This window comes from Podarcis tiliguerta, assembly GCF_965153285.1.
Source record: "Podarcis tiliguerta genome assembly, chromosome: Z".
NCBI classification, from domain to species: Eukaryota; Metazoa; Chordata; class Lepidosauria; order Squamata; family Lacertidae; genus Podarcis; species Podarcis tiliguerta.
Window position 1 is genome coordinate 3962674 of NC_139553.1, and position 70867 is coordinate 4033540.

At 47.4% G+C, this 70867-nt stretch overlaps 2 protein-coding genes across 5 annotated transcripts in view; one reads left to right on the forward strand and one right to left on the reverse strand.

The window, feature by feature from the left end:
- The first annotated feature begins 240 nt into the window (after positions 1 to 240).
- FPGS (folylpolyglutamate synthase) lies at positions 241 to 53110 on the forward strand. Of its 3 annotated transcripts, none has more exons than XM_083423077.1 (15): positions 241 to 337; positions 14058 to 14186; positions 14384 to 14437; positions 22606 to 22670; positions 24262 to 24376; positions 25290 to 25367; positions 26886 to 26947; positions 28309 to 28411; positions 29918 to 29995; positions 30701 to 30848; positions 34235 to 34336; positions 38800 to 38950; positions 39166 to 39241; positions 41082 to 41148; positions 49820 to 53110. In XM_083423077.1, exons 1-15 carry the CDS (start codon positions 275 to 277, stop codon positions 50254 to 50256), a joined length of 1728 nt encoding a protein of 575 aa, XP_083279203.1. In that variant the 5' UTR covers positions 241 to 274; the 3' UTR covers positions 50257 to 53110. The 3 variants fall into 3 exon arrangements, with proteins under 3 accessions (XP_083279203.1, XP_083279201.1, XP_083279202.1); XM_083423075.1 differs by lacking the exon at positions 241 to 337 and adding an exon at positions 1956 to 2217; XM_083423076.1 differs by lacking the exon at positions 241 to 337 and adding an exon at positions 13258 to 13520.
- A 4795-nt stretch (positions 53111 to 57905) lies between these two features.
- The window catches only part of ENG (endoglin), a 51548-nt gene continuing 38586 nt past the window's right edge, over positions 57906 to 70867 (reverse strand). For both annotated transcript variants that reach the window (XM_083423065.1, XM_083423066.1), the window contains exons 11-15: positions 70005 to 70118; positions 69290 to 69532; positions 68697 to 68757; positions 61049 to 61144; positions 57906 to 60009 (exon numbers count right to left, since the gene is read on the reverse strand). In XM_083423065.1, coding sequence (XP_083279191.1) covers positions 59891 to 60009; positions 61049 to 61144; positions 68697 to 68757; positions 69290 to 69532; positions 70005 to 70118 — 633 coding nt within the window. In that variant the 3' untranslated portion in view covers positions 57906 to 59890. The remainder of the gene's footprint in view (positions 60010 to 61048; positions 61145 to 68696; positions 68758 to 69289; positions 69533 to 70004; positions 70119 to 70867) is intronic.

Here is a 70867-nt window from a genome sequence, read left to right on the forward strand (position 1 = left end):
GTTGGAACTCTGGGAGGGGTAGACAGCAGCTCTCAGAGTTCTTTAAATGCATGGCGGGCTTGTGACTGACTGTCTTTAAAAGGCACATCTGAGTAGTATTGTAGTAGGACATGGCTCACGCATATCTGAGTCATAGGCTAACCAAACAAACAAACCCAGGGTGAGACTCTGTACCGAATGCAGCCTCCAGTGACCTCTGTTTAGTTGTAGTTTAACTAGTTTTGGGAACTGTTAGGAGGCTGCCCGGCACGCGTTCTGCCACAGGGCAGAAGGAATGATCAGACCTTCCTTCTGGAGAGTCATAATGGAAAGAAGAAAGTTCAAAGAAACATACAAGGTAAATTTGCCTTCGTCCTACCTAGGTGGAGGTCTGAACAATGTGAAATCTAATTTTAAGAAGCTTCACCAGTGTGAAATCTGCCCCTAGAGATTGTGGTCATAATAAATAGTTACTGGTGGGCTTTCTGACAAATGGCTCTTGCTCAGAAAAGTCTTCCTAATGATTAGTCAGAATCTCCTTTCTTGCAATTTGAATCATTTGGTTCGGGTCCTGTACTCTGGAGCAGCAAGGACAAGCTTGTTGTCTTCCATGTGACAGCTCTTCAGATATCTGGAGATGTTAGATATACAGTACTGTATCAGTGCAAACTGCGGAACCGGCTACCTCAGAAGGTGGAGTGAACTCTTCTCCACCGGAGAGTGAGTTTTTTTGGGGTAAAGCATTATTATTATTATTTCATTTTATAAAGTATAGAGAACAATTATAACAACAGACAAAAATTAAAAGATGAAAAACAATCAAAAGGCATGTAGAGTGAGTTGTTGCACATGAGTTTAAAAAACAAAGCTCAAGAGAAGACTATCAACTTGTATCAGGTCATGAAGTCAAATTTCAGATTTGCCAGGATTTTATGATGAAGGTTGTATTGAAAGTGGTGGTTCTGGTGTATATGTCATAAAAGACTGCCATATCATCTAAAATGTGTCTGGAGCTTCTAGTCCTTGTCAAATTAAGTCTGATTTTCTCCATTATAGCTATTTTCCAGAGCGAGCGGTACTAAGCATCCGGTGTAAGATTTTGGGCTGTTTTCCACTGAGTTGCAACCACTCGTCATGCTGCCAAGATCATATATAAGACCAATTCTTTTGACAATATATCATCAAAAATATCTGGCAACATTATTTTAGGGCAGCAAACAATGCTTTAATTTGTCAAAATTAAATCCCAAAAATCTCACACCAACCGACATTCCTGTAAATGATAATATGCACCAATATTACCACCCTCCAAGAATTAGGTGATATAAAACATTTCTGACATTTGCAAAGGGGTATAATACCATCCGTGTAGTAATTTTAATGAGTTTTCTCCAAGGATTTTAAGGGTTGCGATTCCCAAATTTTATTTCGCTCCCTGGGAATAACTTGTGTGCCAATATCCAGCTCCCATATCTTTTTAAGGAGTTCCATAATTACACTGAGAAATGTGATGTACAATTTGAAAACCAATCTCTTCTTCCCGCAACCCGCATCGTGCTTAAATAAATTTTCAAATTGTGTTACGGGTCTGAGAGAACATTTCCACATGTTCTTTTACAACGAAACTGTGAGTTTGATTGAAACAAATCCAGTTTGTGTTAAATGCATAGCTGTCGACGTTTCCCTTTTTTTAAGGGAAATTCCCTTATTCCGAATAGGATTCCTCGCAAGAAAAAAGGGAAAGGTTGACAGCTATGGTTAAATCTGAATCTGACACATCCGCGTCCCTTTCATGGAGAACCAGCCCTGCGCCCGTGCGCGCACCTCTCTGCAACTTCTTACCTCTACCTGTGGTTTGATCTAAAGTGAGGGACGAGGGAGGGGGCGGGGCAAGAAAGGGAATCGCCCTTCCCAAAGATGGCCGCGTTGGTTCTACTGGTTGCTTCTGCGCAAAACGGCCTGGGCCCCCCTCTACTACCACCCGCAAAGATGGCCGCTCCGGCTTCAGGGCCGCTTCCGCGCCTGCGCGCAGCGGGGACTGTTTCGCGGCGTGGTGCGGCCGCGGCTTACGATCGGCTTGGGGAAGTTGTGCTTGGGGGGGAGGCGCCTGCGATGGGCTTGCGCCGGGTCCGCGCTCTGCACCTGGCCTTCCTCCAGCAGCGGGTGCAGGTTCCCCGTCTGGGCGCCCGGAGGTGGCTCAGCGCCCGCCCGGCCCACGCGCCCAGGATGGAGTACCAGGTGAGGCACCGCCGGGGCGCCGGAGACCCCCTCGCAAGCCCGGCGGGGGTTGCGTCAGCCGGAGGGCAGGCAGGGATACTCTTCGCACTCGCGCACCTGCTGCAACTATTGGTCGGTGGGCTGGTTCCGTGAAGGGGGAGTGCAAGCGACCCCCCAAAGCAACGGAAGCCTCGGAGAAAGGCAGTAAAACACACACATGCAATTCCAGCCCGACCCCGCTTTTGAAAGTTAAAGATATTAAACAAGCAAACAAGCAAAGACCAGTTTTAAAATTCGCACCAGCATTTTTAAGCGTCCGGGCAGCCACGACTAAGCAGGAATGCTTTTTGCACGCGCCAAAAAGATTGCCGCGTGGACGCCTGCTTGATCTGCTTCCCTCTTTTGCTTTGTTTTATATTCCATTGGTGTGCGTGTGATTAGTGATTTCTAACGTTGGCGCCGAATTTTAATTCGATTTATTTCCGTTGCATTAGCTTTCTAGGCTGCAGTCCTGTTTTGTTTTGTTTTATTGTTGTGTTCATGTGTGGGGGGGGGGATTCTAGTGCTGGATATTAATTCGATTTCTTTACGTTAGTTTTATAGGCTGTCGCCCTACCTTTTATTTTTCAAGTTCAGCCCTGGCGACTTGCAGACGCGAGGAATGAATTGCATTCCAAGCAGAATGTATTGCACTTGCGGGGGGTGGGCTGGTCGGGGACCAGACTTTATACTGTACTTTCTTGTGTAGTAGATTCCGAGCCAGAAAGGGAAGGAACAAAATTCTAGTGGCGAATCTACTACTACTACTACTACTACTACTACTACTACTACTATTATTATTATTTTGAAATAGGTACTGTAGTTGTATTAGTTTTTCCACAGATAAAACAGTAACCGCAAACAAAAGAAAGCAAAATTGGAGTACACGTTTGTCAATTGGAGGCAAATCACTTTTAAAACAAGGGAGGGAGATATTGCCAGGTGATCGGAAGACCTGGCTCTCTTGAGGCATGTGCTTTCACATGTTTTTGGACTCCAAATCCCATCATCCTTTGCTGCTGGCTTTTCTGGCAAGGCATGAAGGGAGTCCAGCGGCGCCTGGAGAGTTGCACGTTGCCTGCTCTTAAGACCTCAGCAACAGGTGTCTGTGGTCCGTTTTTTTTTAGCTGGCAATTCAAGGGACTGAACTTGGGGAGGGGGCTTTTGTATGCAAAGTTGTGTGCTCTTTTGTTGATCTGGCTGGCCACTTCACTGACTGGTGCCCTCCAGATGTTTTGAACTGTTTCCATCAGCTCCTAGCAAGCACATTTTGGACTCAGGTGGCAGGAGTAGTGCTCTAAGCCGGAAGCATTCCCTGTTCTCAGTGGTCGATTTTGTTGTGATTTTATGCTTCCCACACCACAATTGGCCTCATAGGGGTTTTTTTGTAGCCACCTAACTTGTTTCAGGTTAACATTCAATGCCTTGTGTGTGTGTGTGTGTGTGTGTGTGTCCATCCATCCATTTTAAACCCTGTATCCCAAAGGACAGCCAGTCTGGTGTCCTCAATATGTTGTTAAACCACATCTTCCATCATTCTTGACCTTTGCCCAAGCTGACTGGGGCATATGGGAGCCGGAGTCCATCAATATCTGGAGAGCCACTGATTAGCCACCCTTGTGTCAGTTGAATTTTTAAGGCATTGTCCACAGCGCTGGGCAATATTTGGTTTTCAACATCGCGATAAATCCCTACCTAAACATTGCGATAGTCCAGTGTGTCACAATGTCTGAAACAAGGATGGACAGCAAACATGGTAATGTCCTGACAACTGCTACTACTGCTACTAAAACTAACCTTTAATCATAATGAATACAAATAATCTGGGAAAATATTGAGGGGGGGATTAAGTTTGATGCATAAATGAAAATAAACTCAATGATTTCATGCTTCAGCTAAACCATTAAAGATTTCTGGAGAATATATTAATGTTCTATGCAGTTTTAAGGGCATTAAATTTAGTAAATTAATGTTAATTACACACATACAATTAAAAAATTATTTTCAACTAATTTAAGAGTTATTTAAGTACAGTGGTACCTCAGGTTACATATGCTTCAGCTTACATATGCTTCAGGTTACAAACTCCGCTAACCCAAAAATACTGCTTCAGGTTAAGAACTTTGCTTCAGGATGCTTCAGGATGCTTCAGAAATCGTGCTCTGGTGGCGCAGTGGCAGCGGGAGGCCCCATTAGCTAAAGTGGTACCTCAGGTTAAGAACAGTTTCAGGTTAAGAATGGACATTAAGTACTTAACGCGAGGTACCACTGTAATTTACACAAACCACAGCCCCACACCCCATGACACACCCCACATCTCAATTACCCCCTCCCCACCCCACCCCCACTTTTTCTTCCAAAACCAGCACCTCACAAGCGGCTGCCTAAGCTTGGGTGGGTAGTTCTGGTGAAAGTGATTTTGCATCTTACTTAGGCAAACATTCGCCATGCAACCTGGTTTGTGAAGCAGGAGCTGGCAGCAGATCTGTGTTTTTTTATTTGTTTTTAAGCCTAACCGGCTTCTCTACTCCCTTCACAAAGTTGTCGGAGGCAGTGTGGGAAGGTGGAATGAGGGTGAAAGGGATTTCCTAATCGATTTCATCAGAGCATCTCGCAGCAGATGATTCTTTCCTGAGGATTGCCAAGGGGAGAGGCGCGTTAATAGGGAGAGGGAGCCAGCTCTGACAAGGCTGCCACACACGGGTGCATGCATTCTCACACAGGGAGGGGAGGGGAAGAGGCTTAAACAACATAACCTACCAGCCTGGTGCCCCTAGGACCCCTGACCATTTAAGTCCAGTCATGACCGACTCTGGGGTTGCTGCGCTCATCTCGCTCTATAGGCCGAGGGAGCCGGCATTCAGCTTCCGGGTCATGTGGCCAGCATGACTAAGCTGCTTCTGGCGAACCAGAGCAGCGCACAGAAACGCCGTTTACCTTCCCGCCAGAGTGGCACCTATTTATCTACTTGCACTTTGAGGTGCTTTCGAACTGCTAGGTTGGCAGGAGCTGGGACTGAGCAACACCCCGTTGCAGGGATTCGAACCCGCGACCTTCTGATTGGGAAGTCCTAGGCTCTGTGGTTTAACCCACAGCGCCACCTGTGTCCCATGGTGCCCCTAGCCTTGCTCTAAAAGAAAAAAAATCTCGGTGTCTGCTCTGAGGATAGTTCCCCGTCATTCTGCCTTCATTTGTGAGCGCCTGCTCTTGTGCTTTGCTGCCCCCTGCAGGAGAGAGCTAAGCCAGCAAAGCTATACAATTTGGGGGAATTGTGAGCAAAGTGACAATCAGCTTCACGGTTTTCCCCACATGATTAGCAATATATCTCCAGGTGGAATGTTATGAAACAGCTATCTTGATGTGGTTTTTTTTTTTTTGAATTGGGTTTTATAAACAAGAATAATGTTATGCAAACAAGTATACCAAGTTTTCTCATGCCATTTGTATACAGTCATGCCTCATGTTACGTTTGCTTCATTATACGTTTTTTCAGGTTGCGTCCTGCGGCGACCCGGAAGTACTGGAAAGGGTTACTTCCGGGTTTCGCCGTTCGCGCATACACAGATGTGCAAAATGACGTCATGTGCAGAAGCGGCAAATTGCAACCTGCATGTGCACAGACGCACCACTGCAGGTTGCGTTCTATTCATGTTGCGAACGGGCCTCTGGAACGGATCCCGTTCACAACCAGAGCTACCACTGTATCACAAAAATAGCATAATAAATGTGGAAAAGAACCTACAACATATGTTTCATTATTAGTGGTCCATGTACAGGTTCTTGGTTCATGAATTGGTTTAAACCAGTGGTGGCCAGCCTTGGCCCTCCAGCTGTTTTGGGACTGCAATTCCCATCATCCCTGACCCCTGGTCCTGTGAGCTAGAGACGATGGAAGTTGTAGTCCCAAAACAGCTGGAGGGGCAAGTTTGGCCATCACTGGTTTAAACAATTAAGAAGAAAGAAAGAAAGAAATGGGAGAAATGTAAAGTATTGCACTTGGGCAAAAAAAATGAGAGGCACAAATACAAGATGGATGACACCTGGCTTGAGAGCAGTACATGTGAAAAGGATCTAGGAGTCTTGGTTGACCACAAACTTAACATGAGCCAACAGTGTGACGCGGCAGCTAAAAAAGCCAATGCAATTCTGGGCTGCATCAATAGGAGTATAGCATCTAGATCAAGGGAAGTTATAGTGCCACTGTATTCTGCTCTGGTCAGACCTCACCTGGAGTACTGTGTCCAGTTCTGGGCACCACAGTTCAAGAAGGACACTGACAAACTAGAACGTGTACAGAGGAGGGCAACCAAAATGGTCAAAGGCCTGGAAACAATGCCTTATGAGGATCGGCTAAGGGAGCTGGGCATGTTTAGCCTGGAGAAGAGGAGGTTAAGGGGTGATATGATAGCCATGTTCAAATATATAAAAGGATGTCACATAGAGGAGGGAGAAAAGTTGTTTTCTGCTGCTCCAGAGAAGCGGACACGGAGCAATGGATACAAACTACAAGAAAGAAGATTCCACCTAAACATTAGGAAGAACTTCCTGACAGTAAGAGCTGTTCGACAGTGGAATTTGCTGCCAAGGAGTGTGGTGGAGTCTCCTTCTTTGGAGGTCTTTATGCAGAGGCTTGACAACCATATGTCAGGAGTGCTCTGATGGTGTTTCCTGCTTGGCAGGGGGTTGGACTCGATGACCCTTGTGGTCTCTTCCAACTCTATGATTCTATGATAGAAAGAGGGGGGGGGATGGTGAGTTGGGTGGGGTCGGGTGGTTATGCTTCTATTCTTCTACTTAGTGGCGGGGTCAGCGTTAATTATATGGGCTCTCTTACTATTCACTTGTTGTATTTCCTTGGTGGTGAGAGAGGGTGGACTTTAAATAATATATAGAAAAATTGTCCAGGCCTAATTGTCTTATCTCCCCACAGATAGAAACTATACACATCAGTAAGAGAGCATCGAGTAAAAGTCTATACAGTGGTACCTCGGGTTACATACGCTTCAGGTTACATATGCTTCAGGTTACAGACTCTTCTAATCCAGAAATAGTGCTTCAGGTTAACAACTTTGCTTCAGGATGAGAACAGAATTCATGCTCCGGCGGCATGGCGGCAGCAGGAGGCCCCATTAGCTAAAGTGGTGCTTCAGGTTAAGAACAGTTTCAGGTTAAGAACGGACCTCCGGAACGAATTAAGTACAGTGGTGCCCTGCAAGACGAATGCCTCGCAAGACGGAAAACCCGCAAGACGAAAGGGTTTTCCGTCTGCAGAGGCGCTTCGCAAGACGAATTTCCCTATGGGCTTGCTTCGCAAGACGAAAAATGACAAAAAAAATTTTTTTTGCTCCAAAACCCCTTATTCTGAATCGCTAAGCTGCTAAAAGCATTTTAGCAGCAAAACCGCTAATCCCCCACCCCTAAAAAAAGCCGTTTTTAGCCCTTAAAGTGCCAATAGCGCTAATAGCGCTACTCCGTCAATGGGCTTGCTTCGCAAGACGAAAAAACCGCAAGATGAAAAGACTCCCGGAACGGATTCTTTTCGTCTTGCGAGGCACCACTGTACTTAACCCGAGGTACCACTGTACTGATTTTTATTTTTATTTACTACATTTATATCCTACCTTTCCTGTCTGCTTCCGGGGAACTATTTTCTGCTTCTTTTTAACATTGAGTATTTTTCCAAATGTGCAGCCTTAAGCAGTATAGTCAGTGCAGTGTCTCATGGCCCTGCATGCGAGTTGGGTGAGGTGGAGGAGAATCGAGAAAGTGATGAATGTGGCCAGAACTAGAAGCAAAAGTGCTTTTAGCACATTGCCTGCTCCTGGCCTATTGCCACCTGAGGCATCTTTATCAACTTGCCTTTACAAGCATGTCACTCCCTGCTGGGATATTCATGGCAACTACTCAATAGAAGTTATATTGGCCCTACTCAATAGATATGTCGAACTAGGGTATAGGGATGTGGGTGGCACTATGGTCTAAAGCACTGAGCCTCTTGGGCTTGCTGATTAGAAGGTCGGCGGTTCAGATCCCCGCGACGGGGTGAGCTCCTGTTGCTCTGTCCCAGCTCCTGCCAACCTAGCAGTCTGAAAGCACACCAAAAAGTGCAAGTAGGTACTGCACCGGCGGGAAGGTAAACAGTGTTTCCATGCGCTGTTCTGGTTTCGGTGTTCCGTTGTGCCAGAAGTGGCTTAGTCATGCTGGCCACATGGCCCAGAAAAACTGTCTGCAGACAAACGCCGGCTCCCTTGGCCTGTAAAGCGAGATGAGTGTCGTTCGCGACTGGACTGGACCCCTTGTCAGGGGTCCGTTACCTTTACCTTTTTAACTAGGGTATATCAATTTCAGTGTGTCTGCTGTCAAGAAAACTTAGTTGAGTGAAATCTAATGTTTTTAATTGTTTTTAGAAGTCTTAAAAAAGTCTTTAAAATTATTAATGCTGTGGTTGCCACCTGGGGCTCCTTCAGAAGGAGCAGGATATAAATTGAATAAATAATAATAAATACATAATGTGTGCTTGGGGCCTGAGATCTTTGTACCCATTTTACATAGCTGGCTGCGGTGCCTGATAAATGGGCGGTGGAGGAGCAGGCTCTAAAAGAGCCATTATCAGTCTGATACAATCTTGTGTACATTAAACATCGTCATATAAGCTAAGTAAGAAAGAGTAAGGTAGACAGTTTGTTTAGTTTGATGGTTCGTTTTTAGTTGCATCCTCACCTGTAAAGGTAAAGGTACCCCTGCCCGTACAGGCCAGTCTTGACAGACTCTAGGGTTGTGCGCCCATCTCACTCAAGAGGCCGGGGGCCAGCGCTGTCCGGAGACACTTCCGGGTCACGTGGCCAGCATGACATCGCTGCTCTGGCGAGCCAGAGCCGCACACGGAAACGCCGTTTACCTTCCCGCTAGTAAGCGGTCCCTATTTATCTACTTGCACCCGGGAGTGCTTTCGAACTGCTAGGTTGGCAGGCGCTGGGACTGAACAACGGGAGTGCACCCCGCCGCGGGGATTCGAACCGCCGACCTTTCGATCGGCAAGCCCTAGGCGCTGAGGCTTTTACCCACAGCGCCACCCGCGTCCCTATCCTCACCTGTGCATCAGTGGAAATGTAAATCAGTGTGTGATTCCGTGGGGCCTCTTAAACTTGACACAGCAGCACCCTGGCCCTCAGTATGCCCTCATCTGGCCAAAGGACTGCCTGCCTGAGGTGAAACTCAAAACCCAACGTCCGCTGTACTAAATCTAGCTGTTTCTTTATTAGGCCACGCCAGCTGATCATAACCTATAATTTGGAGGTGGGAGGAGAGATAAGAAGGAAAACAGGAGAACACTACACTAGTGACATGTTGTGAAGGAGCAGTTGGCTGCTGCTTGGTTGCGTAGGGCGTGTGGGGGGAGTAATAGCTTCCCCCAGAATTCAGGAAGTTACCTTCTCCTGAGTCGGACCACTGACAGTCTAGCCTGGTGACTGGCAATGGCTCTCTGCAGGGACCCGCCGGGGCCTTCCGCCTGGAAGCAGATGCTCCACCACTGAGCTATGGTCCTTCACTTAAAGAGAAAATAAAATTCCAGCCCTCTTGCTTCTGTAGGGGTTGAAGCTGCCATATTCTGAGCCAGGGCATTTGTTCCATCTAGCTCAGCAGAGTCTACACCAGCCTTTCTCAACCTGTGGGCCCCCAGATGTTATTGAACTATAACTCCCATCACTCCTAGCTAGCAAGGCCGGAGCTCAGGGATGATGGGAGTTGTAGTCCAACAACATCTGGGGACCCACAGGTTGAGAACCGCTGGTCTACACCATGGGTAGGCAAACTAGGGCCCGGGGGCAGGATCCGGCCCAATCGCCTTCTAAATCCGGCCCGCGGACAGTCCGGTAATCAGCATGTTTTTACATGACTAGAATGTGTCCTTTTATTTAAAATGCATCTCTGGGTTATTTGTGGGGCATAGGAATTTGTTCATTTCATCCCCAAAAATATAGTCTGCCCCCCCCCCAAGGTCTGACGGACAGTGGACTGGCCCCCTGCTGAAAACGTTTGCTGACTCCTGGTCTACACTGACCAGCAGCTCTCCAGAGCTTAAGGCAAGGGATTTCCACAGCCCTACCTTGAGAGTCCAGTAATTGGACATGGGTCCTTTTGCCTGCAATGCCATTCTACTGAGCGCACAGTCCAACCACTTTCAAGTGCAGCACGGGAATAGCCTGATCTTCCCCTCGCCTCGTGAGCTCAGCGTGCATATAGTAATCCCACATCCCTGTGCCAGCAAGTACAGTATCTCACATACAAGGCAAATGAGGAAGTCACTTATTATAGCAGTGGACAGCCCGTTACCCACCAGCTTGTGGCAGAGATATCCAGCCTATTTTTGAACATGCTTCTATCCCTGTCCACTTAAATTGCTTTTCTGCAGAAAGTAGGTAAGGAGCTTGTTTCCCTCCAAGGCAAAAGGTAAAGGACGGTTAAGTCCAGTCAAAGGCGACTATGGGGTTGCAGAGCTCATCTCGCTTTCAGGACGAGGGAGCCGGCGTTTGTCCACAGACAGCTTTCCGGGTCATGTGGCCAGCAGTACTAGTCCACTTCTGGTGCAACGGAACACTGAAACCAGAGCAGGGGCACGGTTACCCCATTCAGGACCAGGGAGTCCTCCACACCGGCCCGCCCTCTGTCCCCCCAAAACAGTACTTCTGTCTTGTCGGGATTCAACCTCAATCTGTTAGCTGCCATCAATCTGCCAACTGCCTCCAGACACACAGGACCTTCACCGCCTTCACTGGTTCTGATTTAAAGGCGAGGTAGAGCTGGGTATCATCCGCATACTGATGAACACCCGGCCCAAATCCCCTGATGATCTCTCCCAGCAGCTTCATGTAGATGTTAAAAAGCATGGGGGAGAGGACGAAACCTGAGGCACCCCACACAAGTGAGAGCCCAGTGGTCTGAACACTTATCCCTCAACACCATGTTCTGGACACAGCCCAGGAGGAAGGAGCGGAACCACTGCAAAACACTGCTCCCTGCCCCTGTAGATGGTCCAAAAGGATGTTATGGTTGATGGTATCAAAACCCGCTGAGAGATCCAGCGGAATGAGGAAACAGCTTTCACCCTTGTCCCTAGCCCGCCGGAGATCATCGACCAGCGTGACCAGTCTTATCTGGATCAAGCTTCAGTTTGTTGGCTCTCTTCCAGTCCATTACCATTTAACTTTTAAGATGGCAAATTTAGGATGATCTTGGCATTCATGTGGGAGGACATAGTTCTCTGGGGAAACCTCCCAGCTGTTGCCAGACTACAACTCCCAGCATCTTAGGAATGCTAGCAGGGGCTGATGGGAGTTGGAGTTGGGGCTGATTTTCTACCCCTGGTGTACATCATTTTGACAGAAAAGGAAGCTGTACTATGAACATTTTAAGTCATTTTCAGGCTTATTGAAAGGACAGAATGAATAGCTAGCTGAGCTTTCCTTCTGGTCCACCTGGGGCCAATTATTCAACACAACCTTCTTCATGGAGTTTGTTCACCGTAATTTCTCAGTCCCACTACAAATCTCAGTATCAGGCAAGATAAGAACAGACCTCCAGAACGAATTTAAGTACTTAACCTGAGGTACCACTGTATTACAATAAAAAGCACACAAAAATCTGCAAATCGTGCCCTGTAAAACAGAAGAAAAACTTGGGTAGCAAAACAGCTTGGATCTGTTTACTCATGAGATTTCCTTACCCCACCTGTGCCCACTCGCTTTGTACAGTGGAATTGGTGCTGCTACAGGTGCCAACCCACACCCGTCTTTCAATCGCTTAGTGTGACAATGCCAACACTGGAACTCCTGGCCTATTGAATTCAAGCAGGAGCCTTCACTGTACTCTTGTTTGTGCTTGCCAAGCCTATCCGGATGCTTACAAAGTAGAAGTAATTTCAATCTGTTTTAGTATTTTTACTTCTGTATACTTTTTAAGGTTTGGTTGTGTTTTTTTCTTGATTTTACCTTTTTTTGTAAATGGCTTTGAGGGGTTTGTTTTTTTTACAATCAAGTGGTGTACTGTGGTACCTCTGGTTACGTACTTATTTGTTCTGGAGGTCCGTTCTTAACCTGAAACTGTTCTTAACCTGAAGCACCACTTTAGCTAATGGGGCCTCCCGCTGCTGCCATGCCGCCGCCACGCAATTTCTGTTCTCATCCTGAAGCAAAGTTCTTAACCTGAGGTACTATTTCTGGGTTAGCGGAGTCTGTAACCTGAAGCGTATGTAACCTGAACCATATGTAATCCGAGGTACCACTGTATAAATCTTATTAAGTAAATACGTAATAAGTTAAACACATCCTGCAAAAATCTTCATAACTCTTCCAAAGTACCTTGGAGGGAAGATAAAAGAAGCCAGAACAGCAAGAGGGATTGCTGCTTTCACTGCGCAGTGATCCCGCTTGCTGTTCTGCCTTCTGAGATTCAGAATATTTTTTTTCTTGTTTCCCTCCACCAAAAACTAGGTGCATCTTATGGTCTGGTGCATACGGTACCTGTGAACTGCGCAGTGAAAGCAGCAATCCCTCTAGCTGTTCTGGCTTCTGGGATAGCTGTGCAGCCTGCATTTGCTCCATAAGACGCACACACATTTCCCCTTACTTTTTAGGAGGGAAAAAGTGAGTCTTATAGATAAAAAAATACAGTACTTATCTGCCTTTTAAAATGTGCCCTCATTTTGAGCACACCAGCAGCTTTGCTAATAGCCACTGGGTTCGTATCTTTTTGCTGAGTCCCCAGCTCCTTGCTCTTCGACTGCTCTGTGGCCTGAGTTCATTGATGGCCGTGTTGACCATATGCCAGCTTCCCTCAGTGCCCTTACAGTTTGCTTGGTGGAGGCAGGAAGAGCCTGTGCTTTTTCTGTTTCTGGGTTTTTATTAAAAAATGTTCTTTCAGTTAACTGGTACTTTACGCCCCTAGACATGTGATTGAGCTGTTGAGGGAGAGGCACATGTGTCATAAGCTACAGGAAGGTCATTATCTTGTTTGTTTGGGGGGGGGTAAACACTGACCACGTGCATGGAACTACTGGTGCGTTCATCAGAGCAAGGAAGGCAGATTCCTTTCTCAAGAGGGATAGGGTGCGGATTCTCCAGCGGACCTGCCGCCTGTGGCAGAATTCAGACATGAAAAGGCAGAGGACCAGCAGGAAAGCGGGCGTTAAGAAAAGAGGTTCCTGTGCTCCTGTCCCCTGCTTTCTTGCAGCCACTGGAGTGTGCAGTGAGAACCTGGAACCGTGGACAGGGGCATCACAATTCGAGGTTTATTTTTGGAATGGGGCAGAGAGGAGATTGTTAGCATTGACCCGGAGTGGTTGATTTCTTGTTTTCCATAACGGACGGCTGAAAAACAGGTCTTGCGTTCAGGCACTAGCCTGGTTGCAATAGCCAACAAAGGAATTGTGTGCAGGCGAGTTGAGTGGGTTGGTGGAGGAAAGATGGGTTGCTCTGATTCCCTTCCACGCCCAGCATAGAAAGCTGGTGGGCTATAGCTCAGTGGGTAGGGCATGTGCTTTGCTTGTAGTAGGTTCCCAAGTCCAGTCCTTGGGATCATTAGGTAGGTCTGGGAACAACCTAGGGAGCATCTGCCGGGCAGTGTAGACAACTCTGAGGTAAATGAACCCTGTGGTCTCTGTATAAGTCAGTTCCGTCTATTCCCATGGAAGAAGGAGCAGTGCTTCCCCTTCCTTCTCAGCCAGCCAGTCAACTTTCTTTGCAGGCTAGTAACTGCTGTGTGGTTATTTACAAGGCTGACCAAAAGGGGGGAAGCAATTAACCGCTGCCTCATATGCCTTCTAGGATGCCATTCGGACTCTGAATACGCTCCAGACGAACGCCAGCTACCTGGAACAAGTGAAACGGGAGCGAGGAGACCCCCAGGCACAACTGGAAGCCATGAAAGGTTTTTTGGAACGAAGTGGATTGAAGGTGAGGAGGTTGGGAAGCTTGTGGGAGGCCCCTGGCTGTGATGCGATGCAGTCTTGATTTTTCTAGGGTTAGTGATGGGATGGGGGAGAGGGAGGGCTGTCTATTAGCAGCCATTGCTGCCTGCACTGATGAGGTGGGGCGACGGGCGAGTACCAGAACAGCTAAACTGAAAGGTTCATTCACTTTTTCTCCGGCAGGTCGAAGACCTGGATCAACTGAACATCATTCACGTCACTGGGACGAAGGGCAAGGTGAAAGGGGTTGCAGGGGGGAAGCAATACCTGGAATAGCTCCAAAGGCCTTGACACATGGGGGAAACGTGGGGCAGTTTGCTGTGGGGAATTGAGAGTGCTCAGTTCCAGAGTGTTTGAATGACGTATGGCTTGTCGATGTATCAGTATTGTCCAAAACCAGTCTGAAGTCCACCTCGTGGTAATGGTTTCATAGTATTTGATGTGGTGATATATCGTGAATCACAATGCATGCATGTGCTGCAAAAATCACAATGTGGGGAAAACTGTGGGTTTGGTCATTGCTCCTCTCCTCATTCCTGCTGCCCCTCAACTCTCCTCTGCCTCCTGCAGCGAATCCCAAGAGCAGGAGCTGAAGAAAGCAGTCTACCTGGGAACTTTCCTCATGAGCTTCTTGTTTTAAGCGCAGGTGCCAGGTTGGTAGGCGGTTGAGGGAGACGCAGTCCGAGCCAGCTCCAAGCTTCTTGCTGGGAGTCCCTTTCCTTCCTCTGAGAGTCAGCATGGTGTAGTGGTTAAGCGTGGTAGACTCGTAATCTGGTGAACCTGGTTCGCATCTTCGCTCCTCCACATGCAGCTGCTGGGTGACCTTGGGCCAGTCACACTTCTCTGCAGTCTCTCAGCCCCACTCACCTCACAGAGTGTTTGTTGTGGGGGAGGAAGGGAAAGGAGAATGTTAGCCGCTTTGAGACTCCTGAAGGGGAGTGATAAAGCGGGATATCAAATCTAAATTCTTCTTCTTTTTCTTCTTCTTCTTCTTCTTCTTCTTCTTCTTCTTCTTCTTCTTCTTCTTCTTTTCTTTGGGCTGTCTCTGCCTGCCCACAAGACCCTGACACCGGAGCCACACCGGGGTCCTCACAAGTGCAGGAAGCCCTTTCGGCTTCGCCTCCCCAGCCCCCCCCCCCCAGTTGTTGCCCAGCCCTGCCATTTGAACTGCTGCTGCCCTCAGCTGGGGCTCTCTTGGAAGTTGCTGCTAGTCCTGTGGAAAAATTAACTGGGTTATTTACTTCTGAGTTAAAGAAAATAAAAATAAACCTTGCCCTCTTTTTAAGCTTCTTTAACAACAACAACAACAACTGTTGTTGTTATTATTATTATTATTATATTTGTACCCCACTCATCTGAATGAGTTGCCCCAACCCCTCTGGGTGGCTTCCAAGAAATATAAAAGCATAATAAAACATTAAAAAGCTTCCCTATACAGGACTGCCTTCAAATGTCTGGACATATGACAGGAGGGCATTCCTAGGGAGGTCACCATTATCGAGAAGGCCCTCTGCCTGGTTCCCTGTAACCTCAGTTCTCGCAGAGAAGGTTCTCAGAGCTGGATCCAGTGTCCAGGCTAAACGACAGGGGTGGAAATGGTCCTTCAAATATACTGGGTTGAGGCCATTTAGGCCTTTACAGGTCAACACCAACACTTTGAATTGTGCTCAGATACGTACTGGGAGCCAGTGCAGATCCTCCGGAACCCGTGTTATATGATCCCAGCGGCCGCTCCCAGTCACCAGGGTAGCTGCCACATTCTGGATTAGTTATAGTTTCCAAGTCACCTTCAAAGTTAGCTCCACATGGAGCATGTCGTGGTAATCCAAGTGGGAGATAACCAGAACATGTACCACTCTGGCAAGACAGTGCACAGGAAGATAGGGTTTCAGCTGGTGTACCAAATGGAACTAGTAGACAACTGCCCTGGATACAAAATTGACCTGCATCTCCATGGACAGTTGTACATCTAAAAAGACCCTCAGATTGTGCACCTGGTCCTTCAGAGGCACAGTTACCCCATTCATAACCAGGGCATTTCCCACACTGGCCCTCCTCCGTCCCTCAATACTTCTGTCTTGTCGGGATTCCACCTCATTATATTGACTGCCATCCATCGCCCAATTGTCTCCAGATACCCACACAGGATGTTCACTGCCTTCACTGGTTCTGATTTATATGAGAGGTAATAATAATAATAATAATAATAATAATAATAATAATAATAATAATTTTTATTTATACCCCGCCCTCCCCAGCCAAGGCCAGGCTCAGGGCGGCTAACAAGCAATAATAAAAACAAGCTGACAAACAACTTAAAAATAAGATTAAAATACAACAATTAAAATATTGAAACATTAAAATATTAAAATGCAGCCTCATCACAGGAGAAAGGAAAAAGAAAGAGGGGGAGGGAATCAAATTGGCTCCAAGCCAAAGGCCAGGCGGAACAACTCTGTCTTACAGGCCCTGCGGAAAGAAATCAGATCCTGCAGGGCCCTGGTCTCATGAGGCAGAGCGTTCCACCAGGCCGGAGCCAGAGTTGAAAAGGCCCTGGCTCTGGTTGAAGCCAATCTAACTTCCTTAGGGCCCGGGACCACTAGGGTGTTGCTATTTATGGACCTTGAGGCTCTCCGTGGGGCATACCAGGAGAGGCGGTCCCGTAGGTACAAGGGTTCTAGGCCGTGAAGGGCTTTAAAGGTCAAAACCAGCACCTTAAATCTGACCCTGTACTCCACTGGGAGCCAGTGCAGCTGGAAAAGCACTGGGTGAATATGCTCCCATGGCAGAGACCCCGTGAAGAGCCTCGCTGCTGCATTCTGCACCCGCTGGAGTTTCTGGGACAGCTTCAAGGGCAGCCCTGCGTAGAGTGAATTACAGTAGTCAAGCCTGGAGGTGACCGTTGCATGGATCAATGTGGCCAGGTCGGGGCGGGAAAGGTAAGGGACCAACTGCTTGATGCAGCGAAGGTGGAAAAATGTCGCCTTGGTTGTTGCTGTAACCTGCACCTCCATGGAAAGGTAGGCATCAAGGATTACACCCAAACTCTTAACGGAAGGCAATGACACTAATTGGGCCCCTGCAAGAAATGGGAGTTGGTCCCTCATCCCCATGCCATCCCGACCCAGCCATAGGACCTCTGTCTTCGAAGGATTTAGTTTCAATCGGCTGCCATGAAACCATCCAGCCACAGCTTCCAAGCATCTGGTCAGTGTGTTCAGGGCCGAGTCAGTGTGGCCATCCATCAGCAGATAGAGCTGAGTGTCATCAGCATATTGGTGACAGCCCAGCCCCAACCCCCAGATTATCTCTGTCCACGGCTTCATATAAATACTAAGAAGCATGCAGGATAGGACAGAGCCCTGTGGCACCCCACAAGTGAATGCCCAGGAGTCCAAACATTCACCCCCAACACCACTTTATGGACACAACCCAAGAGGAAGGAGTAGAACCACTGCATAACAGTGCCCTCAGCTCCCAACCTGCCTAGATGGTCCAGAAGGATGTCATGGTCATTGGTATCAAAGCCGCTGAGAGATCCAGCGGAACGAGGAAACAGCTTTCACCCTTGTCCGTAGCCCGCCGGAGATCATCGACCAACATAACCAAGACGGTTTCCATCCTGTGATGGGGCCTGAATCCCGAATGGAAGGGATCCAAATGGTCCACATCCTCCAGACATACCTGGAGTTGTTCAGGGACCACACAATCATCTTGCCCAGGAATGAAAGATGGGATTGGGCAATAATTGGCACCTGAAAGAGTCTCCTAGTACTGTTTTCTGCAGATGCAGTAGAGGTGGTGAAGAAGGTCCTCTTCACCATCACTATCTCCACTTGGTAGGCTAGATATTGAGCTCTAACCTATGTCTGGTCCGATTTGGAATGTGTTTTTCTTCACTGGCCCTCTAGCCATCTCAATGATTGTTTCATTGCCTTCAGCTCCGGGGGAAACCACAGGGCCTTCCAGGCTCCATGCAATCAGAGGACACTTCACAATTTGCATTCCAGTGTGCCACCAGGGAATCAAAGGCAATCAGCATGGGATAATACATCCCCAACCACTCTCTGGGAGCCATTTGGGTCCATTAAGTAGCAGGGATGGACCATTTGAATTGGTCTCACCTCTCTGTGTAGGGGAAGGGTCGCGGAGAAGTCCAGTTGCACCAGGAAGTTCTCTGACCATGGCACATCTTTTGTTCCACTGGAACTTAGTGTCAGATCACTCACGTCCACAGAGGTAAAAACACCTAATCTAAGGCATGTCCATGGCTATGAGTCAGGCCAAACTTATTCAGGAACATCCCCATGGAGGCCATGCTTTACACGAAGTCCTGAGAGGCTCCTTGTAAGGTTATGTCGGCATGGATGTTAAAATCCCCCAGGACAACCAAACTAGGCGTCTCCAGGAGAACATGTGTCATCACCCGAGGCAGCTCTGGCAGGGAATCCTTGGTGCAGCAAGGAGGTCGGTCCACAATAGGAATGCTGTACTGCTCCTATTGCCCAAGTTCTAGAACATGCACTCAGAAAACTGGGTCTCTCCCCCTAATAGGACACCTGGTGATAACTAATGACTTCCTAAAAATCACTGCCACCCCCCTTCCCACTCACATGCCCTGGGTTGCTGTGCATAAGAGAAACCTGGTAGACAAGCAGGAGCAAGAACATCTGCCATGTCTAACCAAGTTTCTGTTACACACGCCAGGTCAACTCCTCCATCCATGTTCAAATTATGGATGGCAGTGGTCTTATGAATTTTGACCTGGCATTGCACAGCAGCACCTTAAGGTCACGTGGGACACCCTGGTTGATACCTGCATCCTTCTGGTCAGGACCAGACCTTCAGGCAATGACTAAACCTGCCTCCTTGGTAATGACATGGTCTGGCCCTTGAGTAACTCCTCCTCCTGCCCCAGATCACTGAGATTGGGTATCCCAATGCATCCCCCCACCCCCCCCGTGGAACCTGCCCCAGACATGTTGGCTAGGACCCACTCCTGGGACAGCCCTGTCCCTCTCCCCTTAAATAACTTTTATAATTTAACTAACATAAATAACTAAGCTAAAAATACAAATGCAAACTAACACATGAGCATTTCACAATTACCCCCACCCCAAGAAATATACCCCCAATTAAAACTCTACATTAAAACAATTGAAATAATTAAAAACAGCTTAAAATATTTCACAGCCAATGGCTCCTTCCTCCCTTCTCCCCTTCTGTGTTTGTGTCTCCCTGGTGTCTATTAGGGAACATTTTCTCATCTTGCCTTTGATATCTATGCTACTAATTACTCCTACAGCTTTAATTTTTTTGAAAATGTGCTAATTTAAAAATTAACTATACTATAAAATAACAGCCATAGCAATATGTTAAAGGGAAGTTAAATTTTGTAAGTTTTAAACCCCTAAGTAGTAGCAGTTGCCAGGGGATTACCCAGTTTGCCTCTACAGAGTTCCATCCTTATTTCAGACATCATTCTGTATCGGTATATCGCAATGTTTAGCTGTTGATATATCACGATCCTGAAACCAGACATCGCCCAGCCCTCATGCAGCCCTTTTCATTTCTGGCCTCTGTGTCTGTCAGATGCTCATTTCAGTCTGTCGCTCTCCACACCGTTTCAAGTAGCAGAACCTTCTCTGTTATCTAGGAGAGTGCATACAAGCCCTCCTTTTCCTGTAGGTACTTAATGCTGTTTCCAGTCCACCATTCTGTTCTCATTTTTACATAGCGCTATGCTGTTTCATCCGCCCAAAAATCCTAACTGCACCTCTAGTGGTGGAGCCCCAGAATTGTACAAAAAGGTACAATGGAACTACTGCGCTTTATTGTGGTTCTTCTAAAGATGGTTTCTGAGAAACGAAGGTGTCCTTCAGCTGTAGTTTTTTAGGGGCTTCTGTTTTGTTACCTCAGGAGAGCCATCCCTTATCTCACTTTAACCGACACCTGTCTCTCATGTGGAAGGGGTTTGTGAAGACGGAACAATCCTTACTCCCTGGACAGAAGCAGCGGGAGGGGAGGGGGGTGCATGCATTTCACTCTGCTATTTTGCTGCAAGTGTATTGCGTCTCCTAAGGACGGACGGAGGGCTCTGGGACCCTGCAGCTTCCTTCCCAAAGCCAGGCGCCTTGCTTAGCCGCAGTGCGGGATTTGGAGTACTGGATGTTTCTCTGCACATGGTGCTGACGTAATGTGGTATGAAATTGAGACGGTCCAGTTGGGGGCGCCAAATATTGGCCTCCACAGGCGCCATTTTATGAAGATTACAAAGGCCCTTCCATTTTGTTTGGCCTTGGGAGGACAGTGCAAGGGCTCTGGGATGCTGTCAGAGCCCTGGCACCACCTTCCCAAAGCCGGAAGTGGTGTTGAGGTGCTGCAAAATTGAGAAGATCCACTTGGGGGCGCCAAATATTGGCCTCCACAGGCGCCATTTTATGGAAGATTACAAAGGCCCTTCCATTTTGTTTGGCCTTGGGAGGACAGCGCAAGGGCTCTGGGATGCTGTCAAAGCCCTGGCACCACCTTCCCAAAGCTGGGGCGCCAAATATTGGCCTCCACAGGCGCCATTTTATGGAAGATTACAAAGGCCCTTCCATTTTGTTTGGCCTTGGGAGGACAGCGCAAGGGCTCTGGGATGCTTTCAGAACCCTGGCACCACCTTCCCAAAGCCGGGGCACCAAAGATTGGCCTCCACAGGACGCCATTTTATGGAAGATTACAAAGGCCCTTCCATTTTGTTTGGCCTTGGGAGGACGGCTCTAGGGCTCTGGGATGTTACCAGAGCCCTGGCACCGCCTCCCTCAAGCTGAAGGTGGTGCTGAGATGCGGCAAAATTGAGAAGATGCATAGCTGTGAGGATCCACTTGGAGGCGCCAAATATTGGTCTCACAGGGTCAATTTTATGGAAAATTACAAAATCCCCTTTGTCTGGTTTTGGGAAGGCGTCACAAGGGCTCTGGGATGCTGCCAGAGCCCTAGAGCCGCCTTCACAGAGCCAGGCGGATTCGGCACTTTGGAACTTTTCCTATACAGGGGCTGTACAGGAAAGCTTTTATGAAAGACTATTTTGTCTGTGTCTCCTTTGTGTCTATGCCCCCCCTCAGTATGTTTCCCATTTTCTTCCCCTTACGCTGAACTCTCCTCAGTTCTCCCCTAGCCCTTCTGCTTTCTCACACATTTGTTCCCGAACCCTATGCTGCTTTATGTGCTTCCCCCACTTCCCTTCTCTTCCCTCCCAACCACCCCACTAGCGATTACACAGGGTTGGGGGGAGTGTTTTTTGTTTTTATTTTTCTTGTGTTTATGTTGTTGGTTTCCCCTGAATAGCTTCCCTTCATATTACAAAGCAAGCCTTTATTAAAAAGCAGGTCACCTCCTTGTTATAGAGTTCCATTCTTATTTCAGACATCGTGATATGTTGGTATATAACGATGTTTAGCTGGTTATATATCGCAATGTTGAAAACCAAACATCGCCCAGCCTTAGTCTGAAGAGCTGACTCAGTCTGGCTTTTCTGTGTGATTGGAAGCAGACCTGGATTTATTCATTAGTGTGTATATACAAGGGGTAGCTAATGTGACACCACCGGACACTGCTAAAATACAACTCACCTCAGTCCCAACCAGCATGTCTAACCATCAACATCTGGAGGTCACCATGTTGACTGTCTCTGATATACATGGACACAAAACATGCTCTTTTAATCCAGACACTGTTTTTTAAGGAATGCCGTTCTTAAGCAAAACGTTCTAAACATTTTTAGTGCTTCTGGTTTTTCCAGTTGTGTTTATGGTTTATGGTTAGAGTGCCAAAAGGGCAGGATATGATATTGTTGCTATGTATTGTATTTCTTGCCAGCCCTTCACCAGAGTCACATTATTATTATTATTATTATTATTATTATTATTATTATTATTTCAGGGCTACCCATTGTTTGGCCCTGGGCAAAATCTTTTATCTCTCTCTCAGTTCTCCAACTATAAAATGGGCACAAAAGGAAGAGTTCATGAATGGAAAAGCACCAGATATGTCCTAGAAAGAAAACATCTAGATGGTGGTTGATTTGCAGGCTTTAACCTGGCCAGATGGTTCACAGTTTTCTCACTCCCCCCTCCCCCCCCAGTGTAAGTTAATGAGCAATTCTAAATGAACCCCCATTTGAATGAGTAGCCACGTACATGTATTACTTGGGCTCCTGTGTCAAATCACCTGAGTTGTCTTGGGCAGCAATTTTGTCCAGATTCCCCTTGCCAGACTGATGTGTCCCTGTCCCGATTTCTTTTTTAACCAGCAGCGTGTGGGTAGAACATGAGCCTGCCTTCCTGCTAGAAGAAGGGATACCCTTCCCTTCTTGCCTTTGTCCACTTGGTAATTTCTTTCCCGCTTTTCTCCCACCTCAGGGTTCAGCATGCGCCTTCACAGAACGCATTCTTCGCAACTATGGCTTAAAGACTGGTTTCTACAGGTAGGTGCTGCTGAGTTGAGGGCTGGGCTGGCTAGGCGTCTCTTTTTTAAAAAATAATAATAATGTTTATTTCAATTTTCACAAATACAAAAAAATTGAAAAAGACAAAATACAGTAAAGGGAGAAAAAACAAAAATAATAATTAAAAATACATAAAAGACCACCCCTCCACCCCACCAAGAGAAAAAACAAAAAAGAAAAATATTTTAAAAAAGAAAGACTTCCATTTTTCAGAATTCCATCCTTCAATAGCTTATTTCCTCGACCTCCTCCCACCTCCCTTTTTGTATTCCAATTATTAATTAATTCAGCAAATTCTTTCCATGGCTAGATGTCTGTTGGTTCACATTCCCACCATACATTAAAAGCACTATGATACCAGTTTTAAACAGCCATTGCTTCCACCCCGCAAAAAAGAATGCAGGGGACTGTAATTCGTCAAGGGTGATGAGAGTTGTTAGGAGGTCTCTATTCCCCCTCAAAGCTGCAACTCCAAGGATTCCCTGGGAAGAGGGGCTGATCATTAAACCACTCTGGGAATCATAGTTTTGTTAATTTTGTCAATTCTGTAACACAGGTCAATTCTGTGTCCACGGCAGCTGTTTATCAGCTCCATCTGGTACGCAGGCTGAGACCCTACCTGCCCACTGTCTGTCTCGCCAGAGTGGTGCATGCTCTGGTTATCTTCCGCTTGGACTGCTGCAATGCGCTCTATGTGGGGCTACCTTTGAAGGTGACCCGGAAACTACAATTAGTCCAGAATGGGGCAGCTAGACTGGTGACTGGGAGCGGCTGCCAAGACCATATAACACCGGTCTTGAAAGACCTACACTGGCTTCCAGTACGTTTCCAAGCACAATTCAAAGTGCTGGTGTTGACCTTTAAAGCCCTAAACGGCCTCAGTCCAGTATACCTGAAGGAGCGTTTCCACCTCCATCGTTCTGCCCGGAAACTGAGGTCCATCTCCAAGGGCCTTCTGGCGGTTCCCTCCATGCGAGAAGCAAAGCTACAGGGAACCAGGCAGAGGGCCTTCTCGGTAGTGGCACCCGTCCTGTGGAACGCCCTCCCACCAGATGTCAAAGAGAAAAAAACTACCAGACTTTTAGAAGACATCTAAAGGCAGCCCTGTTTAGGGAAGCTTTTAATGTTTAATAGGTTATTGTATTTTAGTGTTTTGTTGGAAGCCGCCCAGAGTGGCTGGGGGGACCCAGCCAGATGAGCGGGGTATAAATAATAAATTATTATAATCATAGTTTTGTTAAGGGAGCAGGTGGGACAACATGTGTAGGGGCCGTGCTGAGACTGGGATGGGATAGGACAGCGGCAAGCGGAGTGGAGGGGAGCTTTGGGGGTGGTAGCAGCTACAGATGTGCATGCTTTCACACCCGTTACCAACTTGTTGCTGCTTTGCATCCTGGAGTGCGACAGCACTGCTGCAGCCACAAGGGTGCCCAACCTCGTGCCTCATCTGCCCTTCACCAATGTTTGTAGGAGAGACAATGCAGCAGGGCATGCAGTGATATCTGGGCTCTACTTGGTGGGTTCACACAGAGTCTAGGGCTTAATCCTCTCTGTCTGTTTCTCTCCAAAGTTCTCCACATCTGGTTCAAGTACGCGAGAGGATCCGGATTAATGGGCAGCCCATCAGCAAGGAGCTGTTCAGCAAGTACTTCTGGCAGGTGTATAATCGGTTGGAGGAGAGCAAGGTGAGTGCAGCAGAACCTGTTTGCCACCAGTGTTGCGAGGGGCTCCTGTTCACTGTCCCTGATGGCCAGCAATGGCCTTTTCCAAAAATCTCCCATTCCATTACCAGACTGCTAAGTCGGTTGTCATTCTCTGGCTGCTGATCATGCATAGTCTTTGTGGGCCTGTTTTGGGGTGGTTTCAAGAGAGTGTTGGGGGTTTCCTGTGGTACTGCTGCAAACCTTGGGGGTTCCCCAGGTCTGCTGATCCACTTTGTCTTGTGCATGGATGGTGGTATTTAGGCTACATCTTCCACGGCACTCACAGCATGAACGTTAGAAATAGAAGGAATGATAGGGCAAAATGATGGTTTTCCATTAGTAGATTTCTGCCTAGAGTTGTGATTTTGTGGGTTCAGAGCTGTCACTTTTGCCATTTTGTATATATTTTTAAAATTATCTTGGTTTATTTGTTTAAAACATTTCTCAGCCATTCCTCTTTTTAAAAATCAAATAAAAGTATTCAAAAGTTAACAGAAATGTTGCTATAAAGTATTTCTGGAACTGTGTTGCATAAAGTTTGAGTGAGAAAATAGTTCACATAATTCTGATGTGTGATTGTTTTTGCTGTAAAAGCATTTAAATAAAATAGAAACTTTTGTTGTATGCTTTGATAGATTTGTGGTTGGTGGTTTAATATTGACATAGCTGTATGAAAATAAAAGACTACTGTCTGGGGGAAAAAATAATTCTAGCTTTGCTGTTCAACTAAGCACAACAGTTTGAAAGTCACCTGCACTATGGAGCCCAGAGTTCACATCTCAAGGAAACCCGGTTTGGTTGATTAATGGTGAACAAAGAGAGGCTTTGTTTTGGGGTATAGATTGCTCATTGGTGAATTGCAGTCCTCCTAACCCACAGCTTGCTTTCTCCGAAGGTTTCTGAACATCCAGCCATGCCTGCCTACTTCCGTTTCCTCACCATCATGGCTTTCCATGTCTTCTTGCAGGAAAAGGTACTGCTTGCACTCAATCATTAATGTTGACCAGAGTGAGACTAGGCTTAGACTTTGGGTCTAAGCCACATTGACACCATACATTTAAAGTACTATGACTCTGCTTTGAACAGCCGTGGCTTCCCCCAAGGAATTATGGGAGCTGTAGTCCGTTCAAGGTGAGAATTGTTAGGAGGCCTCTATTGCTCTCACAGAGCTGCAGTTGCCTGAGTCATTTAAAAAAATCAGTCCTTCTTCACAGGGAACTCTAGGAATTGTAGCTCCCATAATTCTTTGGTGGAAGCCATGTTTAAAGTAGTATCATAGTGCTTTAAATGCATGGTGTTTGGCTACATTCCAGTTATGGCATCTCGGCCTTTAAGGTGCTGGGCCGGACATGGAGGAAGTGGTCGTGCTTTTGGTAGGCATTAGAAGACCCCAGGTTAGTCTTCAGGTTGGGCTGAGAGAGAACTCTGCCAGAAATCATGGAGAACATTGCTGCCACTCACTGTAGACAATACTGAAATAGGTGGGACCAATAGTCTGACTTGGTATAAGGCAGCTTCCTATGTTCCTAAGGAGCTTGGTGGCATTGCTCGCATGGCCCTTTAAAGAAAAGGAGATCAGACAGATTAGTGCAGGCTTCCTCAGCCTTGGCCCCTCCAGATGTTTTTGGCCTACAACTCCCATGATCCCTAGCTAGTAGGACCAGTGGTCAGGGATGATGGGAATTGTAGTCTCAAAACATGGAGGGCTGAGGTTGAGAAAGCCTGGATTAGTGGAAGATAGAAGCCTGTCAATGGCTCCTAGTCGTGGTAAATGGGATTTACAGCAAAATATTGCCATTCCTCCCTGTTCCTCTCAGAAGAGTTATTCTGCTTAGGGCTTGCACAGCCTGGAACAGAAGCCTTGTTTTTATGTTTCGTCACCACAAAAGAGGGCACAGATGCATACATATTAGCAGATGCAAATATATGAGTCAGTGCAATTTTAGAGATAATGGCTGTGATTTCAATGGATAACTCACCTTAGTGTGGAAGACTGTGAATGTGCGATTGGTTGCTTACTCTGCTGTTCAGGTGCTAACTATAGATGAACAACTTCAAGGCTCCATCCTGTTCTACCTTTGTTATCAGATTTGACTGGACAACCTTCCAACAGATGAAACTTTATTTGAAAGTGTCCTCTGTAGAGAAGGACATGTGGCCACCCTACTTATAGTGTTGTTCAGGTCTATCCAGTTTTCAGAGCGAGAGAGGGATAAAGGATGCCCCGCCCCTTGAGATTCCATGCTGCCCTTTATGGTGCAGGGGTAACCAATATGTCACCCTCCAGAAGACCGACTCTCACTAGTCCCGGAAGGTGTCTTTAAGGCCAACCTTCCCCCAGCTTGGAGGATTTCCATAACTCTTGAACCCCCATCAGCTCCAGCCAGCATGACCCAGTGGCCAGAGACAATGAAAGCTGTAGCCCAACTTCCCCTGGAGTGTGCCTGCTCTGTGTACGTACTTTGCTGATACGCACCTTTCTTCTTCCCAGGTAGACCTAGCAGTCATGGAAGTTGGCATTGGTGGTGCATATGACTGCACCAATATTATCAGGTAGGGCATCTGTGCGCGGTTCGAAATGGCCGTCATCTTCTTGGTGGGAAATGCTTCGAATGCCATCTCATAAAAAAGAACATTAAGCAGTTTCTTGCTTCCCTAATGAGTGGGCACAGTTCACCAAGCAGTTTCCCACGGATGTGTGTGCTCCATTTCTTAATTTATATTATTACTATTATTTATTTCCTTTTAAAAAAATTTTTTTTTTATTAAAATTTAATAATTACAGAAAAAGAAGAAATAAAAAAGAAAAAAACAGTAAAGAATTTAACAAGCAATACATCAAAAATAATAAGTAAAAAGGAAAATATATATATAAAAAAGATGAAACAATATATCTAAACAACAAGAAAAACAAAACAAATTTAAAAACACATCCAATGTTTCCATATCTTTACCTTTCATTTACTAGTTTCATCGACCTCCTCACACCTCCCTTTTTTGTATTCTAGTTCAATTAGCTATTTCAGCAAATCCTTTCCATCTTTCTCAATTTTTTGTTCTGAATTTTTTCTTAACACAATCTAACTTTAAGTTTTTCACTTTAACCCCCTAACAAGCAGTTTTTACTTAATTCTTTATAACATTTCTGCTAAAACCATATAACTTCATTCCATTTATTTCCTTTCCCACCTTTTCTCTAAGGGGCTAATGATGAATGCACATGGCCCTCCCACTCCGCATTATAGCCTTATAACAACCCTGTGAGGTAGGTTAAGCAGAGAGGCCATTCCTGCCTCATTTCCACCCAACTGAGGTTCATGACTGAGTGGAGATACGGCCCCAGGTCTCTCAGTCTTTCACCCACTGCATCACACTGGCTTTCAGCATATCAGCTAGTAGTTGTCGTTATATATAATTGCTTACAGTCTTAAGGGACATGGTACAAAAGGCAAAACAAATGTGAAGAGAAAGACAGGCAAGTTCAGTCACCAGAGTGTGACAAGATTACGTAACTTAAGATGGAGAATGACTGCTGATGCTGGCAGTTTTGGGAAGGGAGGAACCAAATTGGACAGTTGGTCCCATGCTGGCTGGTACACCTTGCAACTGGGAGAAATGCAGGCAGTTCTAGAGCTGGGTCGCCTGCCCCATATAGCACAATAGCACCAACTTGCAGGAATTGTGGGCTAGCTTGCAGCAGTCATTGTACGGGCCTGTCATCGTGCGAGCTACCTCAGCGAGGCCTGGCGAGTAAAGGGGAGGTGGAACACTGACCTCTGGTTTGCTCAAAAGAGGTGTGTGAGTGTGAGCACTTGGACCCCATTGCCATTCACTGAGACCTGTGGTTTGGATACAGTAGAGTCCCCAAGCCCAAGTAGAAGGGATGTCTTTCTCACACCTTCTCCTCCTTGTAGGAAGCCGGTTGTGTGTGGGGTTTCCTCTCTGGGTATCGACCACACCAGCATCTTGGGTGACACCATTGAGAAGATTGCCTGGCAGAAGGGAGGCATCTTCAAGGTAAGGCCTTAATGTCCTTAGGTGAGACGTCTTTATTACCTCAGGTGAAACATAGGGCAGGAAATGGATGGGGAGGGGTCTGCTGCTGTGGGGTTGCTTTTATTTAGTGGGCCTATTTTTCCGTACAAGATTATTGGTTAGCTATTCCTTGTTTCAATGTTGGAGTGTTTTATCGGAATGAGAATTGAGTGGATGAAGAGATGTAGTGATTGTAAGGAGAGTCATTGTATATGTGGGGTTGTGTGTTTATATTCATTTTGTGTAGTGTGAAAGGTTTTTTGTAATTTGGATTCATGCATATTTTGTAATTTTTTAAAAATTATAAACTGTACTTATGCTGCATTGTTTGCACATTTCCCTTTTTCTTATCCTTTGAATCCTATGGAAATATTGTGTTTTTAATATTCGGTTGGAAGCCGTCCAGAGTGGCTGGGGAAACTCAGCCAGATGGGCGGGGTAATAATAATAATAATAATAATAATAATAATGGTGATGTATCTATCGTCTGAGGGGATGCGGGTGGCACTGTGGGTAAAACCTCAGCACCTAGGACTTGCCGATCGCATGGTCAGCGGTTCGAATCCCCACGGCGGGGTGAGCTCCCGCCGCTCGGTCCCAGCTCCTGCCCACCTAGCAGTTCGAAAGCACTCCCTGGTGCAAGTAGATAAATAGGGACCGCTTACCTAGCGGGAAGGTAAACGGTGTTTCCGTGTGTGGCGCTGGTGCTGGCTCGCCAGTGCAGCTTCGTCACGCTGGCCATGTGACCCGGAAGTGTCCTCGGACAGCGCCGGCTCCCGGCCTCTAGAGCGAGATGAGTGCACAAACCATAGAGTCGGTCACGACTGGCCCATACGGGCAGGGGTACCTTTACCTTTATCTATTGTCTGTCTATTGCCATATCATCTATCTATCTATCATCTATCTATCTATCTATCTATCTATCTATCTATCTATCTATCATCTATCTATCTATATCTTTCTATCCACACACACACATAAACTGATGTTTCACATTTGAACTTTCTAATTGTTTGAGGCCACTTTCACACCATTCACACCTCTTGAATCTGAACCTTTGAATGCTTCCCTGGCCACTCACCTCCACTGAACCTGCTTTGCCCGCGGAGTGTTTTTCCCTGGCTGGAATATATCCCTAAACTCTCATAATTCCTTTTGCTTCTGTGGATAGATGGAGGATAGAGAGGGCTCTGCAAGTGTGTGCATAAGCTAGCCTGTTGTGCACCCCTGGCATGTGGCCCTCGGGAGGGTTGTCCAGAAGGAAAGGTGGCCCTTGAGCTGAAAAATGTTTCCTATCCCTGATGGAACAGACCCTGACTTCCCACTCACTCAAGCAGCCCACACAGAATGTATGTTGGCACCTCCTGCTCAGATTTGGCGCACTGTGCAACTTGGTGGAATATGGTCAGGCTGCATTTGGGAGCAGAAACTGTGTGTGTCCCCTTTTCTAGTGGCTGCTGATTTATTCTTTCTCGGCTTGCTTTCCAGCCTGGAGTGCCGGCCTTCACTGTTCCTCAGCCAGAGCGGCCCTTAGATGTCCTGAGAGAGAGAGCTGAGAAGAGCTCGGTAAGAAGTCACACAAAACACACCCTTATGTCCTTAGCCTCCTTCTCAGAACATGAGTCCCTCCTGGTGTGTGAAAAGGGGGTAGGATATGGAAACCTAGTTCCATGAAGAAATGCCCAAGGGAGTGGACACTTTTAGCTTGGAGAAGAGAAAACTGAGGTAAACATGGAGGTGAGCCCTCTTCCTGTGCAGCTGCCTTCACCAGCCCTGGTGTTCTCCAGATGTTTTGGACCACAACCTGCACCAGCCCCAGCCAGCTGTAGCCCAAAACAACAAGGGAACCAGGGTAGTGAAGGACTGCCATGTTTGGAATAGGGAAAGATCTTGTCTCTGGTATCACCCAGGGGAGGATAGGTAGATTTCAGGTGAACATCTAGAAGCTTAATGACAACACCACCAGTTCAGCAATGGGACAGTGCATGTTTGCAGCAGGGGCAACGTGAAGTTAGGGTTAAAAACCACTGGTTCATGTTGGGTGTTATCCACGTTAGGCAGTCCTGTTTCCTACGTGACTGGTTGGGACGGCTGGCGTGGAGTGGATAACCGGAGGGTAGAAGCCTTTGTCTTCTGCAGCCCTGTTTAGGGAAGCTTTTAATGTTGAATAGACTATTGTATTTTAATATTCTGTTGGAAGCCGCCCAGAGTGGCTGGGGAAACCCAGCCAGATGGGTGGGGTATAAATAATAAATCATTATTATTATGCAGTGCCAGCTGTACCTGTGCCCTGACCTGGATGCCTTCGAAGAGGATGGGAAGCCTCTTCCATTGGGATTGGCAGGTGACCACCAGCGCTCCAACGCTGCCTTGGCCCTCCAGCTCTCTCACATGTGGCTTGGACAGCAGGGGTATCTGGGTGAGTGGAAGGAGTCATTTTTCACTTTTGGGGGCAGGGCGGGGCTGTGCCCCTCAAAACAACTTCCAATCCATAACTGGAACGCTCAGGTATAAGATGGAGTAGCCGTGAGAATATGCCATGCTACAATGTTGGAAAAGCATACAACTCCACTGTCGTGTCTGAATTGACTCTGTACATAGCAGCAAAGCAAGGGTGGGGATCCACAGGCCTGGGAGCAGAATGTGTCCCTCCAGGCCTTCTGTCTGGCCCTCAGCACTCTTTCTGGGACACATCCCATCCCCAGCTACATGTCTTGCAAGCCCTACCTTGCAGCCTCTTTGAAAGATTACTCTTGCCATGCTGGAATGTGTTCTTGGACTCTGATAATGTCTCTCGCTTGCCTGCATGGAAGATAAGAGAATTATTATTATTATTATTATTATTATTATTATTATTATTATTATTATTATTATTTTATTATTTATACCCCACCCATCTGGCTGGGTTTCCCCAGTCACTCTGGGCAGCTTCCAACAAAATATTAAAATACAATAACCTAATAAACATTAAAAGCTTCCGTAAAGAGGGCTGCCTTCAGGTGTCTTCTAAAGGTCTGATAGTTGTTTCTCTCTTTGACATCTTGTGAGAGGGCGTTCCACAGGGAATGTGCCACTACTGAGAAGGCCCTCTGCCTGGTTCCCTTGGCTTCTCGCAGTGAGGGAACCGCCAGAAGGCCCTCAGAGCTGGACCTCAGTGTCCGGGCAGAATGATGGGGGTGGAGACGCTCCTTCAGGTATACTGGGCCGAGGCCTGTGCTAAGTCTTTGTAGAAACCATCATGTTGTGTTGTTCTTGCTTGTAAAAGCAGTTGGTGGCTCTTGTTGCATTAGTCAATGGGCCAGAGAGTCCTTTACTTTGACTTGCTCCTACAGTGGTGAGGGTAGCTGATGGGTCTCAAGCCCTCAGTGAGTTAGGGACTTGTCTATCACCTGCATGCGTGATAGCAGATTGAGCGGATGGGTAGGTCCAACGGTCATGAAGGCGGTTTCTGTACATGCTATAGAGAGACGTGAGATGGGGCTCATCAGCCTGGGAAGGTAGCCCATATAGGAAGAGGAAATCTCTGACCCTAAACTTCCACAGCCTTGCAGGACATCTTCAGGAGAAGAAAAGGCTAAGGAGTAAACCCTACACAAATTCAGAGTAGAGTCCATAAGATGGTTGGATGGCACCTTGTACACCTCCTTTTGGCAACACTCTGCAGCCAAGTGGGGGCCATATGCTTTCCTTTCCTTCGGACCATATCAGCAAGGCCGAGGGGGGTTCTTGTCGTCTGGGCATCCCAGGACCTCCATACACATTGCCCAGGCTTGCTCCTACAGTCCCTGGGGGCAATTGGAGCTGAGTGTTTTTTTCAGACAGGGAGGGGGCAAGTGAGCTTCTCCTTTTGGCGTGGTGGCCATTGGTTGGTCTTATTCTTCCTGGGAGCGAAGGGCATGTAGCCTCCCAGTGACCCCGGGTTACTAGAGATTGCAAGTGGAGAAAGCGTTCTTGTGTTCTGGCTCCGCTCGTAGACTTCGCATTGAAGCATCTGGTTGGCCACTGGGAGAACTGGGTGCTGGAGTACATGGGTCTGTGGCCTGATCCAGCAAGCAGGCTCCTCAGCTGTCCTTAGACACCAGAGCGTATGCTTCTCTTCTGGCCACTGGAGGCTGCGCAAGCAGGGCCACGCCCCACAATCTTAGTCTGCTCTCGGCCAGCACCTATCTGCTTGCCTTCCTACTCTCATTGAGGCCAGGGGTTGGTGCTGACGGCAAGCCTCCTCCCCTTTAGTCTCAGTGTTGCACCATGTAGAACGGAGCAGGAGGAGAATGGGGACAAACTAAGACTAGTTGGCTGTGGCGCCACCTGCTGTTTGTCTCCCTGCCTTCCACCCTACCAGCTCTAACAGACACCACCCATCACTGCTTCTGTTCTTCAGTGTCTGGGCATGCGGAAGATCACAGGCTCGATCCCTGTCATCTCCAGGTAAGGCTGGGAAATAATTCTCTGCTTGAAACCCTTGAGAGCCACTGTCAGTAAATGCTGACTACATACAGGGCAGGATGGGCAGGTGGTCTCACCCGAATAAGGCAGCCCCTTACACATAACTTACATAACTCAGTTATGTGTAAGTTTGACTTATTATCTTGACATTGTTGTGTTTTAACTTTGAAATAAAAATAATTTAAAAAAATGCAGTTCACTTACAGCACAAAAAAATAGGCTGTATGAAATAATACTTTAGAATTCAGTCTTTTAAAAGCCATGGGGGGGGGGGGGGCTGGGTCAGGGTCTTAAGCCCAGTTTGGTCCAGCAAGTAGAGACATCTGGCAATACATTAGCCTGCCTCCCCAGAGCACGTGGTCTCACATTGGTTGGTTATTGGGACTGGCACCATCCACATGTGAGGATAGCTGGATGTGTAGGAAACTAACTTTCCTGGGGGCTATAGTTGGGAAGAGAGCGAACTGATACCAGTCCGCTTTGCAAGGTTGTTATAAAGGTAATGCCTATAATTTTAAAGATTTAGGTCCTACCTTAATCACAAACGCTTTAAAGTGGCTAAGTTTGATATGATGATGATGATAATGATGATGATGATGATGATGATGATGATAATAATAATAATAATAATAATAATAATATATTATTTATACCCCACCCATCTGGCTGGGTTTCCCCAGCCACTCTGGGTGGCTCCCAACAGAAGATTAAAAGCATAATAAAATGTCAGACATTAAAAACTAGAGCATGCACCACTCTGCCGAGACCGTCCACAGGCAGGTAGGGTCTCAGCCAGCATATCAGATGGAGCTGGTAGACAGCTTCCCTGGACACAGAATTGACTTACACCTCCATGGACAGCTGTGAGTCCAAGATGACTCCCAGGCTGTGCACCTGGTCCTTCAGGGGCACAGTTACCCCGTTCAGGACCAGGGAGTCCTCCACACTCGCTCGCCCCAAAACAGTACTTCTGTTTGTCAGGATTCAACCTCAATCAGCTGCCATCCATCCGCCTCCAGACACTCACACAGGACTTTCACGGCCTTCACTGGTTCTGAGAGCTAGAGTGCGAAAGTCTGGAGTTCTTGTAGAGTTTTGTGCCTCTCAAAGACCTCCTCCTTGCTGATTTTTAAAAATATCTTTTTAACAGTGACTTAAATGGGGCTCAAGATATAAACTCTATTAATTTAGTGATAGCCTCATCGGCTGCCTTTGATTGCTGTTTTTGTCTTTCTCATTAGCGTGTTTGTGCTGAAGGCTTTCGGATATAAATAAATGAATTTTTAAAAATTAGGATTGCAGCAAACACTTAAGTGTTCACTAACAGAGAAGAGGGTGGCTTTTTCTGTGTCTGGACAGAGATTGGTGAGCTGAAGGCCCCCTGGTTGAGCTCAGAGCTGCCGGCAAAGAGATCTCCACCATTGGCCCCTGTCTTCAAGCCAGAAGAAGCCATGCTGCAAGGTGAGTTTCTCCTTCTATCTTGGCTCCTCCAATGCTCTAAAAAAGGGGGTCACGGGCCTTTCCCTTGGCTGTTTTCCCACACACTGCTGTTGCCTTTGACTTTTGGCAAGCGGTAGTTTGACCCAGTGTGAACATTTTGCTTTCGCATAAACAACAGTGTAGACACGTTTAGCCTCCTTGGCTTTCCTGTCAATGACTTCAAAGGAGGCAGCTCCCACGCAAATGGATGCGGAAGGCAAGGCGTGATACGAAAAGAATGAATTCAAAAATATTTAATCGCTCAAGGCAAGGTCTCAGCAAGAATTATGGCTTACCTTCCCTCAGAACTTGAGGAAACCAACAATTCATGCTTTTGAGGTGGCGATTCCTATCTTGGTGTGTTCTGCCTCTGTTCCGTCAGTTCCCACATTAGACAAAGGAGAAAGAGTGCAGAGTACGTGCTTTTCCCAGCCTCCAGCATCCGCAGTTAGCGCCACGGTGGCGAACTTGCAGCCCCTCCAGATGTTGAATTCCCAACTCTCACCCGGCCCAACCAGCATGGCCAATGCTCAGGGATGATGGCTGGTGTAGATCAACAACCTCTGGAGGACCACAGGTTATCCACACACAGGTACAGACACAGATGTTTGAAAGGATTTTGTATTTTGTGTGTGTCTGGCTGGTTGAGTTCTAAAGCTCATCTTCTGGCCCTAATGTTATGAAGGAAAATGTGTAAGAAACAACCTCTACACTGCTTGATCCAGAGTTTTGCACTCAAGGAATGGTGGCAGTAATATGCTAAAACAGGTCTGGCTTCAGGCATGAGGGTGTACAGGGCAAAATTCCCTCTAGTGAACCCTTTGCTACTTTAGTGGGTTTTGCGCAGCTGACCGAGGAGGCAGTGCCCAAACAACTGGATCCAGGAACCACTGTTTTAACTTTCCACAACGATCCTCATGGAGCCTTGCTCCAAAGTTTTGTGGGAAATTAAGGCAACAGCTACTGGACCCATACACTGCCCCCTCCAAAGAAGATCGTCACTGGACAGGCATCAGCATCGGGCTCACTTTCAGGCCCTGGGGCCCTGTCAGATGCCGCAGAGCGCTGTGTGCTGATGCCAGACCTGTGCTGAAATCAAAATCTGTGGCAGGGATTAAATCCACCATTCCACTTGCTGTATTCTGGGAATATCAAAAGCCAATGAAACATTGTGCCTCCTTCCAGAAGTTGTCTTGGTTGGGGCCTTGCTGTGTCTCCCAAGAAAAGGGCAGTTCCACCACTATGGACCAGCTTCTAAGAATACTTTCTGCGTGCATTGGGTTGTCCTCCTCAGAGTGGACCCATTGAAATGGATGAGCATGGCTACCTTGGTAACGTTAATTTCAGTGGGTCTACTCTGAGAAGAATCTAGCTGGGTTACAGCCCAGTTGACTTTCCTTCTCTCTCCATGCCAAGGAAGTAGGCTTGGAAGGGGGTCATTTGCAGCACAGATCTGCTTTTGAAGACTCGCTAGCTCAGCCATAGGCAAACTCTGGCCCTCCAGATGTTTGGGACTACAATTCCCATCATCCCTGACCACTGGTCCTGTTAGCGAGGGATGATGGGAATTATAGTCCCAAACATCTGGAAGGCCGGAGTTTGTCCATGCCTGCACTAGCTGCTAACTGCGCCTTCTCTTAGCTTGTCAAAAGGCTGGATTGTCATGAAATTAGTAGAGTGCAAGAAGAATGACTTGCTAATAGAAAAGGCCCTGTTAGCTGCATAGTCTGCAGACTATGTTCACCTTATGATGCTATGGAAAAGAGCCTACATTGTGGTGGGCCTTAGCCCAGGGAACTGGTAGATGGGTTGTTATCTGCACCAGCCCTCAGGGACCAAGTCTGGCAAGTGAGCAGAGCCCAAATCATTTGACCGCACAGTGACATCAGATGATCTCTCCCTCTGCCTCTGAAGGTCTTGCTGTTCCATTTTCAAAGCACTGTTTTTTAAGTAATCTTGTTTTATTTATAGTATTGAAATATGTGGGGTTTTTTGTATTTTGTATGTTGCTTTGTTAGGGACGCGGGTGGCTCTGTGGGTAAAACCTCAGTGCCTAGGACTTGCCAATCGCATGGTTGGCAGTTCGAATCCCTGTGACGGGGTGAGCTCCCGTCTTCGGTCCCAGCTCCTGCCCACCTAGCAGTTCGAAAGCACTCTTAAGTGCAAGTAGATGAATAGGTACCGCTTTATAGCGGGAAGGTAAACGGCGTTTCCGTGTGCGGCGCTGGTGCTGGCTCGCCAGAGCAGCTCCTTCACGCTGGCCACGTGACCCGGAAGTGTCTTTGGACAGTGCTCTTAAGTGAGATGGGCGCACAACCTAGAGTCGGACACCACTGGCCCCTACAGGCATGGGTACCTTTACCTTTTTATGTTGCTTTGTTGTTACGATTTTTTTTTTTGTAGTGTTTGTTTCTTTGTTGTAGGCCGCTGAGCATTATTTTTGTGTGTGGAAAAGTGGTATAGAAATAAAAGGAATGAACGAAGAACTGTCTTGTGGAGCACTTTGAATGGGTCTTTGTGGACACTGCAGATCATCTGCTTAGGGGTTCCTGCAAAACTCCTTTCAGCTGAACCAGGTTTTTACGTGCCCCTTGACACTTGATGTCAACTATGCTGTTGGATGTAGGGGAACCGGGCATGGCTCAGCTGACATGGACCAAACTGCTGTTGCCTTTGACTTTTGGCAAGCGGTAGTTTGACCCAGTGCGAACATTTTGCTTTCGCATAAAGTAAACAACAGTGTAGACACGTTTCGCCTCCTTGGCTTTCCTGTCAATGACTTCAAAGGAGGCAGCTCCCACGCAAATGGATGCGGAAGGCAAGGCGTGATACGAAAAGAATGAATTCAAAAATATTTAATTGCTCAAGGCAATGTCGCAGCAAGAATTATGGCTTACCTTCCCTCAGAACTTGAGGAAACCAACAATGCAGGCTTTTGAGGTGGCGATTCCTATCTTGGTGTGTTCTGCCTCTGTTCCGTCAGTTCCCACATTAGACAAAGGAGAAAGAGTGCAGAGTACGTGCTTTTCCCAGCCTCCAGCATCCGCAGTTAGCGCCACGGTGGCGAACTTGCAGCCCCTCCAGATGTTGAATTCCCAACTCTCACCCGGCCCAACCAGCATGGCCAATGCTCAGGGATGATGGCTGGTGTAGATCAACAACATCTGGAGGACCACAGGTTATCCACACACAGACACAGATGTTTGAAAGGATTTTGTATTTTGTGTGTGTCTGGCTGGTTGACTTTTAAAGCTCATTTTCTGGTCCTAATGTTATGAAGGAAAACGTGTAAGAAACAGCCTCTACACTGCTTGATCCAGAGTTTTGCACTCAAGGAATGTTGGCTGTAATATGCTAAAACATGTCTAGCTGTGAACCTTTGTTACTTTAGTGGTTTTTGTCCAGCTGACCGAGGAGGCATAGTATTGAAATGTATTTTTTTTTGTATTTTGTATGTTGCTTTGTTGTTACGAAATTGTTTTTTGTAGTGTTTGTTTCTTTGTTGTAGGCCGCTGAGCATGATTTTTGTGTGTAGAAAAGTGGTATAGAGATAAAATGAATGAACGAATGACTGTCTTGCGGAGCACTTTGAATGGGACTTTGTAGGCACTGCCGTTCATCTGCTTAGCGGTTCCTGCAAAACTCCTTTCAGCTGGACCAGGTTTTTTATTTGCCCCACACTTAATGTTAAATATGCTGTTGGGTGTGGGGGAACTGGGCGTGGCTCAGCTGACATGGACCAGTCCAGGCTGAGGCGGCAAAGACTCCTCACCTTTGCTATGAAACAACTTCCTCTCATGAGCTCATGCGCCACAAACGTTTTGGTGCTTCCAGCCTCTGTTGGAAACATCTATCCACTAGTACATTCCCAGACTATTAACGCCCTGATTTTTAGCACCCTGATTTCTGTGATTGTTAATAATTTACTAATGTTTTATGGGTGTGTGATTTATACATTTTTTTATTACTTAGTGTTTTGTTATTGCACTGGTAGAGAATGGCTTTGGGTCCTCTCTGGAGTGAAAGGCTGGGTTTTTTACCGTATTTTTGGCTCTATAAGACTCACTTTTTGCCTCCTAAAAAGTAAGGGGGGATGTGTGTGCATCTTATGGAGCGAATGCAGGCTGTGCAGCTATCCCAGAAGCCAGAACAGCAAGAGGGATTGCTGCTTTCACTGCATAGCGATCCCTCTTGCTGTTCTGGCTTCAGAATATTTTTTTTCTTGTTTTCCTCCTCCAAAAACTAGGTGCATCTTGTGGTCTGGTGCGTCTTATAGAGCGAAAAATATGGCAATTTATTTTTCTGTCTCATCATGTACTACTTTCCTCAGGGGAAATGGGGAAGATGCGAACGTAGCAGCAGATACAAATAAAGGCCTGTGTAGGTCTTGTTGTACAGGGCATTGTTCCTGCTTAGCCTCCACCTCTGTCTGTTTTGCTCTCCAGGGTTGCAGGAAGCCGTGTGGCTCGGTCGAAACCAGGTGCTGCACCACGGTCCCGTGACGTGGTACATCGATGGGGCCCACACCACCAGCAGTATACAGGCCTGCGTCCGCTGGTTTCGCAAAGCTGCCCTGAATGAGGAGAAGCCTGCAGAGTAAGCGAGGGTTTGGCTGGGGTCTCTTTCCATTCTGAGCCTCTACTGCTTAGAATAGCCTTATCCTGAATAAATTTGTCTGATCCTCTTTTAAAGAAATTGGTGGCCGTCCTTATAACTTGTGAGATCTTCTGGCCTTCTGAGTGTCTGTCTTCCACTGAGCTGGGCTGGTGGTGAATAGATCATGAGACCTGACTCTTTCCTTGCCTTTGCAGCGGTTCTGAAGTCCGGGTGCTGCTCTTCAACGTGACAGGCGATCGTGATACTGCCGCTCTGCTTAAGCTGCTGCTGGTGAGTTTTCTTGTTTGCTTCCCTCCCCCTTAAAAAATAGGAGGGGGGGGAAGTGCCTCACTCTGCTTTAACATGGCTTTCAGGACAACCATCAAACCATTACAAAAATAATAATAGTAATATTAAATGATTTGGAAACAAAGGTCAGCGGCCATTAAAGCAGCAGGGGAAAATGAAATTCATCAGCTTATGTGCAGAATAAATGTAAGAGCTCTGCTGACACTGTGAATGGTCTGGGAAATAATACAGTGCGGTATATGCTTCCCTGGTGGCAAAAGGACATAAAGTGTGCCCTCAGCCATGACTCCTTGAGGAAAACATTCCACAAATGGGGTTTCCTCAAGCCGACCTACCCCTTTAGAGGCTCTGCTTTCTGGCCAATCAGTTAGATTTGAAAATGCCAATGCAGCCTTTGCCAAGCTGGTGCCCTTGAGATGTTTTGGGACTGATAGGAGTTGTAAATCAAGACTGGTGAAGGCTGCACCAGAGACGGGGCCTTATAAGAGGTGTCCCCCTCATGTGTGGAACTTCCTCCTGAGGGTCATAGGGCTGGCATCCATCATAACTGGCTTCCAAGTGTTTCAGCTGAAATGCTTCTATCATTATTTAAAGGTTAAGGACCCCTGTCAGCTAAGTCCAGTCGCAGACGACTCTGGGGTTGCACGCTCATCTTGCTCTATAGGCCGAGGGAGCCAGCATTTGTCCGCAGACAGTTTTTCCAGGTCATGTGGCCAGCATGACTAATCTGCTTCTGGTGAAACCAGAGCAGCGCACGGAAACCTCGTTTACCTTCCCGCCGGAGTGGTACCTATTGATCTACTTCCACTTTGACGTGCTTTCGAACTGCTAGGTTGGCAGGAGCAGGGACCGAACAACGGGAGCTTACCCTGTCGTGGGGATTCGAACCGCCAACCTTCCAATTGGGAAGCCCAAAGCTCAGTGGTATACACCACAGCGCCACCCGCATCCCCCAATCATTATTTCCCCCCCCTACATTTACAACCTTTCCTTCAGCTATTGCAGGATTCAGCAGCCAGGTTGCTCACTTGGACAAGACGGTCTGAGCACATAGATCCTGGGCACTGGCTGTTGATTAGTTTCCAGGCCCAGTTCAAAAGTGCTGGTTTTTATCTATAAAGTTGTATGCTGCTCAAGACCCTGATGCCTCAAAGACCACCTCTCTTCATATGTGCCCCCTGAAGGCACATATGGAGGTCTGCTTGTAGGTTGGCAACATGAAAACAAGCCTTTTCAGTGGTGGCTCCCCATTTATGGAATGTTCTCCAATGGAGGCCTGCCTGGTGCCATTAGTACATATATTTAAGTGCCAGACAAAAACACACATCTTTCATCAGGTCTATGGCTTTTTTGCACAGGTGGGATCTTTTAAGGATTTTTTAAAATGCTGGTCTTAATGCATTTGGGTTTGGGTTTTTGCTTAAAATATGGTAAGTCACTTTGAGTTGCTGTGGTAAACAAATAGAAAAGAGTGACTAATAAATTTAATAAATAAGTAAGAAAACTATTCCTGACATGCTGTGTTTCCACATGTAAAGGTTTGTTCGGGGTGGGGAACCTGTAGCCCTCCAGATGTTGTTGGAATGCAGCTTCACCATCTCTGACCATTGGCCATGGTAGCAGGAGCTGCTGGGGGTTGGCATTCAGCAACACCTGTAGGGCCACAGTTGCCCTATCCCTGCTTTGTATATCCTGCGGTTCACTGAGACATAAGACATGCTGTGGTGCAGTCCAAGCCAGATTCAACCTTTGCTTTCTCCCTCACAGGTGTGAATCAGTGCAGTGGCTGCTTTTATAATCTTTATTCCTCTTACATTTTCAGCCTTGCCAGTTTGACTATGCCGTTTTCTGCCCCAATTTCACCGAAGTGTCCACCGTGGGAAATGCAGGTCAGTCACAGGGCAGGGTTGGTAAATCGCTAATGAAATATGGCCACATGGAGTTGGGCTAGATCAGCTGTGGGGACCTTTGGTCCCTGCATTGCGGGGCGTTGGACTAAATGACCCTTGGCTCCCTTCCAACTCTATGATTCTAGATGTTGAGGTGCAGCTCCTATCACCCCTGGCCAGGAGCTGATGGGAGTTGTACTCCAGTGACATCTGGAGGGCTAAAGGTAGACCTTCTTTGCTATAATTATAATCTCTCTCCCACTCCTATTTAAATAACTGCAAATGCCCCTCATTGGTTTTCATTAGCTTAAGCGTGCAGGGTTTTAATGCTGTATTGATTTGGGAATCATACTGTCAGAGCTGGCTCCGGGTCCCAGCTCACCAAGGACCAACGCTAGCCGGTAGTACAGTATCAAAGTCTTTATTGAAGAATAGTGTCCATTTACAAGTCTCAGCGTCCCAGCTCTACGTCTGAGCTTTAGACCGGCGAAGCTCTATCTGGATCTCCGCCCCCTGTGCACCAGCTTAACACTCTAATCTTACTCCACCTCTTCCTTCTCTCTCTCTTCCTCTGGGTCTTACTACCCCCCGGTGTCTCTTCCCTCCTGGACTCTTCTGACGCAGAGCTTGACCCCTCTGACTCCTCCCCCTCTCTTCGGCGGGCTTTAGGACCTGGCTCCTTACCCGGGCTGCCCACCTTGCCGCCCTCCTGTACATTTGAACTTGGCGCGCGCGCGCGTTTAACTTTCCTGATGACCGTTTCCTCGCTCCCTGACGAGGGTGTGGCCACTCCTGCCTCACGTTCTCCCTCTGCCTGCGCGCTCCCTGATCCCGATGCCTTGGACTCCTCCCCCCTACTGCACTCTGGGGGGGAAGCTGGTCCGGATTTCCAGCTGTTACTCTCTGAGTCCCCTCTGGCCCCTTCTTCCCGAGGTGTCCCCCTTGCCCTGACCATGGGGGCCCCTTTCTGTGAATCCTCCGAGTCACTGGAGAGACTCAGAGACCTCGGACTACTGTCGTCGCTGACATTTCCTTCAGACTCCTCCCCCTCGCTCTCCGTTTCCTGCCTCTCCTGCGACTCTTCTCCTGAACCCCTGACATCCATCCCCCCCTCGAAGCCCCCCCTTCCCCCCTCCCCTTCCTCCGGCGGGGGTGCTGGGTGCTCCGTCGTTGTGGGGGTGAATGGTGGATACAGTTCGTCCCCCGTGGCGTGCATCCAGTTAGAGAAATCCGGCTCGTCCTCCATGTCTTCGCCGACCTCGTTCTCCTCTGCTTCCATCTCCGTGCCGCCATGCTCAAACCCCACGTCCTCCCCCATCACGTCCATGTCCCTCTCACCCTCGTTCCCCTCTGGGTCCGTTGCCTGCCAAGGGCCCCTCAGCCACCTCTCTTCTCCTCGATTGTCCCACCAAAAGGAGCGGTCTGAGGCAAACCCCGAGGGCGAGTCCTCCGGTGAACGTGTTTCTAATGCTGGTTCTTCGTCCGAGGTGAATCCCTGGAACGTGCTGGTAGAAAGCGTGGGTGTGAAAAGCCAGTCGTCGAAATACTCGGCTGGCATGGGCCTGTGTGGGAACAAGGCATGAAACTCCTCTTTGAGGAGAGGCTCGTCCAGGGCATAGTCCGGCACCCAACTGTTGGCGCTGGCCGGGGTACCTTCCCTTGCGAGAAAATATTCTACTCCCTCTTCCCCCCATCTCGAGTCCAAAATCTCTGTGACCTGGTTGATGGGTTCCCTACTTGGCGACTCCCTCCTTGGGGGGATCTCCCTATACTGGTCTGGTGCCGTGCCCTGCGCCTGAAATCGGTGAGGCGCTTTGTAGGGCGTGAGCACCGACCTATGGAATACTGGGTGCATTCTGGATCCTTCCGGAAGTGTCAACCGGAAGGCCACCGGATTGATCTGTGCCTCAACCAGGTAAGGTCCTAGCTGCTTATGTCCGAGTTTCTTCTTAGCTAAGGATCTGGTCGGCACTGCGTGGGCCGCTAACCACACCCAGTCACCCACCTGTATGTCTTCCCCAACCCTTCTGTGCTTGTCAGCCTGCAGTTTGTATGCGTGCTTTGCAAGCTCTAACTGCCTCCTAAGCTGCTCGTGGACTTCCTGCAATTCCGCCGCCAAGACTTCCGCTGCCTGTGGCTCCCCCTCCCCTAGTCTCTCTAATCCCGGGAAGGTTCTGGGATGCCTCCCGTTGTTGGCGAAGAACGGCGTCACCCCTGTGGACACGTGCTTCGTGTTGTTGTAGGCGAACTCAGCGAGCGGCAGGTAGTCCACCCATGTCGTCGGCTGTTGATTTGCGTAGCATCTCAGGTACTGCTGCATGATGGCGTTGACGCGCTCCGCTTGTCCGTTGGTCTGCGGGTGTCTCGCCGACGCTAGGTTGATCTTGACGTTCAGGAAACCCATCAGCTTCTGCCAGAAGCTCGAAATGAACTGGCGCCCCCTGTCGGACAAGATAGACCGTGGCAGTCCATGCACTCTGAAGACGTGGTCTATGAACAGTTTGGCAGTCTGTTCTGCCGTGGCCACCTTCGCGCACGGAATGAAGTGGGCCATTTTAGTGAACATGTCCACCACCACTAGCACTGCCGTTTTACCCCTCGAGCTGGGTAAATCCGTGACAAAGTCCAGTGCCACCCTCTCCCACGGTTCGCTCGGGGTCTGCAGCGGTTCGAGCAGTCCTGCCGGAGGTTTGTGTACTGACTTGGCCCTTTGGCAGGTGTCGCACCTCGAGACGTACTCCGCGACTTCCCCCCTCATCTTGGGCCACCAGAAATCTCTGGCAACGAGTTCCGCCGTCTTCTCTTTGCCGAAGTGCCCGGCGGTTGGCGCGTCGTGTAACTGTTGCAGCACTTTCGCACGGAGCTTATCTCCCGGTACATAGAGTGCTCCTCTGCGGATGAGCAATCCGTCTCGTATTTGGAACTCGTCGTTTTTCACCGTGCCCTTGCGCACCTCCTCCATCTTGGCTAGAGCGAAGGAGTCCTCCTGCAGTGCTCGACGGACCGCCTCTATGTCCACAGTTGCGGAAGCGCACGCCCAGGCTTTCTGGGCGAAAATGTGTTTGGCCGCTGCTGGCGCCGCTTCTTCGAGGTATTGCGGCTTTCTGGACAGTGCATCTGCCATGATGTTGTTGTCGCCTGGGATGTATTCTATCCTGAAGTCGAAATCCGCAAAGAACTCCGCCCATCTGATGTGCCGCTGGTTCAGGAACCTTGCCGTGCGCCAGTACTCCAAGTTCTTATGATCCGTGCGAACCTGCACCGTGTGTTTGGCCCCGATGAGGAAGTGCCGCCACGCCTTGAATGCTGCATGAATGGCCAGCAACTCCCTGTCCCAGATGGTGTAGTTCTGCTCTGACTTGCTGAGCTTCCTGGAGTAGAAGGCACACGGGCGCCAGTCCCCCTGCGGGTCCTCCTGCAACAGTACGGCGCCCACGGCTCTGTCTGAGGCGTCCGTCTCAACCCTCAGCGGTTTGCCGGGATTCACATGCAGTAGCTGCCCTTCGGACGAGAAGAGACGCTTGAGGTTCTGGAAGGACTGCTCCGCTTGCTCCGTCCAGATGAACTTCTTCTTCTTGGAGCTGAGCGTGTCGGTAATGGCCGCTGTCTGCATTGCGAACCCCTTGATGAACTTGCGGTAAAAGTTGGCAAACCCCACAAACCTCTGGACCTCCTTCCGATTGCGCGGGCTCTTCCAATCCAACACCGCGCGAACCTTGGCGCTGTCCATGGCGAGCCCCTTGTCCGACAGCTTGTAGCCCAGGAAATCCACCTCCTTCCTGTCGAACTGGCACTTCTCCAGCTTTGCGTATAGCCGATGCTCCTGCAGTCGCTGCAGAACCTCCTTGACGTCCCCCTCGTGGGTCTCCTCAGATTCTGAGAATATCAGGATGTCGTCCAAGAAGCAGACGCATTTCTTGTAGAGAAGACCCGCCAGGACGTGATGCATGAACGCTTGAAAACAGTGGGCGCCATTTTGTAAACCGAAGGGCATAACTCTGTATTCATATGTGCCCAGGGGCGTGAACATGGCAGTCTTCCACTCGTCCCCCTCCCGTATGCGAATCAGGTTGTACGCCCCTCTCAGATCCAACTTTGTAAAAACGCGTCCTTTCCTCACCGTTGCAAGCAGGTCATCTATTTTGGGCATTGGAAAGGCTGTGGGCTTGGTCTTTGAATTTAAGAGCCTGAAATCCACTACAAGTCTTTTTGGGGGCGTGTCCTTTTTCTTCACAAAGAATACAGGACTGCCCCCCGCTGCCTTCGACTCCCGGATGAAACCGCGCTTCAAGTTGAGGTCTATGAACTCCTTGAGCTCCTGCAGCTCGTCTTCAGACATGGAATACAGTTTCCCTGCTGGCAGCGTCGCCCCTGGCAGGAGGTCAATCTGGCAGTCATAGGGCCTGTGGGGAGGCAGCTTGTCCGCTTCCTTCTCGCAGAAAACCTCCAAAAACGCTGCGTACTTGCGTGGCACTGCTTGCAGCGTGCTCAATTGTAGCTGCGTGTCTTCCCCTCCTTCTTCCGGGCTATGAAGAATGCAATGTTCCGCGCAATAGGAGGAACCGAAGGTCAATTGGCGCTGATACCACGCCAATGCTGGGCTGTGCCTGTGCAGCCAACTCATGCCCAACACTACCGGCGTGCCTGACAGTTTGGTGACGTTGAAGCTGATGACCTCTTGGTGGTTCCCAATCCGCATCACCATTGGTTGCGTTTGTTGCACCACCTGCCCCCCTAACAAGTCTCTGCCATCCACTGTGACAACCTTCAGGGGCAGTGTGGCTGGCAGCAGTGGTATATTGTGTTGCTGAATAAAATCCAGTCCTATAAAGTCGGCGTTGCTGCCGGAGTCAATGGTGATCGGCACTTCCAGAGTGCTTCCGTTGGGCAGTTGGAGAGACGCTGTAAGCTGCACCACTGGTTTGGGTGGGAGGGGGTCTGTGGGTTGCAAAAGTGCTGGGGATTGTTTCATTGATTTGTCTGGCTGGACCCCAGTACCTCTTCCTCCAGCCAGACTCTGTCGTTTCCCTGCTGCGTTGCTTCTGTCACTGTTGCCGATGCTGCAGTATGCTTGTGGAGCCTCTGGGGACACTCTTTCGCCATGTGTTGAGCACTGTCGCAGATGTAGCACTTCCTGTTCCCTCTAGGAGGCTTCGGTTTGACTGCTCCCGGCGTGAGGGCTCTGGTAGCTGACTGAGCCCTGGCACCTCCGAGTTCCATCGGTTCCTCTCCCCCTCCCTGTGAGGGCGTGGACTGCGCACGCGCTGCTTCTTTGGGATAGAAGGGAGGTGCTCTGGCTGGTGCCCTTCCCCAACGTCCTTCTTCTCTGTTGTAAGGACGTTCCTCCAGATGCACCCCGATCTCCAGAGCCCTCTGGACCACTTCCTGGGTGCTCCTTGGCCTCTCCCCCCTTCCAATTTCGGCTTTTACTTCTGCATTCAAGCCCTCCCAAAAGAGATCTCTCACTGGCACAGAAGCTTTGTCCCATCCCAGTGCATGAACCAGTCCGAAGAAACGCGTATGGTACTGACGCACGCTGGCTTTGCCTTGCTTAAGTCCATGTATGTCTCTCCTGGCAATATCAACGTCTATCTTTGATAAAAAACACGAGTCCATAGCTTTAATGAAAGCCTTCGCGTCTTGGAGCGCCGGATCATTGTCCCTCCATAAATTTCTCAGCCACGTTTTGGCTTCACCATGCAAATGGGATAGGATAAACCCCACTTTCTCTCTTTCATCTCTAAAGTCTTTGTCAAGCAGATCCAGCGCAAACAACAGGTCTGCTCTAAAGTTGGGGTACTGCTGTAAACTCCCGTCAAAATGGGATACAAGGCTGCCTCCCCTCTTTCCCAATCCAATGCCCTCTGCTCTGGATCCAGGTGGCCCCTGTTTGGAAATCACGTCCAATCTTACTTGGAGATCCCGGTAGGCGCTACTCATTTCCTCCTCTCTTTTTCTGGATGCAATTACCTCCGTGCTGAGTCGTGTCACAGCTTCTTGCAGGGCTGATATCTGCTCTTCCGTCGTCATCTTGCCTGAGTTTTGTGAGCTGGAAGCACCCCTCCTCTGCCCTCGCTGCGTCAACTCACGTGGCGAGGTTCTTGGTGCCAAAACTTTAAAATTTGGAGATAGAGCTTACTGTCAGAGCTGGCTCCGGGTCCCAGCTCACCAAGGACCAACGCTAGCCGGTAGTACAGTATCAAAGTCTTTATTGAAGAATAGTGTCCATTTACAAGTCTCAGCGTCCCAGCTCTACGTCTGAGCTTTAGACCGGCGAAGCTCTATCTGGATCTCCGCCCCCTGTGCACCAGCTTAACACTCTAATCTTACTCCACCTCTTCCTTCTCTCTCTCTTCCTCTGGGTCTTACTACCCCCCGGTGTCTCTTCCCTCCTGGACTCTTCTGACGCAGAGCTTGACCCCTCTGACTCCTCCCCCTCTCTTCGGCGGGCTTTAGGACCTGGCTCCTTACCCGGGCTGCCCACCTTGCCGCCCTCCTGTACATTTGAACTTGGCGCGCGCGCGCGTTTAACTTTCCTGATGACCGTTTCCTCGCTCCCTGACGAGGGTGTGGCCACTCCTGCCTCACGTTCTCCCTCTGCCTGCGCGCTCCCTGATCCCGATGCCTTGGACTCCTCCCCCCTACTGCACTCTGGGGGGGAAGCTGGTCCGGATTTCCAGCTGTTACTCTCTGAGTCCCCTCTGGCCCCTTCTTCCCGAGGTGTCCCCCTTGCCCTGACCATGGGGGCCCCTTTCTGTGAATCCTCCGAGTCACTGGAGAGACTCAGAGACCTCGGACTACTGTCGTCGCTGACATTTCCTTCAGACTCCTCCCCCTCGCTCTCCGTTTCCTGCCTCTCCTGCGACTCTTCTCCTGAACCCCTGACACATACAATATGACTTTTGCTTTAATTTACTTATTTTTTAGTTGTTGCTTTGTTAACAGTGTTTTATAGATTGTAATTGTTTTGTCGATGACTTGTTTATTATGGTATATGATTTACGCTGTATTTGTGATGTTCTATTACACTCTAGCATGTTGTTATTATTTATTGTTTGTAAGCCACTTCGGGATTATAGAAATATAATCAGTCTGTCTAGGAAATCTAGGATGGGAAAAGTGACCTGTCTGAGAGAGAAATGGGTTACCTTGTTTTCTGCAGGGGTGTTGCTAAGCAGTGGGTCCTATCCTTACTGATCCGCAGGGCAGTCGTGGACCTTCGGCCTGTAGGCCAAATACTGCCCCTGAGGCCTCTGCATTTCGCCAGCCAGGCCACACCCACCTGCCTTAGACAGACAGTGACATCCAGGTGTGGGGCAGGTAAAAGATGGGGCTGCGCTGAAAGGTTTCCAGGTGCCACAGAGCAACTAGTGGAGTGCTGTACCTTTGGCCATGCAGAGTGTACTGTAGTGGCTAGAAATGCCAAAGGCTTTGAGACAAGGGTTCGAAACCCTACTCAGCCACGAAGCTCTTTAGGCCAGTTGCTATTTTTGAGCCTAACTTGCTGGCTGCTGAGAAGATAAAATTTAGATGGGGGACCATCTGTGCTGCCCTAAACACACACACACACACACACACACACACGAGCCTTTAGAGCTGGCCATTTGTCTGTCTAGCCCATACTCTGTTTGGCAGCAGCTCTCCAGGGTCTTGGACAGAGACACCAGCTACTTGAACTTTCCATGCCAAGGTTGGCTAAACTTGAGGCCTTGTGGCATGCAGTGCACATGATGTGCCACTGAGCTATGGCCCTTCCCCATAAATAAGAGCTCACCTCAGTTTCTGTTGGGGGGTGGGATCTCCAGGGCCAATGAAGCCCACCATGCCTCCTTGTTTGGCCTATCCAAGGCTATTTCACCCAAGCCGTGCCCACCTGTCAAAGACCCTCACATCATATGGCGTCCAGTTCAGGAACAGGTGGAGGCGTAGCTCCCTACCGGAAGCAGGCGCAGCTGACCACTGGTGCTTGAAGAGCCCTGTTCAGGTGAAAGGTTGCCAGGTCCCATTGCTAAGTCAGGTGATTGACAGGCAAGTGGTTCCGCCCACCAGTCAGTGCTGGCCCATGTAGGGAAGGTGAGGTGAGGATTTATTTAGTTATTTATTTATTGCACTCCACCTTTTTCTCCAAGCAGCCCCAGGTGGCCTCATGGTTACCCCCTTTCAATCTGAACAATAGCCCTGTGAGGTAGGTGAGGCTGAGAGGCTGTGACTGCCCCACAAGGTCGCACCCAGTGAGCTTCACGGCCTAGTAGGGATGTGAACCCTGATCTCTCCCAGGTCCTAGTCCAGTACTCTAACCACTATACAGTGGTACCTTGGGTTAAGAACTTAATTCATTCTGGAGGTCCGTTCTTAACCTGAAACTGTTCTTAACCTGAAGCACCACTTTAGCTAAAGGGGCCTCCCGCTGCCGCCGCACTGTTCTCATCCTGAAGTTCTTAACCCGAGGTACTATTTCTGGGTTAGTGGAGTCTGTAACCTGAAGTGTATGTAACCTGAAGCGTATGTAACCCAAGGTACTACTGTACTACTTTGGCCAACCGTCCAAGGGAGGCTGCCCCGAAGCCGCGTTAGTGTGGGACTGGGCGGGTGGGTGGCCCTGGCATCCCTGTGACTCCACCTCCTCTTCTTTCTATTCTTTTCAAAATGGTTGTTGTGTTTGGCCTTACAGATCAGCAGAACTTCAATGTCACCCTGGAGAATGTCCTGACCCGTTGCCTGCAGAACCAGAGCCACTGGAACCGCCTGATGGAGGCGAAAGAGGGCACGGACCCCTGGCTGTCTGCCTCGCCAGAAGTGGAAGGGGTGGCTGGCTGGCTGAAGCAGGCCCCCCTGCACGGCCCCCAGCTCTTCTTCCCACCCTCAGCACGCCCACTCAACGCCAACTCCTTGGTCTTCCCTTGCATTTCCAAGGCCTTGCAGTGGATCACCCAAGGCAGGGACCCTCACTTCCAGCCTCCAGCGTCCCGGGTGCTCCACCCTCACCCCGCAGCCAGCAGCGGGGCTGTCTTGCTCAAGGAAGCGGCCACCATCCAGGTCCTGGTGACGGGGAGCTTGCACCTGGTGGGCGGTGTCTTAAAGCTGCTCAACCCATCTCTTTCGGAGTAGAGGGTGCTGTTGGACACCCCTCTCTTGAGGCCTGGGTTTGCTGCCTACTTGAAATGCCACTGGGAAGCTGGATCACGCCTTCACACTGATTTCACTGCAGCATGCAGATGGCGGGCTGCCTCCTGAGTCCATGGAACCTCTAATTCCTCCTTAAATTTTTTTTCCTGAGGAACATGGCTTGACACCTGAACAATATGGAAACCTCCTGGTCAAACATGCTATGCAAAGAAGATGCCTCCTCCAGCAACATTCTAGATGCCAGAATTCCCACCCCACCCCAGCACTGAAGTTCTACAGGTGGGGGAAATGGCCACCAGCCCACCACCCAGAGAAAGAGATTCCCCTGCCTTCTCCCCAATTTGGAAATCTTCCTCTCTTCCCTCACCCCCCTGCTTGCTTCATTGTGTGTGGCTGCTGCAGACGAAGCCCCCATCCACTACAAAGCACCCGCCTGCCCCCCAGCCACCATCCTGGGCCAAGCACAGTGTGAGTTCTCACTGGTTTGCTGGCTCTTTGTTGTCATCTCTACTGGTCTGACCAAGTCAAATGCATGGCTGGTAGCCTTTGACTGATGACTCTTGCAATGTGCCTTTAGAAAAGAATCTTACTGCTAGCCTCTTTCCTTCACCACCTCATCATCTCTCCTTCTGGAGTGCTGGGTATCAACTCAGCATTTTGGTACGGTTTTGAAACACTGTGTTGGTTTTTTCGGTTCTAAACAATTCCTCTTGAGCGAGGAACTCCTGACCTTGCCGTTGGCTTCTGAGAAAGCCAATCAGTGTCCCCCGGAGAGCAGGCTGTGAGGCCCAAGTGGTTGACTTGTGCAGAGTTAGGTGCATCTGCACATCACACCCCCAAAATCCTGGTCCATACGGGAGGTTACCCTGACCCATGCAGTTGATGTTGGCAGTTAAGGGGCTGGGGATCATGAGATGGCCAGAGAGGGCTTCCCAGAGGGTGTGCTGGAGATACAAGTGCCTGTCTCTTTGGGCTGGAGTGGGAAGAGAGCAACCACTGTGCTCCTGTCTGTGTGCTGTCCAGTCACAAAGTGCAGAGCAATGACTGCCTGATGACTTGACGGAGCAACCTTTTTCTTCATCATCTTTTCAAAATAACGCCTCTTGGAGAGCAGGGCTAAGTGTTTGAAATGAGAGGTTTTATGCTGTCAACGCTGCAAGCCATTTACTGTTGCTTGGTTTCAGAGGCACAGCTGCAGTCTTTGTGCTTTCTCTGGTTGCACTGGAAAGGGAGCAGAGTGGGGGCCTTTCGGCTCTCCTGGTGCTGGTTGGATTTCACAGCCTTCATCCGCTCCACCCTGCATGCCCAGTGGCTCAGGGATGCTGGCATTTGTAGTCTAGCAACATATGGAGGACCACTTTCTACCTGCCATCAAATTGCACACAGCGAACAAAAAAGAAAGGGCCCAGAATTTTTTTCTGGGGGGTGGGGCACTGGACTCCATTGTGTGCAAAGCAGTTTCAGGGAGGGGTCACTGCTCCATGCAGACTTTGACTTCAAAAATAATAATATTTGATTTATATTTGAAAATCTTCGGGTTGTACCACCCTTGAATATTCAGTGACCTGCTTGTTGCCAAGTATCTCTATGTCAGAGAGAAGCTTGCCACCTTCTCCCTGATGTCTTAGCTTTCCTTGCATGGGAATGCTTTCGATGGAGGCCTTTCAGTCAAGCCCCTCCTGCATTCCTGAGTCTTATGATCTGGCTGCAAGTCCCGGCCCTTGCTGGATGGATGGATATGCACATCTGTTTGGAATCTGCTTGATTTCAACATCTGCCTGCAGGGTGAGAATAAATATGCCACTGGGGAACTCCTGGGGCGGTAGCAGAAGCAGAAGGGGGGAAACTTTTAAGGGTGGCAGTGGGGGCTCTTCCAAAATGGTTACTCTCTGCTTGCGATACGAAACAAACGAGTTATATTCAACATTAGTCCTACTTAAAGTAGACTTGTTGAAATGAATGGGCATAACTATTTGAGAAATTAGTAAAGCCCACCCCCTGGGAACTAGCAATAATCCTCCAGATTTTTGCTAGCGGATCCTTCTGGAGAACATCCCCACCTTTAATGTTAACATTCATGCCTTGTCTCTGTGTCCCCATCCCTGCTCTCGTGGAGCCAAATATGCAGCAAAAAGCATCACCTGCTAGAGCTGCAGGAGCTGGGTACGAGATTTATTTATCCCGCTTTTGTCCATGGTACTGCACTTCAGAGTTCTTAGAGCATTTTCCCCTGGTGGTTCTTGTTGTCCGGGATCCACTCAGCCAATACAACGGGTCCAGTGCCATGAGCAGCAGGTTTGGGGCATCTGTCCTGAGCAGCGTGATCTGCTCACTGCCCACATCCTTTGTTACTTTACGACCAAGCAAGTCTCTTCCCTCCTTTTAACTGTGTGCGTTCTAGAAAGACTCAAGCTAGTTCTAACCGAAATTCAACCTTGTTCTGAATTCCTGTTGAAGGTGGTGGTCCAGTAATCTCTCGACCTTCATAGAGCACATTACAAATAGTGATCACCTGCTTTTTTAGTACAAAACACAGTATTTTAGTATACAAACACAGAGGGCTTTCCACCCCTCTTCCCCAACCCCACCTAAAGGGGGAGGAAACTTAAATGGATAGTTCTTAAGAAACACTTTTCTTTTAAAACTGGATTTCCCCCCCTGATTTCATTTTAAATCTTGTAACTGTTTTTCAATATTCTTGACTTGTTTGTTCCTTTATAAAAACAAAAAAACCTGACTTTGTGTGTGTGTCTTGGAATAACAAAATATGTTGTTTCTGCCAGACATCTGTCGAGTCAGGAACAGGTGCTTTGAATAAAGAACTGACATACTAGAACTCTGCAGTTTGTGTCTATTTCTCTGCCCTTGGAGCACCGTGAGATCTGACAGGACAACGGAACTAAAGAGAGTTTCTCCACTCATCAGGTCACCAAAACCCAAGTCCAGAGCGTGCCCTGTACCATGAGCAGGGCCAGAAATTACTTGGGGAAAGACCCATGATTGTCATGGCAGACATGAAGTCCTGAGCCACTTCTGACAGGGGAGCCTCATATTGAATGTTAAAGCCCACTCCCCAGTATAACAAGCCAGAGGGGCTCCAGCACTAACTCCCAGGCCACCCTGGCTAGCTCAGGAAAGGAAACTGTTGAGCAGTGGGGGGTGGGTGCTACACCCAACAGGATTCCTATTCTGCCCTGGCCACCCATCTTCAGATACACTCTTGAACCCAGCAGGCTGTGGCAGAGGACACCTGGTTAGGGGGATGCAATCACGATAGACGATTGCAACTCCACCACTTTCCCCCCTCCAGATCTTGGCTTCTGCTGTACAAAGAACCAGTGGCGTAGCGTGGGTTGTCAGCACCCAGGGCAAGGCAAGTAATTTGCGCCCCCTAACCCGGGGCAAGGCAAGTAATTTGCGCCCCCCCCCGCTGCACTGTCCCTCCCCCAGATAGTCCCTCGCTCTCTCTCCGCACTGCACGCCTGGCACCCCCCCTCCTCCACAGTGGGCAGCGACCCGGCGGCTCGGATCAGATTCGCACAGCCAGCACTACAGTGAGAGAGAGAGAGTGAGCCAGGTAGGGGCAGAGAGCTGTGAGTGCGAGCGCCCCCCCCCCAGATGTTGCGCCCGGTGCGGCCGGCCTCCCCTGCACCCCCCACGCTACGCCACTGCAAAGAACCCTGGTGAGCAAGGCTAAGAGAGACATTAATGCCCCTGCTCTGCTTCATGCAGCCAGGTCTCTGTTATACAAGCCAGGTCAGCATGTTCCTCCAGGACTAAGTCCTGGGTAGCTGCTGTTCTGCCATTCGCTGACTTGGCCATGAACAGCAGCATTTTCAACCCAGGGAGACTCTTGCCAAGACTATCCAAGCTATTTGGATATAGGGACAGGCAGCCAGCACCCAGTTGTGGTGCCCCTTTAGATGATCATTCTCTCCCCCACCCCCATATATATCTCTGCCTTCTACAACTCTGGTGGCTCTGAAGGTTGTGTACATGTTAGGTAGGTTAAGGTGAGCATGTTTGATTGGCACCAAGCCATTCACCTGGATTTCCCAAGTTCAAGTCCACACAGCCTTCCTAGGGCTGTGCACTAGGTCTGGCCAAAGCCTGAATCCTGAACTGAATTGCACTGATTCCAGGGGAGGGGGCGGGATCCTGCCTTCACCAGAGTCTGGTGGAGAGAGCCCCATGTTGACCTATGCAGAGCAATCCAGGGCTGTTGGGAGACAAGGTGTCGGGCGAGAAGAGCAATGGGCTGTTCGTTAGGCCTTTTGAACAGCCCTGCACTGAACTTTGGCTGCATGTGACTGTTCCCTTAAGGGACACATACACAGTCAAACTGAGCAGGATTGAACCCTCCTGTCACCAGCTGGTGAGCAGAAGATTCAATCTCTGGCTATAGGAGTCAGCTTCACTATTATGTTCTCCCTAGGATGCCCTGGGAAAGCAGCACTTAGCCAGCCACAACCTACCCGCTCTCTGCTGTGCAGTTGGGGAAGGAGATGCAAGGAGACACCATTGCAAAGAGGTTTTGTGTTTAGAGTTTCACCCACTTTGCATGAGGAAAAGAAATAACACATGAACTTATAACCAACCCACAAGATATGCCGCCATTATTAACTCTGCTGCTTCAGTTTATTAAAACTCGGCTGTGTTTCCTTCCATCACTTCCTGGACTGGAACAGCCAGCGGTTTTAAATGCACTTCGACTTGCAAAGCTTTGAATGGTCACTAGGTGTTGCTGTGATTCTTCTAGTGTGTATGAAAGCATGAGCATATACTTCAAACATCTGAAGGGCTGTCTGTGCAAAGACATGTTCTCAGTGACCACATCTGGATAATAACATCACCCCATTGGCTTCCAGAAAGGTGGCCTGTCTTACATCTGGAAGGTCCCAGGTACAGTCTGGAATTCCTGGTTGCAGGTGATTCTCTGCCTGAGACCCTGGAGACTGACTGCCAGTCAGAGGTAAAGATGTCTGAGAATAATTGAATCATAGAATTGGAGAGTTGGAAGGGATCTTGAGGGTCATCTCGCCCAACCCTCTGCAACGCAGGAATCTTTTTGCCCATTGTGGGGCTTGAGCCCATAACCATGAGATTAAGACTCAGGCTCTACAGACTGAGCTACAGAAGTAGACGTTCCCAGTGTTTACTTGTCCCATGTCCAGAGTGGAAATCAATCTTTTTTCTTTCTTTTAAAATATTTTTATTAGTTTTTACAAGAACAAATTTAAAATAATAAGCAAGAAAAAACTTTTAACATATCCATATATGAGATTCTATGAATCTTGTGACTTCCCCCCGTTCCCTGCATGAGTCCTTAAAATAATTTCCCTAAGAGTACATATCATTACGTTCTCCACAATTTTCATGTCTCTCAATTATCCATATATTTCGTTTCTTTACAAGTTATTTTTAAAGTCCAGCTACAATGGTTTCGATTACAATGGTCTCCCAAGTTATGAATTTTCCCCATTCTCTTTTAAAGTCATTATCTTCTTGATTCCTGAGTCTCCCAGACAGGATGGAAATCAGTCTAGCAAATATTATTAGCATTCATTGCTTGTTGTTTTTCAGTCCGAAAGTGATACATAAATGGAGACACATACACCCCATTTGTATTATACTTGCTTTGCATTGAGACCAGTGGTGTGGAATAGTGGAATGAATTGTGTAAAATTCTGCCTCAGTGGACAGTTTTTGTTAGAAGTGTGGCAGAAGGGAAACGGCGCTGCATGAATGGACACGGGCCAGAATGGAAGTCAGGGCCTTGTTGCATCCCTAGTCAGATAAATGTTATTTATATTACTTATTACATGCCTGTCCCATTTTTCCTCCAAGGAGTTCAGGGTATCACACAAGGTTCTCCTCCCCATTTAATCCTCGTGGCAGCCCTGTGAGGTACATTATTGTGATTAAGTGGAGAGAGAGTGTGTGAATGGCGGGGATCAAGGCCATCCAGTGAGCAATGAGATAGGAAACCTGGCCCAGGGGTGAAACTAGGCTTATTTCACCCAGGTGAAATACCCAGTTTGGCACACACACAGAGGCTAGGAGTCTCAATGGCGCCCCTCTGGAGGCTTCGCCCGCAGCTATGGCTTTGCCTGGTCAGAGAATCCTGCTGTTTGATTACAATTTCCAGAACAGAATCCAGGCTCCTGGATCACCCTAGCATAAGGGACACCCACTATGGAAGGCAGACAGAAGTGTTCCTATTCTTCTTTTGCCTTTTAATTAAATTAATAACATTTATTTGCTGAATATCCGCACTAGGAACCCAACTTCCAATCTGGCTGGCTGGACATTTTCAATCAATACATCCCCTCCACAGACACCTCTGCGGTGATGCTGGCATTAAAATATCCTGTTCCTCTTCAATAAAAGAGAAAAAGGGAGATCAGATTGCATCAAACGTATCTTTTTTGGAGATGCTCTTGATTACTCATCTATGGTATGTGAGGCGTTTTGATAGAGCAGTGCTCCAGATGTTAATAACCAAAGCTTCTATGGGTATATTGGAGGTTTCCTTCTGTCGTTGGGCAACAACTAGTCTAGTTGCTGTGAACAGAAAGGAAATTAATTATTTAGCTTTAAGAGTAGAATTGGGGGTCAAGTCTAGTGATGATAAGGCAAGTGCCAAATTAGGAGGGATAGACTGTTTTGTGATTTTGGAGGTCAGATAAAAACTTTTTTGCAAAATGTGTGGACCACAGTACACTCCACCAAACATGAAAATAGGAACCTCATTCTCCAGAGTCTTTCCAACATAATGGTGAGCTTAAAGAATTTATCTTTGCAAGGCATGTGGTGGTCCCATGTCACCAAAAGATAATTTTAAGGGAAATTTCCTAGAGGCGAGCTGTCTTACATGGAATGAGAAAACACAGGCAACCCATTTTTAAAAGTATCATTGATGGCATTGGTGGACTTGGAACTCAGTATTGGCTCCATCACCACTGCTGCCTCTGCTAGATCAGCCCTTATTTATACACGCAAATATAACCAATTTGTAGATCTTGAAAAAAAAGTTTTCTATAGAAGTAGAGGTCTGTTTTTAAAAGGTAAAGCAATTTTAATAGAGGACCTGGAACTCAGCTACATTAGTCAAAATACAGTGTTATAAGTGCCTTGTGACACTGTGACACCAGATGGTGCTGTAGAGCTGAAATCGCAACTCAATTATATTTTCAATTGTGAGCTTTACAATGTTGTTTTTTTTTGCAGAGCATTTTCAGAGTCTTTTATAGCGGTGTAAATCTAGCCATGGTGCCAAAGATGAAAGGCATAAAACAGTTCTGGTTCCAACTGGTTCCAACTATGCACTTTTGCAAAGTATCTGGAATGAAGGGGTGAGGGCTTGAGACCATTGACACCTTTTGACTTGCTATGTAATAGACCTAGCCATGACACAAAAGGGGCAGTTTCAATGATATATGCTATGATATTAGACAGCTTTGTAGGAAACACAAAAGATATTTGGATGAGATGGGAAACTGACATAGGAACTGAAAGCGAAGTGAAGTGAAAAAGCATTGAAATCTATATGGCGTAATCCATCTTTAGAGGCTTAGGCAAATTAATGGCACAGGTGCTCCGCAGATAAAGTTGATCTGTGACAACTCAAATTCAACATGTAATATATATTTATACAATCACTGAGCTTACAAGTTTGTTCTACACAGAAATATTTACAGACCAAAACACAGATAGACCCCTTCATTGGTGGAATAACTGGCCTTGATGCTGCCTGGGTTGCTGAGGAAGGGGCTTCCTTTGACCACCCTGCAGAAGGTCTCACAATGTCTCTTGGGCTTGTCTTCTGTGCTCTAAGCGGCTCTCCTCTGTGTATGTTAGGCATGCTAACAACAGAGCACACACCTGCAGGGCAAATCTGACAGTTCTGTTTTCTCTCTGTGCTCCCCCTCCAACCCCACTCTCAGTTATCCACATTTCAACATGTCTGCATTTTTTTTATATATATAAAAAAAGGGCCATGAAATCCCCATCAGCATTTTAGTGTGAATTTCTCCAAATATACACATTTTTGCAAAACATTTTCCCCTAACTGAATATACTTCTGTAGGTTATTTTCCCCAGTACTGTATATGCTTTCTAGTGCACTTTCTACCCTAATGTATGCCTCTTTCTACAAATTACAGGGCTTGAGGACTGCATTTGGAGAAATGTGAATTGGGGGGGGGGGATATCGAGGTCAGGTTCCACTGGCCAATAAATTCCCACAGCTGAGTGGCAGAGCACCTGCTTTGAATGCAGAAAAACCCCGGCATCTCCAGGTAGGACTGGAGAGCCGCTGCCTGTCATTTTAGACTGAGCTAGATTGTCCCTGGTCTGACCTGGTATGCAGCAGTTTCCGATGTTCCTAGGACTGCAGCCTTGCAGCAACTGTTCATCCATAACTCTGCAGTTCAATTTGTGCAAAGCTCCTCCTACCCACAGCCTTCTTCTCGTGCTGGTGAAGCTAAGCCTGTTTGATGTCCTCCCCACTCTGCACATCCCAATGAAGCTTCTGCCTGTCAGTCTAAATGTACTGGGCTGCTTTTCTTCCGATTTCTGACCTGTATTGGGTCAAGCACTCAGCTCAGCAAAATGTTACAGAAGTCTTTTCACAAATTGCCCCACATCTCAATATCGTAAAACATATCCATAAGTGATTAGACACAGCATTATTTCCTCGTATACATGATTACAAAACATATTCTATGTATAATTATTTATATTTATATCTATATCTATATCATTTCGGAATAGAAAGGGTCCGGACTCCTTGCCCTTTGTTTTGGTAAAAGGCAGTGCTACCTCCCTCTCCCTTTTTGGTCCAAACTTTTTCTCTCCACCTACTTCCTCATCAGAAGATGGTGGGACAAATTTACTGGCTCTACTTGTCCCTCGTTTTCTCAGAAGGTTCTTATACTGAGTCTTGGGGATGTGTAACACTCCCAGTTTCACACTTGTATGCAATTTGAGATTATGGGCAGAGGTGGTAGCTTAAACAACAATGGTAGCCCTCCCTGAAGCCTGTTCAGAAACTGGTTCCTGTCTAGTCTTACCTTTTATTTTTGGAAGCTACTAAGAAGTGTCCCCAAGTTGACGATGAGCCAACAGCTTCCTTGCCCAAATTTCTCAGCCCCTTAATCACAGGTATTGAACGAACAACCAGCTTCTAAAACCAAAGGCATGCTACATTCTGTTTATTGATCAACTTGCTCACACTGTATGGTTTTGGGTAGACACTGGTTCTCCTGGGATAGGCTTGCAACCTTTGCAGCCAGAGGCCGGCTACTCTCACGCCACAGGAGGTACAGGTCAGATGTCTTTACTTGTGTGATTGCTCTGCTTCTCTTGGAGATCTTGATGGCTGTCCAAGGAGTTGGTTTAAAGTGCTGGCTGAAAATAGTCACCCCTGAGTATTAGGAGCTTTGGGATGGGGGGAGGGGGGAAACCATGAAACCTCTTTGCTTGTTTTCAGCTCTTTTCAGAAAAGGCTTTTCCTGTGCCTGACCCAGAGGAGTTCAACTTGTCCGCTGTTCTGACACTGCCCACAAGGAGGTGTCGAGAGTCACTTGTGCCCAGTCCTTCGTCTGGGGGCCCGCTATGCCATGCTGCTGGTGGAACAGGGGGTGCTCTGAGTGCTGCCGATGCTGTGGTTGGTGCTGCTGCTCTCTGAGGCTGGGGGGTTTGCTGAGACCGGTTGCATCTTGGCCATCGGACCTGGAATTCAATCACCAAGTTGCGAAACATGTTAAGAGGGACGGGGTGTGAAAGGGATGCTCTACAGCTGGCCTGACTAGGGGTTGACAAGGGAACAGAAAACACATGGTGGCACTTCCTTATTTGGACCAGCCATCACCCTCGCAATGCAGAGATTAATCCCCCTTGTTGTCTAAGGCCTCCTTTTCCCAAGAAGGCGGGGAGATCTTGGCCCAGCTAATTGAAAAGGAAGACAAACATTTCATGATTTCTCTTGGCTCTTTTACAGAGATTAAGAAATCGTTCTGGGTTCCAACAAGATGTTACTCTACTTGGAGGAATGGTGGGAAAGGAGCGAAGGAATGTGAGAGAGCAAAGATAATAAAGGCCAGCTGTTATTTGACATGGCTCATTGGTAGAGCATGTTTCGATTACAGAAGGCCCCAGGTACGTAGCTGTCAACGTTTCCCTTTTTTAAAGGGAAATTCCCTTATTCTGAATAGGATTCCTCGCAAGAAAAGGGAAAAGTTGACAGCTATGCCCAGGTATAATCCCTGGTATTTCCAAGGAGGGCTGGAAATGCCCCGTGTCAGAAACCTAGGACAGCTGCTGTGTAATCCTGAGCTAGATCAAACCAATGGTTTAACTCTGCATAAGGCAGCTATATTTTAAATTAAACCAGACCTTTATTCTCAACAATGAGAACTGTAACCTTAATTTATTAAGGGAAGAGCTGTAGCTGAGTGGCAGAGAACCTGCTTTACATGCAGAAAGTCCCAGACTCATTCTCCTGGCATCTCCAGGTAAGGATGGGAATCTCCCCTGTCTAAAACCCTGGACAGCTGCTGCCTATCAGTGCAGACAACACTGATCTAGATGGATCTATGGCCTGGCTGAGCATATGGCTCTCACCCCTTAATTTCAAATCATGCATGTACATACAAATATTCTTTGTATGCTTTTGGCCGCTTGCTTTTCACTTCAGGGGAGCCTCCCACCTCAATCGAACCCCAAATATGGACCAAAAAGACTGGAGTGGCTTAGAGATACCTGTACTTACGAGTGTGAGAGTAGATGTACCACAGCGTTGCGGTGAGCATGACTCCGATTAAAAAGGCACCGAAAGTTATTCCCAGCACAGTTCCGATCCCCAGGCCTTGATTTGCACAGGAGGAAAGCGACAATTAGGGCTTTGCCATTGCATGCATGCAGCAGCCTTACTTATTCATTTACTTCATGAAATTTATATCACCACCTGGTCGCAAAAAACCTCAAAGCGGTTCAGAAAAAGATAGAATCAGGAAAAGTTTACGATACATTAAAACATAAAAAGAAGTTAAAATACTAAAACAGATTAAAACTCATGCCAGCATTTTTAAGCATCTGGGTAGCCTTGTCTAAAGAAAAATGTTTTTAGCAGGTGCCAAAAAGAGGACAATGAAAGCTCCTGCTTGATCTCAAGTGGCAGGGAGTTCCGTAGTATATGTGCTACCACGCTACACAATTGAGTTCTTACAATGCTGAAAGGATATTGTGTGGCACTTGTAGTAGTGCCAGTTCCACTGATCAAAACAGTCAAGGGGGCCCAGGTGGGGTTAAGCGTAGCCTTGTTCTTCCTCACCACTGGGTGTTAATTAAAAATGTTCTCCCTCCCAGCCATTATTATCTGCTGAGCTTGAAACAACAGAACATTAAGTATTGACCAGAATATTATTTTTTAAGGAAAAAAAATATTTTAGTAATTCAACTATCCCACACAGCTGTGTTTTGCATTTCTTAATCTAGACTAATTCCACCCTGCCCTTCACTGATTCCTGCAGTCACTGTAGATTTTTATTGCCATTTCACCCACAATCATGTATTGTTCAATTTTGCTCACATTTGAGAACTTTGGCCCTAGGACATAACCAAATGCAAGGTGGCAAAACATTTTAAAAAGCTAGTTACAGGTGAGACTATTTCTAGGCTGTTGCCATCTTGTGAGCGGGACTGAATCACAAACCAGCAAATCCAGATTGTGCAATTAGTCCTGGACTTTTGGCCCAAGGAAAGCAATAGAAAAATGTGAGAAAACAATGGCTTGATAACTTCCCCACAAACAAATGAGAATGTATGCTCAGCAAATTGTCAATGTCCTTTAACCTCCCTGCAAACTTCATGTAATCAAATCAGGATGTCCGTTCAGTAAATAGGTTGGAAGCAACCTGAATTGCAGATTTGCATAAAGAATGGCATAGCAGTGAAAAAAATTTGCAGGGAAGGACAATTAGAAAGTTCTAGCAAGTTAAGAACCGAAGAAGAGTTTGGCTGCTGGATCAGGTCAAAGGCCCACCTAATCCAGCATTGTGTTTCCACAGTGGCCAACCAAATGCCTCTTGTGTTTTGCAGCGCTTGGTATTCAAAGGCACATTGCCTCCGACTTTGGAAATGGAACATTTGCAACCATGGCAAATAGCCACTGAGTTTGCCAAGGCAAAATGTGAAATTCTCTCTTCTGAACAACTAGCCAAGAGGCAGTAGCCCTGCCCTCTTTTGCATATGGCCACCCTATGCTATGGTTTTCCCAGTAGTGATGTATGGAAGTGAGAGCTGGACCATAAAGAAGTCTGACCACCGAAGAATTGATGCTTTTGAATTATGGTGCTGGAGGAGACTCTGGAGAGTCCCATGGACTGCAAGAAGATCAAACGTATCCATTCTTAAGGAAATCAGCCCTGAGTGTTCACTGAAAGGACAGATCCTGAAGATGAGGCTCCAAGACTTTGGCCACCTCAGGAGAAGAGAGGACTCCCTGGAAAAGACCCTGATGTTGGGAAAGATGGAGGGCACAAGGAGAAGGGGACGACAGAGGGCGAGATGGTTGGACAGTGTTCTCGAAGCTACAAACATGAGTCTGACCAAACTGCGGGAGGCAATGGAAGACAGGAGTGCCTGGTGTGCTGTGGTCCAGGGGGTCACAAAGAGTCGGACACGACTAAACGACTAAACAACAACTACACCCTGTTTACTTTGCCATGATATGGCCATCTCTGTAAATAACACTTCAGTACAAGCAATATATTCCTATTTGCTCTCTCTCTCTCTCTCTCTCTCTCTCTCTGTGTGTGTGTGTGTGTGTAACTAGATGACTTGCTTCTTATAAATGGTTTTCAAAGGAGATGTATTTCGCCTTAAAAAATCTCATCTAAAGAGCTAGTCATCATTTGTTTTTCAGGCTGCTTTGCCAGACCCCTTGGAAAGAGGTCTGGTAGGTGTTCAAGGCCCTGAAGAAATTATGACCTGGTTAAGCCAACATTAAGCCATGGTTTATTTAGTGTGCTTTGATACTCGAATCCATTCAAGTAGAGTAGACCAACCAAAGTTTGTTTCTTTGGAAAGAAAGTTTTGTTTCTTTATATCACTGCATTAATAGAATGACTGTTCTCTTCCCTACCCAATCTCAATATACTTTAGTTGGATTTATCAGTGGCTTACAAACCATGGCTAGGGTTGCCATATGTCTGGAATTTCCTGGACATACCCGGAATACTGCAGTCAGAAGCAGTGTCTGGGTGGAAATCGGCAAAATGTGTGGGAAAATCTGGACATCTGGAAACCTATGCTGACAGTGGGTTTTTTTTTGGCGATTTCCCTTAGAAATAGTTCAAAAATGGTGAATTTCTTTGGTGATTTTGCCAAAAAAGTTCAACAACTTTGTGCCCGGATTTTCACTTTTTGAAATATGGCAGCGCTAACCATGGCTTGCTGTAATGTCCAAACCAAAACCCTTGTTTAATCATGATTGGACTACTTCATCCCAGATGCTTTCCAAGCTACAGATGCATGAAGCAAGAGTAGCTGGAAAACGAAGCAAGCTCATTTGTGAAACAATTGGTGCCTAGTCAAACAAACCATAGCTTAGAATTCATGTGTGAATGCTGCCTCCGCCAAGGCTCCTCTCCTGCCTCAAAAGCCAATCTGACACTCAAGGCTTCTAGATAAAGTTGTAAAAAAGCACATACACAAACAAAGCAAAGAGACTCAGGGTCTAATGAAAGCATGGCAGACGTGTGTGATGTGCCGGGTGAGTCCCCACTGGGGCTGGGTTCGTGTCAAAAGCTTTTCCTTGCTTTGTTATTTTCCCGTCCTGAGGGAGACGTGCAAAACAGAGGCAGGAAGGGGAAGATTTAAGGTATCAGGATGACCAGAATCCATCCATTTTTGGATGAGGCCAGTAATTCAATCAATTCTGCCTGACAAAGGACAGTAAGCAAGGAGGGACACACTTCACCCTGTCATGCAATCACTGGCAGAAATTACTTCCACAAGGCTGCAGTGGTGTCAGGGGCAGCAAGGCAGGAAAAGCGGGATGAGAGAGAGGCTGTCCTGAGAGAGTTTTGTGACAGAAACACTTGAGCATCTACATTCAAACTGAAAACGCACAAGTTTTAACTGTCCAGCTACTTTGGAGAGCATAAATACATTGCCAGGGCTAGGGGGGCCCGGCAGCTTCAGACATGTTCCCTGAATGTTTAGCATATTTTCTTTCTTTGTTTTTTGGAAATCTGCAGCCTTTTCCCTTAGGGAGATATATGTAAAAACATACAGACAATATTCTGTTTGGTAACTTGGTAGAAATTAAACCTGTTTCCTGCCTTCTGCTGTTCTGGCCAAGGAATGCAAAAGTTCTAGTTGATAGGGTTGTATCTACCTGGTTCCTTGAGATGACATGTTTATCGATCATTTATCCTGATTTGCTTGAATAAAACTTATGGGGAGGGTAGTCTCTACATGGTTTTTTTTACTAAGCATTCATTTTGATTTGCTTGCATTGCATATATACATCTTCCTGTTAATCATTCATTCACCCTACGCTTGTTAATTCATTTTCCCTTCACTTTTCTAACTGGAGAATATATGTGCAGTTGTTGTTTTTTTAAAGTGCATTTGTTCTGCTAGGGTGACAGAGCACTTTAAACCACTTTAATTGGACAAACCTAAATTTCTATATGCAGTTGAAACCCCCCTCCCCCAAAAAAACACTTGCAGTCTGAAAGTGACCATCAAAATGAACCTAAGATACGCCATGCATTTAAATAATTACGTCTTCCCTCAAAGAATTCTGGAAGCTGTTGTTTGTTAAATATCTGCTCCCAGAGCTACAATTCCCGGAGAATTGTAACTCTGTGGTGGGAATAGGAGTCTACTAACAAATATCATCATCCTTAACAAACTACACATCCCAGAATTATTTGGGTGAAGCCATGGGATGTGGGTGGCGCTGTGCTCTAAACCACAGAGCCTAGGGCTTGCTGATCAGAAGGTCGGTGGTTCGAATCCCCGCAATAGGGTGCTCGGTCCCTGCTCCTGCCAACCTAGCAGTTCGAAAGCATGTCAAAGTGCAAGTAGATAAATAGGTACTGCTCTAGCGGGAAAGTAAACAGCATTTCCGTGCACTGCTCTGGTTCGCCAGAAGCGGCTTAGTCCTGCTGGCCACATGACCTGGAAGCTGTACGCCGGCTCCCTCGGCCAATTAAGCGAGATGAGCGCCACAACCCCAGAGTCGTCCGTGACTGGACCTAACGGTCAGGGGTCTCTCTACCTTTACCTATGACTGTTTAAAATGTTATGATGGTGTTATAAATGTGTGGTGTGGATGTGGCCTTAGACATGTCCATATAATGGATTATATCCAAGCTTACTCCACTCTGATTCACTGAAGGCATTAGACCAAAGTTAGTCATGCCCTTTAATTTTTCAATGAATCTTCTCTTAGTATGCCTAACGTTGGATGCAAAGCCTTACTCCCCTGCCCTTAAGATGCAGTTTGCTATTGAAATATTACATGATACATACTAGTCTGTTTTAATCTAGATACCTGCATTTCCATCTCAACCTCAAGGTAGGCTTCGGCTTCAACTTGGCATATAAACTACTACAACTTGGCATATAAATTAAGTTCCTAGGGCAGTTCCAATTAGTCTGTGCTGCAAACACACTTGAAACGCTATGTGTGGATCATGCACCTCAGCATAGATATTGTAGAGCTAGTTTTGGGCCAGAAAGGGCAGCCCAAATGATCAAAGTGATGGAGCCAACTCTCCTATGTGGTGAAGTTGTAACATTATTTTTTTGGGGTGGGGGGTGGTTAGTTTAGAAAAAAGGTAAGGCGGGATAGAGTGATAGAGGTGTATAAAAATATGCATGGTGTACATAAGAAGCCTCCCACGAACCCACCCCATTCTATAACACCAGAACTGGGTAACATCCAATGAAGCCAAATTACAGAAGATTCACAGCAGACAAAAGGAACTGAATTTGTTCCCACAAGAGGTAGTGACACCCACTCATGTGGACAGCTTTAAAGGAGACTAGACAAGCCCAGGGTGTGACTGAATGCCCTGAATGGCAGCTGCTGGGAATGGCAAGCAGTGAGAGTGCTGTTATGATCAGGTTCCATAGGCAGGCTTCCCAGAAACACCTGGTGAGTCACTGGCTCTTGGTGTGTTAGTTGCTACTCTTGCTTGTGAAATCTTTCTTCTTCCCTCCCTGTCTCATGTGGGGGGAAATGTCTGGACAACGAGAATTAGTGGGCAGCTCCCACCAATTTGGATCAGACGGCAGTGGGCTGGCCTCGCTCTGTGCAAAGAGACGCCTTATCTCTTGCATACCCTTATGGCTACATCCAGTTCCTTCACCCTTCTCTGCCTACCATGTGTCTTCTTTATCTGAAATTGCACAGACTTCTGGATCAAAAACTGTGTATTTTACATGTTGTGAGCAGGCAAGAGCCATCAAACTGTATCTTGAGGACAGGAAAGGGGGAGATAACATTCTTTGTCTTGTGCTGTCACTGGGATGCATCAAATAACTGTTTCCCCAGTGCCATCAGCTGTGTGCATTCCTCTCCCTTATCATGTCCGTTTACGTTGGTTCCAACTCATATCCCAACTTCGCTTCCTCTTTCTGCGCCCCCTCTCCCCCTCCCCCCTCCGCCAGAATTTCACTTATACAAAGGTCATGGCACACACCTTCCGGAGCGTGCAGCCTAGTCGCCATCTGTGGCTCCTGCCCAGCTGCTACCATGGAGACACAAGCACCACACGGCTGTAGCAGTGGCAGCAAGCCATAATTGTGCGAGGGGGGGGCAGAGTGACAGGAAATGCCTCCTAAAGTGCGGGGGGGGGGCATAGGGAGTGAAGGGAAATGCTACGAATGAGGGAAGATAGGCGGCCAGCTTCTCAGAGGGAAATGGCAGGGACTTTGGCCAACTCTGCGCTCAAACTGACATGGCAAGCTAGGAATCTCTAGGAAAAAATCCAGGCTGTGTGAGTTGCATCCAGCCAAGTCCTGCCCAGAGCAGACCCATGGAAATTAAGGAGCCCAAGTTATTCATTTCAGCGGGTCTGCTCTGAGTGGGAGCTTTCTTTCGGCTCACAGGATGTTTCGCAGCATAGTTTTGTTGAGAAACAAACTCCGCATGGTTCTCTTTGGTTTCTGAAAAAAATCAAGCATGCAGTGCCTCAAAGCATTTATAGAGTACCGTATTTTTCGCTCTATAAGACGCAGCAGACCACAAGATGCACCTAGTTTTTGGAGGAGGAAAACAAGAAAAAAAATATTCTGAATCTCAGAAGCCAGAACAGCAAGAGGGATCGCTGCGCAGCGAAAGCAGCAATCCCTCTTGCTGTTCTGGCTTCTGGGATAGCTGCGCAGCCTGCATTTGCTCCATAAGACGCACACACATTTCCCCTTACTTTTTGGGAGGGAAAAAGTGAGTCTTATAGAGCAAAAAATACGGTAATTTTTATATAGGAAAAAATGTGTTTGTTGCTGGGAGGAGGCAGGAAATGGGCCTAGGGACTGTGCCTCTGAGAATGTGCAGAGTTAGGTTTCCCACCAACTTAAAGGTTGGCATTCTGGGATATGTATTCCCAGTGTTGTTTTTTTCTAAAAAATAAAATTGTTTAGGGGTACTCTCATTCCATCTGAGACTCAGGAAAAACCATGACAGGAAATGAGGCTGCCATCGGGGGTAACAACGGAACTGACGATTCACCACGCTGGAGAAGAAACTATTAAAATTTTAGTTTCTTCTCCCGTTAGATTCACAAAATGTTTAGGGGTATGTGTACCCTTGCATCCCCCCCGAAAAAGAAGCACTGTGTATTCCATTCCATGCAGTTGCCACCAATGAATCAAGAACTGAGTAATGGTGTGATGATCACATGCAAGATCCCTTAACAGCAGGGATGGGGGATCTGTGCCCCACTCCCAGTGTTGTTGACTACACCTTCTGTCAGCACCAGCTAGCACAGCCAAAGGTCAAGGACAATGGGAGTTGTAATCCAACAACATCTGATGGGCTACAGGTTCCACATCCTTGTTGATGGACCCAAATGTTCTGTTAGACCAGGGGTAGCCAATGGGGTGCCCTCCAGATGGTACTCCAGCTCCCATCAGCACCAGTCAGCATGGCTGATGGTCAGGGATGATGAGAATTGCAGTCCAAAATTTCTGAAGGTCACCACGTTGACTATCCTTAGATGGTTAATAGGTGCTTTATAATGAGCTGTGAATCCTGCGTGTGAAGCATGGAGAAAGCACAAGGCACCATAAACAACGTAAACGTTGTACTCATAACATGCTCAACTGTAGCCTGATGGTCCTGATCTGAGTCTATATAGCCTAGTTCCTTTTATATTAAATATAAGGGTCAATTAACTCACCGCGAGATAGAGAGGCAGGATTCTTGAGCATCACCTTCATGGAAGCATTATAGGAGCCATGCTAGAAGAGAAAAAGAATGGAAGTGGGGGAGAGCTTTAAAACGAGGCGAATATTTAGCTCATTTAACACACAGCTGTTCTGCTTTCCTTAGAGAACATTTCACGAGTAGGCCAAAGGGTTATCTCTAATTGCCTCTGTTAATCTAGCCAGTTCAATATACTCTAACAGTTTGTCTTGCCTTTCCCTTTTTGTTGGCACAATTTCTTTTTCCCAGTTTTTAGCAATTAGGATCCTTGCCGCTCCTGTGGCATAGAGAAGTATTTTCTGATCTTTGTGGATATTTAAGTTATAATTAGAAAAATCTTAATAATTATTCATAAAGGAAACAGCTTATAAGAAGTAAATGAGGAGGCCAGATACATGATAAAGGAAGTCTTTTATTTGGTTGCTTGTATTGTTGTATGCTATGCTTATTGTATGTTATGTTCACATTTAATGAGGGCGGATTTCTGTATTGGGGGAGTGGGGGGGGTTTATGTTATGTTGCAAATAAAATTTAATAAATGAATAAATAAATAATAAAAATATTCACCTGGTTCTCCCGATCTGCTTGGCAAAAGAGTGTGGCCGACAAAGTTGAATGTTGTTGTTCTTCAGCCTTGTAGATGAAACTAAAGCGATTGGTTTTTGTGTTGGGGGATTTCAAGATCTCCACAGAATAACTTTTTGGCATGCCACTGCGGATCAGCATCTGTGGGGCTGCTTGGTCAGGGATTTGCAGGTAACAGTCCTGGAGTCGAAGTGGAGAGTTCCCATCAGCTGTCTGGAACGACACCTATTGAGAAGGGAGGCGGAGAAAAGGCAGAATGTGTTCAAACCTGGCCCTTGAATTGAGAATCTGGAACTGGGATTTACATGACCCAGCTGGTTTATTCTTCATTCCCATACCTTCTTTGCAGGAGTTGGGCCATATAGCTCAGGACTATGTAATTCCCCCTCCCCCACAAGGGTTTTTGATGACCCTATAAAGCAGCTCAGCTTTTGACTGCAAGTTTTTTTTTTACAGCTTTTTGAAACTTTATAAAGTGGACATTACTGGAATTCTGAGGCGAAGGGGGGAGAGAATCTGCAGGAGCTGTAATTTAATGTCACAGTTATCTCAATCTCATAGTCATTGTGGCCACCTTCAACAATACTTGGGGAGCTCAATTCTATCCATGTCTACTCAGAAGAAAGCCCCAAAGTGTTCAGGGTTGCCTTTAAATATTAAATTTATTCCCTATCCCAATGTACAGGATCAGCAATACCTCGACGTAGGTGACTTTGTTAACTTCTACCACGGTGGTGGGTGGTGAGCTGAAGTCAGGTGTCTGATAAAGATGGAGAAAGAGCGTCTCTGGGAGATCACATTGAAATGGCACCTATGAGAGAAGATAAAGGGGCAACAGACAGGTCCCATATTAACACATCATTTTTTCTAATATCAAACTTGGATATGGAAGCAAAATGAGGCCACCCTAAAACAAGGTTGTGCTTTCAACATACTTCAGGGGCTTTCTAAGTATGCAGAATATCATACGTTGTAAATTTAAACTATTCTCTCTTGTGAATGTTTGCATGCAATTTTATTGTTTAAGTGCATTGGGTTATGTATTTTGACATTTTACTGACAATGGGAGGGTTTTTATTGGCAATTGCAAGCAACTTTGATGGGAACAGACTTTGGTAATATGGTGCCCTAAGCAAGGACAAAATTTGCCCCCCTTGGCTTATTTTCATGCCCTCCTCCCTCTCGCTTTCCGTTCTGCACATGCTCTCAAGTGCATTACATTATAGTGCTGGCAATTCAACTGCCCATCTAACCGGGGCCTGACTTTGAGTAAGTACCACTGTATAAATAAATATAAATATATAGGGCCCACGCTGTTCTAAATCTGGTGTTGACTTGTGGGGGGTGTTCCCCGTATGGTGGTGTATAAATTTTTAAGTAAACATTTTATGCTCCTCAAAATGGCCCATGAGCTTCCAGGACCTGCAAAATATTGGAGCCATAGAGATAAGAAACATGCCTATTTGTAAATAACCAAGAGATTTCAAAAACACCATATGTTTCCAATGCTTTTTCCTCACAGAGAAACAGACTCACAAGGAAAGGAAATATTTCAAAGGC

What these genes read in the sequence shown, in the direction of transcription:
- FPGS (XM_083423075.1), top strand. Translation starts at nt 1,969, where the DNA reads ATGGCCGCTCCGGCTTCAGGGCCGCTTCCGCGCCTGCGCGCAGCGGGG. An exon ending in GACTGCACCAATATTATCAG is followed by an intron (nt 26,948 to 28,308) that starts GTAGGGCATCTG and finishes TCCTCCTTGTAG; the next exon opens with GAAGCCGGTTGTGTGTGGGG. An exon ending in TGGACAGCAGGGGTATCTGG is followed by an intron (nt 30,849 to 34,234) that starts GTGAGTGGAAGG and finishes GTGTCTGGACAG; the next exon opens with AGATTGGTGAGCTGAAGGCC.